Genomic DNA, 72,089 nt, shown 5'->3' with positions numbered 1-72,089 from the left:
CATCAGGCCAGGCACAAGCTGCAGTAGCCCTCTTGGCAATCAGCGTGCAATCTCCCTGTTAAAGTGTTAGATGTTTTGATAGAATGTTTCTTTTTTAAGACCACATCAACCACTGTGATGGAAATGCTGTCAATCCCCCAACACTGCAAACACTTGCAAAACATTCTATAGATGTGAGTTTACAGAGTGAGTTTCTTATTTTTTGTTATCCCAGTGAGTTAGTTCTTCCTAAGGGTGGGAATGTCAGTCACACGGCCCTGCATCCACCATCACAGAGAGGATGTCACAGGTTGCTGACCCGCAGGAGATCCTAACCTCTGCAGGGTGAGGAGGGATCCTGCCAGTGCCCCAGCACCCAGGGCAATGTTTGCATACAGCCGTTTACCACTAATCGCTGGCTGGTAAATGAATGCTCAAGAAACACCGAATGATAGAAAATTCAGTTTTCACAAAAAATACAGTCACACCAAGCATTTTGGAGATTCAGTGGGAATTATTACAAGTTTAAGGAAGCCAAGGAAGGCCCCTGCTTCCACCCAGTTCTCTGGCCTCTTCCTTGTCCCCCTCTCTTCTCTTCACAAATTTTTCTCCTTCTTCTATGCAGGCCTGTTTTTTCTTCTTTCTTTTTAAACAACTTCTACCCCCAAGTTTGCATATAGAAACCAATGAAGGAATTCAGATGAGCAGGGGAATCTACTCTACAGGCCAGGCGACCAACCTTCCAAGTTCTGTTAGTGACATTCTCAATAGGTCACTGGTCTCAGGCAACATATGAAAACGCTCGTTTTCTTCACACTTACAATGGAGAGAGTATCACTTATTCAACCAACTTCAGATGGTTTCTTGAAAGTTTCACATGAACTAGTGAATATAGAAGGTATATACGCTTTTTAAATTTCTAAACCATGTAGCACATTTGTGACAAAGATTTTAGGAGGTTTCGCAAGGACCAATGTGTAGAGGGAATGTAATCCAGCCTGCTTAACAAAATAGATCAGATTTTTTCCCTTCAAAAACTGGAACCGAGAATTCTCTTGCTCATGTAAAAGACTGTATATCCGTTTCAACATTTCAATTTTTTGGATTTATTAGATAAAACAGGACAAAATCTAATGGTACCAAAAAAATCCTCCTAAGGTACATTTTTTAAAAAATATATTTTTACTGATTTCATAGAGGGAGAGGGAGAGATAGAAACATCAATGACGAGAGAGAGTCATCGATCAGCTGCCTCCTGTGCGGGCCCTTGACTAGAAATTGAACCAATGGAGCCTTCAGTGCATGGGCCAACGCTCTAACCCAGTGATGGCGAACCTATGACACGTGTGTCAGAGGTGACACGCGAACTCATTTTTTTGGTTGATTTTTCTTTGTTAAATGGCATTTAAATATATAAAATAAATATCAAAAATATAAATCTTTGTTTTACTATGGTTGCAAATATCAAAAAATTTCTATATGTGACACGGCACCAGAGTTAAGGTTTTTCAAAATGCTGACACGCCGAGCTCAAAAGGTTCGCCATCACTGCTCTAACCACTAAGCCCTCCCAGCCAGGGCCGGCAACTCCGTTTTTACCATATTTTTGTTCAATAAATGTGAACTCAATGAATTATTTCCAAGCCTACAAGGGTAACACTGTTCCACGATATTAAAATCACCAGCACAGAGATGCCCTCTGGAATACTAAGCAGGTTCCGAATCCTGACCGTGTGCCAGAACATTACAAACGCGAGCACAGAAGAAACCAGATCGTGCTGAGGGCGCAGATGCTCCTTCTTAAAGGACAATGTCATCTGCAAACGGAACTGAACAAAGAAAGCCCTTGATCCTGCCTTAAAGTCAAGAAGTTCTTGAATTATGTCTACAATTATGTCTGTGCAATTTGCATTGATTGCAAGCAAGCTGCTCTCTGGGCTACACGGAGGATGCCTGTGTTTGGGAATTGTGGACAGAGAGAAGCCGTAATAAGAGGCTCGCTGTGAACAGTGAACCTGCTGGGAGCAGACAGTGGGTGGGTGGATAAACAGGACTTGAACTTTCTGATAAGAATAACAAGGGGAATCTCAGCCTTATGCACACGGAGCCAGGTGTCAGCGCCCTGATGGAGAGGAGGTATCCAGAAGAGAATGTCCAGACTCAGGAATATGTCTGTAAGGGGTCAGGACAGTGATTTTTCCCCTCCAAATAGAAAGAAGACCAGGAAGGAACCAGAGAAGCAAGCACTAGAGGTTTACAGGATAAAATAAACAAACCAGCTGACAGATACACATCAGTATAATACAGACTTCTCTGATTTTCACAATAGCACACAGAGGAGTGCAATCCAAGGTGTGAAAAATAACATAATGATTTTTGACTCTGAGCCATCAACAACCAGACTTCTATGCTATAATCCTGGCTGCACTGTACGTACCTGCAATTTACAGATTACTAAGTAGGACAGTTTCAGGGGCCGAGTCTGAATGAATGAATCAGTCTAGCTGGTTGATATTAGTCTATCAACTAAGGGATTATTTGAATTGCCCTCCTGGTTGCCTCCAGCACATGGTTAGAAGGAAACGATGATGCAGATAACAGAGATGATCATATCAAAGAAGACTGCCACCCACCAAGACCCACAGGGTTCCTCATCACTCCAGGCTCACATGGCCCATATTAAAAACCAGAGTCTGTCCAGGGAAGACAAGGGGGAAGGTGCCTCACCTGGCTGCAGCTGCCTCCAGGCAAACTCCAGAAACCCACCAGACAAGCCTAAAGGCTGCTTGGCTTATATTTACCCTTCACTCGCCTTTTGCAAAAAGCTGTGACGTTACCAGGGTGGTTTTCTGCTATGGGTACTGAGGAATCCAACTCTGAAATGCACAGCACAGTGTACAGATGGGCCAACAGCTCCGGAATGGCCGACCGGAAAACGTTCTCCCCAAGGAACTCAATCACACCAGAACCATCAAAGTATTTCTCAGCCTTCGTTGAATATTCAGTTTAGTTGGATTACTCGGGGAGCTTTAAAGCCTTGGCATCGATTTTTGTTTGCTTGTTTGTTTTGTGTAGTCAGCATTTTTTCTCTCTTTTAAAAAATGTTTTAAACTGAGGTATATTTCCCACCCAATAAAATATACAGATCTTCAGGGTTCGTTTCAATGAGTATTTTTGTTGTTGTGGCAAAGCATAGAGAACACAAACTCTACCATTTTAAATATTTGTAAGTGCACAGCTCAGTGGCATTGCTGCAGCCATCACTACCACCCACCTCTAGAACGTCTTAATGCAACTCCATACTCATTAAACACCCACACCTCCATGACGTGGCGCATCCTTTCCTAGGCTTATTGGCCATCTGTGTATCTTCTTCTGGGAGGTGGCTGTTAAGGTCTTCAGTCCATTTTTTAACTGGGTTGTTTTTTTATCGTTGAGTTTTAAGGGTTGTCTGTATATTTCATGCAACAGCCCTTTAACAGATGTTTCTTTTGCAGATATTTTTCCCACTCTATGGCTTACCTTCTCATTCATTTGACATTGCCTTTCACAGAGCAGATGTTTTTAATTTCAATGAAGTCTAGCTTCATTTTTCTAAATATTAATTTACAGGCGCTCTTTTTTTATGTTCTGGGTATAAGTCCTATGTCAGAATTATGAGCTATGAATACTTTCCCCAGCCTATAGCTTGTCTTTCATTTTTAAAATAACACCTTTTGATGAATAGGAATTTTTGATGATAAAAAAATGTATTAGTCCTTTTTTTTAATGCTTAGCTCTTTTTGTGCCCTGTCCAAAAAAAACCTCTGTCTACTCCAAAATTGCTAAGATGTTCTCCTGCGTTTCCTTTCTAAAAGGTTTCTGGTTCTGGCTTTTACATTTAGGTCTATAATCCATCTTTCTCATTTAGGTTTGCATATGTAGTGAGATAGGGATTTAAGTGTATTTTTTATATGGATACCCAATTTTTCTAGCAATATTTGTTTTAAAAGATGTTCCTTTTCCCCACTGGAGTGCCTTGGTACCTTGGTCAAAAATCAATTGATCATATGTATGTAAGACTATTTCCATTCTGTTCCTTTGACCTATACGTTTATCATTATGCCAATACCACACAGTTTTGATTTAAGCTTTAAGGACTAAGTCTTGTCATCAGGCAGTGTAATCCCACCAACTCTTGCTTGTTTTTCAAGATTATTTTGGCTATTCTGGATCCTTTGTATTTCTATGTAAATTTTAGAATCGGCTAGTGTCTATTTCTTCACAAATCCTCCTGGTATTTTTAATAGTGATTTCATTGAGTGTATAGGCTTATTTGGAGAGAACTAACATCCAATGACACTGAGATTTCTGATGTATGAACATAATATATCTCTTCATTTATTTAGGAACTCTATAATTTTTCTGAGTAACATTTTATACTTTCCAATGCAGAAGACTTACACATCTTTTGTAAGATATTTATAAAGTATTTTCCAAAATATTTTATATTTTTGATGCCTTAGCATATTTTAAAATTTTATAATTGTTCATTGCTCATATATAAAAATACAGTTAATTTTTAAATATTGCCTGTGTATTTCATAATCTTGCTAAATTCACTTGTTAGTTTTATTATGTTTTTGGACAATTTCATAGAATTTATATTCACTGATGTCATCTGTGAATAATGAGGATTTTAAAAGTCTTTTCCCAATGTAGATGTCTTTTGTTTCTTTCTCTTGCCTTAATGCACTAGCAAGAACCTCCAATACACTGCTGAATACAAATGGTGAGAGCCAAATTCTTTGCCTTATTTCCAATCTCATTCCAGCAAGACCCATTTTTAAATTTGTCTCCAGAACAGTAAAATAATAACTATGTGTTGTTTTAAGCCACTAACTTAGTGGTAATTCATCACAGGAACAGTAGGAAACTAATAAAATCTATCACCATGTATTCATCTATATGTAATATTTGCACACACATATGCAAGTTCCACATTATAGGTTCTTAAAATGTTATTGTACTATATTTTCTAAATTGCCTCTTTTTGCTTAACAATGTATCATGGATATTTTCTAAAACTGATTAATATAAATATTCCTCTACTTTTAATAGTTTGAATATGCCCTTGATTCCATATTTAAAACTACAAATGATGCTCTATTCTTGTTCATATTCACACAACCCATGCTGGTACCTACTAGTACCTGCTAAATTACGAAATTAAAATGATAGGTTCTCCCAAAATATTATAATGTAAGAGCATGCTTTTCAACCCTAATTTCATCAATACTGGCATAATCTTTTTGTTTAATTTTTGCCAATTTACAGGAAAATTTTATCTTTTTATTTGCATTTCTTTAATTATAAATGAGTTTTAGTATCTTTTTATATATTAGCCTTTGTATCTTTCCTATTAATTATTGATATCTTTAGCCTATTTTTCTAGTTTCCTTTTTTATTAATTGTTTGAAGTTCTCTATATATTATTGATGTCCACCCTTCACTTATCACCTGTTGCAAATATATTTTCCATTTCTTCTTTCTGTGTGTGTTTTGAATATCTTTTGTTATAAATATTGGAATCAGATGAATGTTTATAAGTGTCTGGCATCGTGTCCAGTGTCTAGTAGGCGTTCAGTTCATGGAACTATTGTTAATAACTCTGTCCTGTGAGTGTTGATACTAGGAGGCTCCCATGTCTGCCTGTACTACCAAAGTCCTTTAGGCAGCTAAACGCTTCACTTTCCATACACTTCTGTGTGAGACCCCTCCCCTCCACACTAGTCATTCTGTTTTCTTACTCCCACATTCTGCTAACAAAGAAGCTAAACTGAAAACTTCTATAGGAAACTGAGTTTTAATTACTCTAATCCAGCTCACACTAAAACACTGACACCATTTTCCATGACAAGCATCAGAGAATAATTTAAATTCTTATGACTCATCCTTGAGAACAAAAAGTGCTCAGACATTGGAACACAAGTGTAACAGGTGTCAGTCAGCATTACAGTCACAGTCACCTGTGCCCTGGGTGAGAAATGATGTCATGGACAAGAAATGAAGACTGTCGACATAATTCATATTCTCTGTGCACCTTCTGCCACGGGAAAATGTTGTAGTGGGCTCTCTTGCTTGGCTTGATCCAGCAGGCTTCTATGGTATAAACGGTTTCTGCAGCTGTTGTTAGATAAGATAAGATGGGAACTTTTAAAAAAGAATCCCGGGCTCCATGAGAACCCAGATAAAAAAGGTGGTAGCTCCCATGAGGAATCAAGAGGGAGTGTGAGATCTGATAGCTACTACACTTGCACACAAGGCCTATCAAGTGAGAGACTAACTACTCCTACCTGCTCTACTAGTAAGACCTTTACCTACCAGTGACACCTTGGGATTAATTAAACCCAAACTAACTTCCTGTCACGGAGATTGTTCAGCCACTGGGAGAAATAGAAAGCTGGGTGAATAGCAACGTTACAGTGATGAGTATTACATATTTTGTCCCATCTTCAAGGAGCTTCATCTAAATTTTTAACACAAATAATTCATTCAGTTACTCATTTATTCAACCAATATCGATTAACCACTTACTAAAAGGTTTTCCCCACGCTGTATGCTTGCTACATACAGCACTGAGCCTGGCATAGTTGATTAATAAACATTTATTTGATAATGAATAAATGAATGAATGAAATCAGGAGCTGCGCAGTATGGGTTTGTTTTCATCCTTACCTTTCTTGACAGCACTGGAAACGGTGGCCATTGCTTCCTTCTGTAGAGCTCTATTCCTAGACTTCCTCAAGCTCTCACTCTCCTGTTTCTCTCCTACTTCTTAGAGCAGCCCGGCTGCTCCTCACTGGCTCCTCCTCCCCAACTGGACCCTGAAATATTGCAAGTTCCTCCAGAGTCTGTCATGATCCTTTTTCTAAGTCTACTCATTCTCCCCAGGCCCTTTAATCCATCTCCAGGTCTTCAATTATTGTCTGTGTGTTTTTATAACTGGAGAGAGAGAGAGAGAGAGAGAGAGAGAGAGAGAGAGAGAGAGAGAGAGAGAGAGAGAGAGAGAGAGAGAATATTGTCTATATGTTGACAACAAATCTTTATTTCCAACCAAGTTCTCTCTCGAGTGGTATATCATATAACTAGTTATCGCTGAGCTTCTCCACTTAAGATATTATGCAGATACCTTGCACTCATCATAATCAAACTGGAACTCATCCTTTCCCCCTTCAGCTCTCTTCAACCTGCCCCTGCCCCATGACACACTATCTCAATAAACAGTGCTCCCATGCAATCTAGTGTTCAAGCTAGAAACCTGGGAGGCATGTTTGATCCCTCTTTTTCATTTCTCCATTCTACTTTCTTTTATACAACCAATCATAAAAGCCTCTTAATTCTAGGACTTAAATGTTTCCCAAATCTGACTCCTCCCAATCTTCTCCACAAGGATTTAGGTTCAAGCCACTATCAATTTTGACCTCCTCCTACTACATTAGCCTCTGGTCTTGTGCCTCTTCAGTTTCTTTCCCATACCATGGCAAGAAAGAATGACAATATAAATATGATCATACTCTTCCCCTTACTGAAACCCTTTGTCCACTGTCCTTAAGGTAAAATCCAAGCAGCTGAAACAACCAATAATGCATTTGAGGTCTGGCCTCTGCCCACTGTTTCTATTCTGGATGAGATTCAGTTCCTTAAACACTCATGGTATCATCTCTTGCCTCAGGGGTTTCAAACAGGCCCTGTGCTCTTCCGGAAACAGTCAGCTCTCACCTCTACTCCACCCTTCACCATGCTAACTCACGCACTGTCTCCATGTCTGTTCTCGCAGTACCCTTAAAAGCCTGCCATAAAATTCAACACATACTTTGTAATTCCTTCTCTGTTAATTTATCTTCCCCAGTGAAAATGAGCTTTCTTAGTGTAGGGTCAGTGTGCATGTTGAATTCCACCACCTTTCTAGCATTGGCATCCGCTTGGTAAGTATTTGTTGACTAAATGTATAAATCGGGTTCAAACAAAAAAAAAAGTCTCTGCCCTTAAAGAGTCTAGATCAGAAAGGCAAAAGCACTGGTTGTAATTGAGCCCAAATGATGTGCTATAACACAGATGTATGTAAAAGTTAAAAGAGACTTAAGGGCCCAATTAATTTTGTCTATATTAAGAAGGGCACAGAAAGGCTATACAGAAAAAATGGACACCTGAACCAAACTTTATACATTCACGGTGCTTGGGGTATAGTAAGTGTTTTTGCTGGCAATGCACAGCACTCATTCCTCCTTCTTGTGGCAACATCCCTCCCATTCTCTTTTGGAGAGAAATACGCTTTCCCTTGTTCAGTGCATGAACTGATCTCAGTTTATGAACTGAGGTTTGCATAAACTGATCTCAAATCTTGCCCTGCCCCTCAGCCTGGCCTGGCCAATGAGAAGGGGGTTTTACCCACAGGAACCTATGCCAGGTCAGGCCAAGGAGAGCCAGTTCAGAGACTGCAGGCCTATTGGAGAAAGGTGGTCTCTTTCCACGGGGATAGCTACACTGATCAAAAGAGCCTGCAGCTGCCAGTAGCCATCACTACCACCACTCCACATGGGCAGAGTGTGCCTGAAGATGAAGCTGGAAGAGTGGAAAATGGACGTGGGGTGGGGAGAGAGTCTGGTTAATTCCTGTGCTGAAGCTTGGGCCCAGCTGTGCCTGAGGCCAGGGTGCACTCCAGGACTTCTCAAGTGGGGCAGTACACTTCTTCATTGTTCTCTTGAGCTAATGTGAGTTGGATACCTGGGCTTTTGCAAGTAAAGTGTCCCAATTTATTCAGTGCTCCATAAATATCTATTAAAATGTATACAAAGTTAACAGGCAGCAAACATGAGACAAGGTTCGAGGTCAAAAGAATAAATAGCATAAGCAATGGAGAAAATTAAGTTTTAGACAACTGGATTTCACCTTCCTTAAAAATGAAGGAGAGGACATATATTCCTGCACTCAGCAGCCCACAGATGTAAGGGTGTGTGTGTGTGTGTGTGTGTGTGTGTGTGTGTGTGTGTGTGTTAATCCTTACCCGAGGATATTTTTCCACTGATTTTTAGGGAGAGTGGAAGATGGAGGGAAAGACAGAGAGTAACATCATTATGAGAGAAACACAGGGCCTGGGCTGGGGAAGAGCCTGCAACCAAGGTATGCACCCTTGACCAGAATTGAAACCAGGACCCTTCAGTTCGCAGGCCGACGCTTTATCCACTGAGCCAAACCGGCTAGGGCTAAGGGTTTGATGTCTCCTAAGGCACCTATCTGAAGGTTCCTCCTTCATCTTCAAACTGTCATACATAAGAATCATGGTTCCTTATAAAAGAATGATTTGTCCAGTTTTGTTCAAAGAAGGCTATATATTTTGTTCATGTTCCACACAAAAACACTCCAGGCGACATTATAGAACTCATTTATCACATCTACATTAAGCACCTAGAATCAATCCATAGACTAACCATTATGATGTCATTGTACTTGACAAGCACCAGGAAACAATTCCTATTCTTAACTTATAACCAATAGATTTGCATAACCGGTGCCCTATTCAAACGGGCAAGAGGACTAGAGCACAGCCAACTCATGATGACAGAGTTTCACTCCCTTATCTGCATGATCAAGTTACATCTATGCAAAGATGTTCTCTCAGCTTGTCTTGTGCAATTCCGATGTGCAACTTTTCTATACACATAAAACCTCATTTCTGATTCTTAACATAATTCAAACATAATTCTGTCTCAGTCTTATGTCCAGCACATCTTTCTTTTTATGTAATTTGAAATCCTAAGGAATTTGTAGAACACAAATATCAAAAGAGCACCAATTGGCTTTTGTGCCTCTACAATCTGGTTCTAAATGAACTTTAACATTTGCGAAGAACCACAGGAGGGGAGCCTGGGCAATCCTGCTCCTGATGCAGGCAGGTGAGCCCCAGGCAGAGACGGTCTTCCTGGGCTGGGAAGGCACAGACCACGTTCCAGGCAGCAGCAGCATCTGCAATCTGAGGCAGGGTCCTGGACAAAAGGTGCTACCTAAACAGGTGGTCAGGGTGGGAGCAAAGGGGTCTGCCTAGGCGTAGAGGAGGAGCTGGAGGCTAAGGGTGGGGTTAAGGCCATGCCTCAGTATAGAAACCACATCCCAGAAGAGTAAGGGCCCTGCCCTAAGACTAAGTTTAGAATGAAAATAGAACTGCCCAAAGAAATGATAAAACCAAGGGTAACAGGATCAAAAGAATTTCCCAGTCGTCTAAACACCTGGCAGGACAAAGCAAAACATTCTTTAGGGGAACATGTCATACTCCAAATCCATCACAATGCACCATCCCCAATAGCCAGGATAACATTCCAAACACTGAGGAGTATACACACAAGAAAATGCTCAGGACGCTGAATGAGCACCCTGCTGGTACATGCAACAATACAGGTGAACCTCACAAACACACGTGAAGCCAGATTCAAATGGGTGCACACTGTATAATTCATTTACATGAAGGGCAAGTACAGGCGAAACTAATCCACAGTGAGAAAATAGGCCAAACAACGGTTACCTGGGGCGAGGCCGGGGTGGAGTAGGAATTGACTTCAAGGAGACAGGGAAACTGCCCGGGGAGATGAAATCGCTCTGTCCTTTGGTTCCAGTGGTAGGTCCATGACTTTGTCAAAACTCATCAAACTGCCCACTTAAAAGCCTGTGCATCTTATTGTATGTAAATCACATCTCTACATTTAATTAAATGAAAAAAAGCAAAGAAGAATCTAGAACCATGTTTCACAAAGAAATCATTGAGCTTTTCCTGCAAGCCAGAGAGAACTTTTTCACTATAAAAAATATAATTTTATTGAAGTCATTACAAGCTGAGTTACACTGCCTTGCAAGCACTGATGGTTAAACTTTAGGAACTTTGCAAGCTAGACGTTAAACCGCTGTTAGCTTGAAATTGGCCATGGGTGAAGCCTTCACAACATATTACATATCAGCACCCCCCTCTCCCTACCTCCAGCCCTGGTTTCCTGGCAACCACTGGATTTATGGTTTACACTAAAATAAAGACCTGCTCTACAGGCCTTGTTTACAGTTATGATCAAGAAACAAAGCAAACTTTCCAAAATGTAGTGCTACAAACTCCTGTTCCCGCTCCCCTTTTCTTCCCATCACCCCCACCCCCAGACAATAATTTCAACCCTTTTGGCTGCTTAATTTTGAATTTGCCTTCATGTGACTATATGAAATGCCCATGCTGCTACTAATTTTTCTCAGTTTTGGCACTGTCTACTGATTTCCCACCGTGGAAGGCATGGAGTTAGTCTTCTTTCCCATAAAACATCTGCCACCACCATAAATACACTGCTCCCCACCCTTCCAACACTGCATTGTACTGTTAGATCAATATTGTCTACCCAAATACTACTATGAAAACATCCACAGCTCAGCTGTCTAGTATGAAGTCATATTGCTTTTCCTTCTTTGCACAACTTTTTGTTTTCCCTGGAGTTAGTGATATTCTTGAGGGGTTGTTTGCTTGCTTACTTCATTTTCTACGTACTTATCATTGAGTTATACCAAAACTCTATCTCAATTGTTTAAAATTCCTCTCAGTAGTTCCAACATATCAGGTCATCTAGCACTTTCATCTTCTTAGAAACCCCGTTCTGGACGCTCTCATTTGAACTGTTTGCTCTCTAGGCCTGTGCACAGCTATGATCCTGGGATTTATCTTCCGCACGTCTATGGGTTCTCGTGTGAACTGATAAACAACTGTTGGACTGATCATCCAAGTGTTGCTGTTAGGGAGGTCCAAAGCACTCTGACGCCTGATCCTGCCAATGTGATTATTTTTCACTTCGGAGACTTATCAGATCTCATCTTTGTCCTTCATATTCTGAAATTTTGTGATATGTCACTTGGATAGAAGGCCAAGAAGTGGTTGACAAAATAATGCACCTCTCTAAAGATGTCTCCATCCTAATTTCCCAAAACTACGAATCTGTGAAGTTACCTGGCTGAGGAGTGGGGTTGCAGGTGGAATTCAGTCAGCTGCTCAGTTGAGCCTTAAGAAGGAATGCAGCCCGGGCACCATGCTTAGTCCCGTCAGACCACTTTGGGGTTCAGACACCCAGAACGAACGTGTGAGAACAAACGTGTGCTGTTGTAAGTAACAAGCTGGTAGTAATTTGTCACAGCAGCGATAGGAAATTAATACAACTGACTAGCCAATGTAGACAAACTAGTTAGTCTTCTCTTACTCTCTAGAACAAGCCAACAGACACTTATTTAACTTAGTGTGCAAAGTCAAAATTAAATCATCACATTTTTTTGTTAGTACAAAACTGAGCTCCGTTTTCAAATAAGTATATTCCCAGTTAAATGTAACTAATGAAGTTTTATGAGACAAAAATTAGAGCTGAATTAAACATGGACACACAGCCTGTGTAGCACGGCCTCATCCTTGCATCATACTGTTGGAGTTCAGCCAAGTCTGCTTCCTTCTACATGTTGTTAACCAAAGGCATCCTCTCCCAAGAAGAACTGCTTCCCCGAGTCCGTATGCAGACACTGTTTCTTCATTCTGGCAGTCTGTCAACAGCCTTCTTTCAAGGTGCCTCCTGCATTCCTTTAAAAATGTTCCCAGGCTAGTGGGGCTCCCACTTTCCCCCTTAACACGATCGGGGTGCTGCCATAAATAGCAAATGGCAACTGGTTCCACTGAGTGCAAATTTAAGTTTGGGGGGAAGGGAATCACCAAAAGCAGAATTTTTATTCATTTTTTAATTTCTTAAATGATTTCAGAGAGGAAGGGAAAGTGAGAGAGAGAAACATCAATGATGAGAGAAAATCATTGATCGGTTGCCTCCTGCACCCCCGTTCCCCCACTGGGGATGGAGATGGCAATATGGGCATGTGCCCTTGACAGGAATGGAACCTGGGACTGGAACCCGGGACCCTTCAGTCCACAGGCCGACTGAGCCAAACCGGCTAGGGTGCCAAAACAGGAATTTGAGAAAGAAATAAAGTTAGGCTTCTAGTGTTCAAAAGTTAATGTTAACTAGGTTATTTAAATCTTAGCATACACCTTCTCTCACCTAGAATATTAAAATGATTAGGTTCCGGGTCAGTCTATAAAACCTGGTCAACCCATTAGGTATGTGAAGTCTAACTTAGTCACATGCACGAAGCCTTCTGCATTTATTGGAGATTTTCTATATGCAAGGTGTTCTTGCCCTCCTAGAGTTCACAGTCCAGAGGAGAAGCATAATCACACCACGGCTGGGTAATAACATAATGCACATTCAGAAGTTCTGTGGGGCCCAGAGGGCACGCTTAATTTGCTGATGGTACCAGGAGACACTTGGCAGAGGAAGGAACACTGCAATATCTGAAAGGAATGAATCGTCCTATGCCCGTGACCACCACACTTGCTGGGAAGGAGGAAACAGTGGCCTCCACTGGGGAAGAGCCAGTTGAAACATCCCTGGCACCCAGTCAACTGCTCTGGGAAAGAAATGGCCCTCTGCTCCATTTCTAAACCCAGGCAGAGAGCCCTGAAAGTAGGGTGTCCTGGGTTCAAATTTGACTTGAAACTGTCACTATATTCTCTTGGTAATTTGCTTAGTCTTGCAGCCTCTGCTTCCTTGGCTGTAAAACAATAATCGATATTCCCATCATTTAGGACAGCAGTGAAGATTAGAGACGATTTACAGAAAGCGCCTGGCAGAAGAAATCAAGGATAGAACTCTGAATGCAGTCTCTCCAACACCAATACGCACTCAAGTCACGGGTTCACAGATCTGGAAATACACAAAATCACCGCCTAGTTTAACTGTACCTTTCAGAAAAATAAAGCAAAATGCAGCAAAACTAAATCCATCTCTTCTTGCACAGAAGAATAATAAATCTAGCAGCTCTGAATCTGAATTGCCTTGTCATTTCACAGCAACCCCTTACCAATTCTCAGGAAGAAAGAAGCATAAGGGGGAATGTTCCTTAAGCACACAGGCCATGTCTTAGTCCCCCTAGTCCTGTACTACATGATATTGTTTAGTAGGTGCTCATTTTTTTCCTTAAAAATGTAGTGATATAGAATCAAATTGAACATATCCCATACAATAAAAGGCTAATATGCAAACAGACCAAACGGCAGAACAACCGGAACAACCAGTCGCTATGACATGTGCTGACCACCAGGGGGCATGTGCAAAACATGGCAGGCATCGGCTGTGGCTGGATGGTGGAACAGGTGAGCGGGGATGCCAGACCAAGGCAGGGTGCCGGTCACTGTCATTGGGGTGAGCCTCTGGTGGTTACTGAAAATTCTTTTCTCTCGCACGTCACGGTCCCACCCAGCACTTGCACCTGCTGCTGGTGCCGGCCCTGCTCACACCTGCTGCCAGCACCGGAGCCGCCATTCGCACCCACTGCCAGTGCCTGGCGCCACCCCCAATCACTCGGTGCCATCAGCGGGTGCAAGCGGTGGCTGCTGGCCCCGACTGCCCTCAGGGTTTCTCTACCTCCCCCTGCTCCTGAGGGGAGATCGGGGCCTGGCAGCCGCCTCTCACACCCACTGCCAGCAACGGCCCCATTCGCACCCACTGTCGGTGCTAGAGGCGCTGCTTGCACCCACTGCCAGCGCCGGCCCCACTCGCACCTACTGCTTGCGCCGGCTCCAATCGCTCTGCGACTTCAGTGGGTACGAGCAGGGCTAGCCCCGTTAGCGCAAGGGAGCAGCAGCGCGGGAGGGGGCTGCAGGCAGACAGGGGACCAGGGGCCGTGGTGGGAGGGGCCAGGCATAGGCTCAGAGGATGGGCTGAGACCCCGCCCCTGTGCCTACCGCAGCCTCGTAGCCCACAGTTCCTTTCAAGGTGCACGAATTCGTGCACTGGGCCCCTAGTGCATATAATAAAAAGGTTACATTTACTTGGACATTATAAGTTAGAGTTGACAGAAGTACCAAGAAAATGTCCCTGCTAATATAATTTACAAAACACTTTATTTGAAAAAGAGGAAAATCACTCAAAGCAAACCCATTCACTTGAGAAATAAGCTATTTTAGGACATATTATGTGTCAGGCACTGTTCTCGGCACTGGGAGATAGCAGTGAACAAGAGACAACAATCCCTGTCATCTTGGAGGCTACATGCTAGTCTGAAAGATAGTGGATATAACAAAATTTCTAAATAACTAATAGAGGAGGTGTCGGTGGGGCCCACACCAGGGCAGTAGCTATGCTATTCTGAGAAGTTCCAGATTCCTCATATATTTTGAAGGTAGAAAAAAATAAGATTTGCTGATTGGACACATGGAGTACTGTCAAATATTCAGCTATCAGGATATTCTTGGAGTCAGTAAAGACACCCCAATTTCCCTTCATCAACGGAACTGTGCTAGAAAATACTTCAAACACTTAACTCATGAAACAACATAAATTCTGTAGATTTTAAATGATAAGAAGATAGAAATTTTTTAAGAAAAGCTTTAAAGGAAACACATATCTGGTAACAAAGCTGATTGGTGATTGGCGGGTCAATAACTAAGGATCCTAAGTAGAATGACTTCACTTTATTTGATGGATCAACAATTCACAAATGAATCTTTGAAGACTAAAAAGAAACACTAAATAATCAAGGTTAGCACACCCAGAAGTTATAGAAATAATCAATTACTTGAATTATCACCAACTCTTCATGTACCATTAGGGGAAAGCTTGTTACTTATGCTTTTTCATTCAAAAATGAAGACTACGACTATGCATTGATTGAAGTTATTGGGCTCTTTAAGATCAGTGAAAGTATAACTAGTACTGTAACAGCACTAGAGTTTAACTTTTATGTACCTTACATTTTGTATTTCTCTAGGATACATGTGACACTAATTTGAAAATTATATGTGGACAATTGAAAATTATATAGAGATTTAAATTTGATACCTACATAAATAGGAGAGGAAGGAGGGAGGGAGGGAGGGAGGGAGGGAGGGAGGGAGGGAGGAAGGAAGGAAGGAAGGAAGGAAGGAAGGAAGGAAGGAAGGAAGGAAGGAAGGAAAGAAAGAAAGAAAGAAGGAAGGAAAAGAAGGATCATTTCTGTATAGTAATTTGTCATTCCCAAACTTCCCCCAATTTTATCATCTTGTTCAGGGTGGTACCAGAGAAATCCAGCAGATGGCACTCATACATTTTTCTAAATACGGTGCTGAATAAAAACAGGATTGTTTAAACTTTGTATTTCAGACCAGAAAGACAGAATAAATCATAGAAGCAAACACATTTAAAATTTTTCTATTACCATAAAGAAATAGTGCTTTTAAGCTGCTCTAATGCACATTCATAGCTTGTAACCAACTTGCAATTTTCGCTTCCTATTCTAGCAGCTGGTGGCAAGTAAGCATTCAGAACCATTACGTGCCAATCAACCGCTTGATAATAGAAAGCAGCCCAGTGACCACGGAGAGACCCACAAACTTTTCCCCATTATGGATCCTGGATCATTATTTAATTCTAGTTTCTTTTCAATGCTTTTATTGGTTGTTCTACCTAGATGGGCTTTGAAACCAGCAAACATTATTACTACCATTTTTCAACTAAGTAAACACAGGCTCAGAAAGTAAAAGAAATAAGAAGATAGGCTAATTCAATCAAGAAAGAAAATCAACAATAAATGAATCCAGTTTAACTAGAGAATCAATAATTTATGCTTAAATACTCAATTAATAAATATGGGTTAAATGAACAAGTTAATTCAACCATATTTCAACATACATATACTGAACACTTCCTATATATCAACACTGTTCCAGGCTCTGGAAAAAAAAGTGGTGCATAAGACAGACAATGCCCCTGCTCTCACAGAACTTATGCTTTAGTCGTGATAAATAGAAAAGAAAAATAAGTAAGGATATCAGAAATTAGTAGTATGAAAAATTAGTGAATTAAATTAGAGTGGGTGATAATGTGGCCACATGACTACGTAAACTGACTGCTTAAAGGAAGGCTTCTCAAGGGAGACACTTCAGTGCTGCCTGAAGGACAGAAGCAGGAGGAGGAGCATCCAAGCAGAGGGAGCACAGCTACTGAGATGATCCCAAGGCCACAGCCAGGAGGGCCTGCGTGGAGAGCAGACAGGCCAGGGTGGCCCAAGAGGAATGTGCAAGAAGTGTATGACCTGAGTTCCCTGCAGGAGCCAGGGTGGATGGATGGATGGCCAAAAGAATGGATGGGAGGAATAATAAAAAGAGGGGGGAAATACAGAAATAAACAAGAGTGTTATTTTCAGGTTAATCAGATATTTTTTTACATGTTGATCTTTCTGTAAGTTTTCTAGCAAGTACTGAAAAATGAACATAACTCTTATTCTTTGATATTTTAAGAAGGTGCCACCCCTCAGGTTATCACCTTAAATTATCAATGACCAGAGAGGGTAGCACTGAAAAAACCCCCACATCTGTTGAAAGTATAATAAAGTGAGATGAATAGGTGTTAATTTCAAGAGATACCCAGAAGGTGAATTTTTAATAATACTTGATTTGAGTCTGTTTTGTACTGATTTGCCCCTTTCTCCTCAGGGAGTATAAAAGATATTCTTAGTTTATTAAATATTCACATTCACTGATTCTGATTACCAAAAGGGTGATTTTAACGATTCTCAAATTTCTCTTATCTTCTAATATTTACCTGTTGCATAAGATATTTTATAAGCCAATATTCAAAAGGAATATATATTTTTAGGTTATTCAAACTGAAACCTCCCTAGCCAATTTGGCTCAGTGGATAGAACATCGGCCCTTGGACTGAAGGGTTCCGGGTTCAATTCAGGTCAAGGGCACGTACCCCGGTTGCAGGCTTGATCCCAGGTCCTGGTCGGGGCCTGTATGGGGAGGCAACCAATCAATGTGTTCCTCTCACATCAGTGTTTTTCTCTGTCTCCCTCCCTCCTACTCTCTCTATAAATCAATGGAAATATATCCTCGGGTGAGGATTAACAAAACATAAAACAAAACGAAACTAAACTAAACTAAACTAAAAAAAACTGAAGCCCAAGCAATTAAACTGTAAGTAAAGAGGCCCACTGTCCCTCGTGGGGTCACACAAATCACATCATCATTCCAAACCTCCGTTCATCCTGCAAAAACTGGGATATACGCTTGTCCCCAACTAGAATCTCAATAAAGAGCTTTGATTATATTGGATAAAAATAACTTTATAAACTTGACTTTGGTATTTTACAAATTTTAACTGGCATCAGATCTTAGAGCTAACCTTACACTGACCCTATGATTACTCCCAGGTCACCCATTCCCAACCAGGAACTTTGTCTAAAGTCAACAAAAGCTGTCAACAACCACACCATTTAATGGTGGTTGGAATTTGCAAATACTTCCTTCTCAGCAATCACAAGGCCATATCCAGAAATATTCATTAGCAATTGTATTTGCATCTATTAAATGTAGATTAAGAGGATTTTATTTTAACAAGATTTTATTTACCCACTAATTAGAAAGACAATTTATTACAAGTATGAAAATAATTAACTTAGGGTTATAAAGTAGTTTAGCTCTTTTGGCGGTAAGAAGAAAACAAAATAATTTTTCTCCCACTCAATAGGCCTCATTTTGCACAGCCACTTACATGGGCCATTGTTATTAATTTCACATTTTGACTTGCTCTTTATTTTCCCAGACAACTGAATTCTGGCGCTGTCAATTTCATGACAGTCTTTTAAAGATAAATTCGCTATGTATCAAAAGCAGTTGTTTAAATAAGCATTTGGCTCTGACAGTTTTGCTCTAGATACTTTTCAAGCAACAGCTAAAGAGAGCATTTTACCATCAGTCACGGCTTTCTTTGTTATCCTTTCTTTTTTTCCCTCCAATCTAAGTAAATGTGTTCTTACAACTAGCATTACCTTGCAAAACTTCCCCTCATGTGTAGAGAATGTGACCCTCAGTACAATGAACAACAAATGAATGAAATCCAGGTTCTCCCTCCTAGAACTGGGAGAGCTATCAAATTACTCCCTTCATATATTGATCAACGCTATCTCAAGATGTCATTTTTGTCAAATGTCAGTAAAGTAAATAAAAAAGTAAAGCTTCTTCACTGGGCTGATGATTTGATCATTACCAGGCCAAGCAAAAACCTTATTTAACTTGAAAATATAATGTGTAGGAAGCACAAATGCAACTAACTATGCATTCCTACCTCCCACATTTTCAAAGGTAACTTCATCCTGCCCGTTCTTTCATAAATAAATAAATAAATAAATAATTCTGTTATCTTAAGATAAAAGGGCCACAAACCTCCAAGACTTAATCCCTGCTTCAGGCGAATGACAAAAAATATTTTTCATTTTTAGTTCACATCCTGAAAACAATTCCCTCGACAGAAAATGTTCTGAACTAGACTCCGAAAGGCAAATGCATTTGCTTCATTTACGTTTTTCAGGATGACAAAGTCGAGGAGTGGAGAACAAACATAAAAGTTGACCTAAAATACATCAGTTTCAAATATTAAAATACTTTTCAGTATATTCAACACCTTCAGATTTCAAACTTCATACTAGAAATAAATATTTGAGTGACAGAACACCTTACCCTGTCCACCCAGGTTTAAAAATCCTATCACGGTCCTGGCCAGCGTAGCTCAGTGAGTGGTTCTCAACCTTCCTAATGCCGCGACCCTTTAATACAGTTCCTCATGTTGTGGTGACCCCCAACCATAAAATTATTTTCGTTGCAACTTCATAACTGTCATGTTGCTACTGTTATGAATCGTAATGTAAATATCTGATATGCAGGATGTATTTTCAGGGGTTGCAACTCACAGGTTGAGAACCGCTGGATTAGAGCATCAGCCAGCAAACCGAAGGGTCATGGATTCCATTCCAGTCAAGAGCTTGTACCTGGGTTGCAGGTTCCCGCCCAGTTGGCAACCCATTGATATGGTTCTCTCACATCTCGAATCTCTCTCCTCTCCTCTCCTCTCCTCTCCTTTTCTCCCCTCCCCTCCCCTCCCCTCCTCTTCACTCTCTCTAAAATCAATGGACAAAATATCCCTCTAGTGAGGATTAACCCCTCCCCCAAAATCCTATCATATTTATTTCTAATCACGTCACTGAACTGCTACTGTTTTTCTGGACTGCAGATAAATGACTTATTCATCATAATGTGGCACAGTTATGTATGATTGATTGACCTGAAGCAGAAAGGGACTTTGTCCTCAGCATTGGCTTACAACAGGCCTGTCTGGTGCAGGCTGCCTGTCCATCTGCAGCCAGCCAGCTGAACTGCCCGACTGCCCCGCTGATGACTCAACAGGTTCTTCACCGCATAATTCCCATTCTACAAGAAACTACCAATCCCAACTGATACTGTTTTAAAATGTTTCTAGATTCCAACTCATTACAATACAATGACTTCAACCTTATTTTGGACTTTTAGGAATCTCGATACAAGTTTAAGGGGGAAAAACAAGCAGACAAAATGCTCTCAACTTTGGTTTCTTTTTCAGAAGAACACACTACTACTGACAAAACAACGAATAGTACAGAAATCTTCCTGAGTGCACGTATCTTACAGCTTTCCTTTTTCTTTGCTCTTTCCTCCCGTCTCAATAATTAGGCCAGGGAAGAAAGAAAGGGATTTCCAGTCCACTGGTCATGCTCCACATCCTATAATTTTGCTGCTGGTTTTCCCCTGGCCAAATAGCTCCATTAATCAGCAGGAATAATATGCAGCAACTATCTAAACATCCTAATATCACCCCCGGCAGAGAACTGGGAGTTAGAAAGTTGCTTCTGAAAAAGCCTGTTACCATGAAGAACAATGACGCTGCCAGGAACCTCAGAGCAGCATCAGGATTACTCTGGGGTAGTCTGAGCTTTGGTTACAACTAAGAATTGGAAAAATTCAGTGAATGAGCATTTATTTAAGAACTAGAGGCCCGGTGCATGAATTCGTGCATGGGTGGGGTTCCTTGGCCTGGCCAGCCAGTGGAGCCGATTGGGGCATCTCGCCCATTGAGAGGGGGTAGGGACCGCAGGAGGTTGGCCAGCCGCAGGAGGTTGATTGTGGGAGTGCACTGGCCACCAGGGGGCAGCTCCTGCATTGAGCACCTGCCCGCTGTTGGCAGTGTGCGTCATAGTGACTGGTTGACCAGTCATAATGGTCACTTAGGCATATATACACACACACACACACACACACACACACACACATATATATATATATATATATATATATATATGCATATATATGTGTGTGTGTGTGTGTATACATATGTGTGTGTATGTATATATATATGTATGTGTGTGTGTGTATATATATATATATATATATTTATTTTGCATTTCTGTAGAGCCAAAGACTACTTCCAGAACAATCGAGGTCAATCTGAGACACATTCTGACCCAGATAATTTCTGTTATTTCCCTACTTAAAAGTTTTATGAATTACTAATTCTTAAAAACGTAAAAATGGACCTACTGTTCTGCTATTTTATATTGACAGTGCAGTTTTGGTTCATACACTGATTTCTATTGATTGCTATATTTCCCTTGTTCAGTGAGCTTGTTCCATTGATTACATTGATTCTAACAGTCCATTATTTTGATTGGTATCACATGTAGTGCTTTGTATTACTCTACCATGCAGTGCTAAAATAATCATTTATTTGATTGTTTGAAAATTAGTTTAAATGTTAAATATGCAATTTCAGCATTTTGAAATAATGAAAATACTGAACCTCCCTTTTTTTCTCAAATTTAATTCATATTCATCCTGATTCTATTACTGAATATCTAATTCAGATACTCTCTCTGACGCACACACAAAAATACAGTTGATATTGTTAGTAAGAGTTTATTCTGCATATATGCCACTGTGTTAGTTATGCAAATAAGTGGCAGATCTTTAGTTCACAATATTTTAGTTATAAAACCAATAATAAATAAAAATTACTAAAAAGGCTTTATGCATAAGCTCAACCTGCATGTTAATATACATATTTAATAATATTCACAAGTCTTAGAACTTAAAATGTAAATAAATGGATTAAAATGAGACAGAACTGAAGTCAGAGCTAATCCCAATAACTATTTCCCACTCTATATTTGCATATAAAGTGGACTGCAATTCCCTGGTACCTTTCATTTTTTTCTTTTTAAGCAAAAATAATTTATTATTAAATATTGAAAAAATCAAAATAGAAATCACTTCTGAAAATGCAAATTATGTAAAGAGATGGCAATTGGGACACATCTCAAAGGAGACTTTTAGCTTTGCTAATTTTTAAAAAATAAGGGTGTAAATCAACATATACAAAAAAACTCTGCCAAAGTAAGACTCTCTGTGAAACTAGACCTAAGTACTCTACTTTAACATCAGCACATATCAGACATTTGTAAACATCTCACATTTGATGTTAAATTAATTCAACTATCACTACAAAAGAAAGCATGATTCTCATATTTGCGCTCAGTACTTTGAAATATACCCCAAATAAGTTTTGTTCCATTTCCCCACCTATTGCAATCTAGGGCCTTATTGAACAGTTTTAATACACTTTTTTTTGAAACTACTGAAAATACACCTTTCTTCCTAGTCAGGATTGTTAACAGCAGAAATATATGTGATGTTAGAAATCTGGTGGCAATACCAAGTTTGATTCAAATATAAGTACACTGTCTTCAGTTGCAGTGTTTCAGGCCACCAGCGAAAATGAATCCTGATGGCCGTAAGATTACGTACCTCCCAAGTGGATGACTTATTTCATTCTAACCCAAATGGGCATTAGGAAGAAAACTGGCAGGCCCAACGTGCTGGAGAAGGGCTGCAAGTGCCCAGGACTTAACTCAGACACGTCCAGAGAAACGTGGAGAAAACTGGCTTTTGCAGATGGAAGACCTCTCAGAGGACCTCAGTCAACTACATCGTGTGAGTGGACAAAGATTGAAATGAAAGTGAGCACCTTGTAGGTGGAAATGGCACTGACTAAATTGGGTCAATAATCCGAGTGCTTCTTCCTATGTGTGTCTGACTTGACCCAAGGCAAGCTGCAACAGAGAGTAAACACCAGCAGAAAGTACAGATTAGCTTAAGGGTCAGGGGGATCTCAGAAACTGAGCACACACTACTGCTCCTTTTTCTTCCTTTAGAAACAAAATCAAAAAACCACATGAGAACCCTTAAAGTTCCAGCAAATACTAAGACCAAAAATATATATTGGTCTGAACCAATTCTAGACATCAACAACTTTGAACATTCTGAACCTCACATTCTCCACAAGAATCTACTGTCATGGGTCTCACTCATTATCTATCACAAAAATTTGCTTCTAAGATGCTTTCATCAAATCTCAGGTAGCTCATCAATTCTCTACACGTTATTTATTTTCCTGAAGATCTTTCTGTGCCAATGTCTGAAAGGAAAAAATATTAATAGTTACTCATAAGGAAAGTGAAATTCTTAATAAAGGGGTTATATACAATTTATGTAAATTTAACACCATAATAAGTCTGGACATTCCTAAATTTTATTTTTAAAAGTTTTAATATAAAATATAAATCCTAACATAACCTACCAGAGCATTTGTAAACAAAAAACATTTACAGAAAGTAAACATGAAACGAAATGTAACATATTAAAATAAATTTATACTTTAACATGCTTTAAAGCTAGCTATACAGGTGTCCAATTAAAATAGACCATGGCAAATACTGTGTTCCTTTCATAAACAACCAAAGAAGGTTAAAAGCAATTTGAAGTGCTCCAAAACAGTCTGAAAACAAATTTTCAATAATTGAATCCAAAGTTCTTGAGATCATAAAAATCTCTAATGAGAAAGTTTTAGGATCAAATATAATAAAAGTATAATTTATGTTTATCAAAAACAAAAAGCTTTTAGCATCATGATAATTAAACCCCTTTAGTGCATGAGTCCTCTAATAACAGTTTCCATCAAGGGAAAGCTGTGTGGTCAAGTTTGAATTCTTTTTTAACTGAGTTTGAAATTATACACATTCTCTTTGAATATAACTTACTGTATGTAGCACCTTGCTCTAGGAACTCAAAACTCTTCACAGATTTACATCCTGACCTCAGTTTTTTTGGTTATTGCTGCTTTTATATATATATATTACAAATCCATGTGAACAGCAAAAACCAATTCAATGACATGTGTACCATGTTACTACTGGTAATCAGAAGTTAAAGAATCAATGATGGCTTACCAACTCCAAAAATTCTATTTCTGTTTGGAGAGCTTCGTAAACACTTTGCATGTCATCTTCCTTATAAAGTTCTAATTCCTTTTTAAGTCTGTTTTAAATGAAAAATTCACCCTATTAGTTCAGCAATCTTGTATGATAATTTTTTTATTACATGAACGGTGGCAGGTCTGCAGCTCTATAGTCAGAATTTTAACTTAACACTTAAAGAATTTGGAAAGGAATTTTAATTCTCTCTAATTCTGTAAGGACTACATAAAATTTTGTGAAAAAATCACATAAATAAAATAAGGTAGACTGGCCCTAGCCAGTTTGGCTCAGCGGACAGAGTGTCAGCCTGCAGAATGAAAGGTCCTGGGTTCAATTCCGGGCCAGGACATATGCCAGGGTTGTAGGCTCGACCCGCAGTGTCGGCCATGCAGGAAGCAGCCAATCAATGATTCTCTCACATCATTGATATTTCTCTCTCTCTTTCCCTCTCTCTCCCTCTCTGAAATCAATAAAATACAGGCAGTCCTCGGGTTACGTCGGACTCGATGTATGTCATTTCATGGTTACGTCGTCATCTCCCATTTATTTATTAAAAAAAAAAAAAAAAGTTCCGTCATTTCGATGTATGTACATATGTGCTTTATGTTTTTTATTATTTATTTACCACAAGTCAAGGTCAGGAATTGTTATCTTTCTTTTAAATTTGTTTTACTGTTTCACTTCATTCCTGCTGTGTATGTGCTCCATGCGAGTGACGTAGGTGCTTATTATGTAGGTGGGTTCACGGCGACAATCGCGTTACGTCGCACCGTAGGAACGGATCTCCAACATAACCTGAGGACCTGCTATATATATAAAATAAGGGAGACTGAATAATAAATAACACTTAATAATTTAGGGTAATTAAGAGAGCAACATGGTTTGGCAGGGAATCTACAGTACTGTCTGATGGCCTCTAGTTTAGTCCTGGCCACTACCAAGCCAAATAACCTAGGCTATGTCATTTAGCCTCTCTGAACCTCACCTGAGAATTCTAAGTGCATTAAAAACATGACCTCTAAGATTTCTTCTTGCTCTAAAATTAAACATTAACTTGATTTTACACATATATCATAAAAATATATTTTGAGCGTGAAAAAGTAATATCAATGTTTCTTTTCCCCAATTAAGCCTTTAATCCTTTGAATATTCTGAAATTACTTTTAAAAATTATTTTATGCACATTTTTATATGAAAAATAGTGATGAAACAGTCTTCCATTTTTAGCATGACTAACATTCTTTCTTAAAAACAAAAAACATAAGCAAAAGCCATGAGCTGTGACTGGAGAGGTGGAGAGCCAGGGCCTGAGACTGGGCAGCTAGAAGGGAGAGGCTGCCCTGAGAACAGATACTAAGAGCAACACTGCTCTCACAAACCTAACCAAGCTGGGCCAGCCACCAGGTAAGCCCTATTCTTAAGGGGAGAGTGCCGGGGTCCTAGGCCAGTGGCACTCCCTCTAGACTAGCAGAAGCGAAGGAAAATCCTCTCTGAAGGAAAGTTTAAGATTATATAGGCTCATAGGCCTCCCACAGAGAAAGATCAAACAATGAGTTTACAATCAAAGATCACCAAGTACCCAAGAAGCAAACCACTATAAGTAAAGGTCACTAGAGACAATAAACAACAGATAGGAAGAACTACAAGTCAATAAGAAAAAATAACACAATTGAAACCGGGCACACACACACACACACACACACACACTCATTTACCAGATTACTCACAAAAGAAGATATCCAATAGCTAATAGAATATGAAAAGGTGCTCAACTTCGTCAAGGAAATACAAAAGAAAAGCACAATGTAACGCCACCACACACCCACCAGAGTAGTTCAAATGAAAAACAGGAAATACCAAGTGTTGACAAAGACATGCATAAACTAGAATTCTCAGACACTGTTGGCATAGGTTATCATTTTCCATTCTTTTACTTTTAACCTATCTATGTCTTTATTTTTAAAGTGAGTTTCTTATAGAAACTGTATAGTTGTGCCACACTCTTTTATCTAACATGATGATCTCTTTGAGTTGGTATATTTAGATCATTTACATTTAATATAATTATTTGGCTGGATTAAAAATTTTGCTATTGTTTTCTATTTATTCCATCTGTTCTTTGTTCCTTTTTTCCTCTCTTTTTTCCTGTTTTGGATTGCTTGATTTTTTTATGCTAGTATTTTATCTACTAATTGACTTGTTTTTATACATATTTTAAACTTTTTATAATGCCTATGCTGAACTTATAATACACATCTTCAATTTATTACTGCCCACTCTCAAATATTATTATACAGTCATAATATTACAGTATAAAACCTTTACAACAGTATGTTTCCAATTACTCCCTCATATTTTTTTCACATTGTTACCACATAAATTTTTCTTTTACATTTACTATAAACATAAATCATATTGCTAGTATTTTTGACTTAGGCTCTTATATTTACCTTCAGTTCAACAATTTCTGATGCTTTTATTTCTTGGTATAGTTCTGAGTTTCTATTTGGTATCATAGTCTTTCTTCCTGAAAAACTTTTTTTTGTAATGTAGTCTGTTTTCAAAGAAGTCTATACACTCATATTTGTTAAAAATATCATACTTGGCCTTCATATGTAAAACATATTTTCATTGAGAATTCTGAGTTGACAACTCTCACTTGATAGTCATTCGTTTGTCTCGTTCTACATGATTTCTGATAAGAAGTCTACTGTAACTCTTATCTTCATCCCTTGTATGTAATGTATGTCTTTTCTTTTTCTGCCTTCCTTCATGGTTCCCTCTCTATCTGTGTTTTTCAGAGGTCTGAATATAATATGTAAAGATGTTTGCTTTTTTAAAATGCTGCTTGGAATCCTCTGAGCTTCTTGTGTCTGCTTTAAAGTATTTCATTCTTTTTTATTTATTGATTACGGTATTATATATGTCTTTATCCCCCCATTGCCATCCCACCCTCCACCCCCAGGCTGCCCTCACCCCCTGATGTCTGTGTCCATTGGTTATGCTTATACTTTTTTAATACACTCTGCCATGGTCTCTAACATTATGGATGTTAGAACAGTACGGATGAATCTCAAACACATTACGCTAAATAAAAGAGGTGAAACAAGAGGCTATATTGTGCTAAATAAAAGAAATGAGACCAGGCTACATACCATATTATTCAATTTATATGACATATTGGAAAAGACAAAACCAGGAAAAGAAAATAGATCAGAGACTGGGGGTGGACTGTGGGCCTTGATTATAAATGGGCAAATGGGGACATTTTGGGATAATGGAAGTATTCTGTTTTGATTGTGATGGTGGTTGCATAATTAAGTGTGTTTGGCAAAATTAATATAATTGCATATTTAAAAGGGTGAATTTTATTGTATGTAAGTTATACCTCAATAAGCCTGTCTTTAAAAAATGACAATGACAGGAATCCACATTCCTATAAAATAATGGCAACCACCTAAATAAAAACAATCCCAATTACAATGCCAAATAATGCCACCTATAAGCCATACTTACAAGCTAATCAAGAAACATGTGATATTACAAAGTTGAAATTGCACTTAAGTACAGAAATAAACAGGTTAATCCCGCAGAACCAAATCTGAAGTCTACACCAAAGCGGAGACTGAAGCACAACTAAGTGGAAGAGGAAAAATGACAGGGCGTGCATGGGGGTGATACAAGACAGGTCAAATGATCCTCAAAAGGAGAAAGTCCTACCCTGCGTGGGAAAACACTGACAACAGGCCTGAGACCTCATGGTTGAGAATACTGGCTTTTGTCAGATTGAAGGAAATGGTTTTTTTTGTTTGTAATCTATTTCTATTGATTTCAGAGAGAAAGGGAGAGGGGAAAGAGAGAGAGAAATATCAATGATGAGAGAGAATCACGGATCGGTTGCTTCCTGCACACCCCACTGGGGATGGAGCCAGCAACCTAGGCATGTGCCCTGACCAAGAATCGAACCCATGACCTCTGTTGTCAGACTTTTTTATATTTCCTTGGGCTTGGGAACGAGCAGGCTTTCTTTCAAACTATCTGATCTCTTTCCCACTTTTCCCAGCTTGTGTTTATGCCCTGTCCATCCATTCTCTGTCCTGGATTTTCTGAGGCTTGTGCCCCTCCCCTGTCCGATCTTTTCCCCAATTGTGCCCACCCCCTTTTGTGGTCCCCATTGTGGCTCCTACGGCATATGCACTCAGTCAAAGGAAAAGCCCCTCAGCGTTTTCTCCCTCCCACATTAATCCCACAGAACTTGCTGGTCACACACACCACCACCATCTACCTCCCCCACCCCCCAACCTGGCCCCCACCCTCATGGCTGTGGCCGTAAAGCTATCTTTCCTGCCTAGTTGACGAGGCGGGATGTTTTGCTCCATTGGGCTGAAAGATGCTAGTTACTCCCCAGGGTGACTGTTCCATCCCTTCCCTCCTCTTTTGTTAATTATCTAACTAACTGCCCGCTGGAACACTGCAACTGCCTACTCCACACTCCTATGTGTACTTAAGGCTCCATTTCAATATATTTATCTTTTCAAATAAAATGGTCGGGCTCTTTCTTCCCACCATATCCCCTTTCAGTTCAAATGGACTACAGGTCCTGTAAGATCTTTCATGTCCATCAGAATTGGGTGGTGACGAGGTTCGCTTTTAGTTAGTTAACAATAAGAATGAGAGACAGCTGAAATTAAGGAGGGCGTTTAGAGCAAATTATAGGAAGTATTTCACTATTCAGCATATAATCAAGCTGTAGAATTTAGAACTGCACTTAAAGATTGCTGTTGTTAGCTTTAAAAGAGGCTGATGATAATGGGATGAATATTAATGTGGTTGCAGCTAGCCAACGCTATATAATGGTAAGCAGTGCATAGACTAACTGCCTATGGGAGTCAAGATGGACTTCCTTCACCTCTCCACAATAACTACAGGCGGTCTGCCTTGGTTACTGTCATCTTTCTTTGAATCATCAATTAATGATGAGGATGGCCAATAAGGCTAGCTAGTTCAGCAAACTTACATTCCTTGTATTTTTATCATTTCCTGCAGCCTTGCAATTTTTTTCAGTGTCATATAAAATGTCCAATTTTGTTTCTAAGTGTCATAGAAAAGCCTTAACTGAAAGAACATCCCTTTCAGCCACAGAGCTCTACAAAGTACTATTTAATTAGAAAAAAGTTCATCCGAAGTCTTAGTGCACCAACGCAAATGCTATTAAGGTTTAAGTGTATTCCATCACAGTCTTTTGTTTCCATCTAATAGTGATTATGCAGTATTGTCTCCTAGCTTTTCTTCTGACTAAAGTGTATCATACACATGTCCCCCAGTTAATTAAGCATGCCAATGAATACCATTTCAGATACCTATGTAACAGGTGTAGGTGGCTACACCACAATTAATCAGCCATTGTACAGCATTTAAATCGTCACTTTTCTTTTCCTACCATAAATAACATTTCTGTGAACACTTCCGTGCACAGTGTTCCTGCTGTAGTTAGAATTATTGTCCTTAGGAGAGACCTCATAAGTGGAATTATGGGGTCAAATGGCATAAACATTTTAAAAATGCCTATAATTTATATTCCAAATTACATTCCAAATATATGCAATTTATACTGCCACAACAATGTATAAATTAGCTCTGTACCACACCCATGCTAATTTCAATTATGGTCATTTAAGAATGTCTTTAAAAATTTGATAGAAAAATTATATTGAGTGGTTTTAATTCGCATTTAATTGATAAGCAGTTTAACAGAATTATCTTATCTTATTCATCTTGGTATTTCCAGTTACTTGCAGAGTGCATGATTCCAAGTGGCATTTAATACATGTCTGTTGAATATATACATTAATAAAGAACTATTGATTTCATTGTTTTCTTATTGATTTTTGTCAGTTGATTATTTGATAAACTGTTATCCCTTGTTAGTAATAATTACTATAAATTTTTCCCAGTTTATCACTCCAAGTTGATGACTTTTTTAACACATAGGATCTTAAATCTTCTATGTTGAGTCTGTTAATCTTATCCTTTTGTTTCCTTAATTACACCAGAGGTTTAATAAGTGGTCCTTTCTACTTTTTGCTAGTTTTCCTATGACCCAATGGGTTTCTATATTAATTCATATAAAAATTATTTTAGTGACATTTAAACACAAAACACAATTTTAAAAGATAGATGAGCATCCACTTTCATATACAATTTATTCTGAAAGTTGAATGTGTCAAAGCAGAACTTCAGTTTCCTAATTATGCCTTCCCTCCATCCAGGCCACCAGCAGACAGGTAGCAGCCTTCACAGGTGTGCAAAGCAGCACCAGCGAGATCCGCCATCATCTCCCTTCACCTAAATCCTGGACTGGTTGGATTAGGCAACTCCTTTTACCACATATTTTCTATCACCTTCCCCACTCTCATATCAAAAGGGGTTGTTTATAAAGGTAAATAAACATATGAAAATTTAAAAACATCTTATTATGACATCAAAAATACCAATGAATTTGGAAATGATTAATATTATATATGGCTCGTGCAATAAACAAAATTATTTCAAAGTTTAGGGATATTTACAACCTGGCGCATTTAGATCAGAATATAAATTCTAAAATAATCAATTGATTCTACTGTCAAAATGTCTCTTGTACTTACATAGAAACTTTAATGCCTATAGTGTGTGGCAAGAATTCACAAAACGGGATCTCTATTAGCTTGAAAGCTATATAATCACTGCTGTAGAGACACTTCTGTTAGTGAATAAATAATGAAGCTTTACCAGAAAAGATGCAGTCCACAGAAATACTGAACAAAATACATAGCTAAGAATAACCCTAGAATTAAGTGGGAATTTTCATATTTTAAAGAAGTTTTAGAAAGAGATGATATGGCCATAACCAGTTTGGCTCAGTGGATAGAGCGTCGGCCTGCGGACTGAAAGGTCCCAGGTTCGATTCCGATCAAGGGCATGTACCTGGGTTGCAGGCACATCCCCAGTAGGAGATGTGAGGAGGCAGCTGGTCGATGTTTCTAACTCTCTATCTCTCTCCCTTCCTCTCTGTAAAATCAATAAGATATATTTTTTTTTAAAAAAAAAAAAGAGAGATGATATGGGTTAGAATGAGGCATATAATTATTTTTGGCTAGTATTTTCCAGAAACTTTAAAACTGAGATCCTGTTACACTTGTCCAGTTTGAGCTCATTCTTGATGGCAGAGAGAACTGCAAAGCAAATGTGCGTTATTTTCTGCCCAGTAGCCTGGGCAGCCCTTTCTACTACTCTGCTAAATGGTGCTTGTTCTAAATAACGCTACAGAAACACTCCCCGACATATTTAAAGATACATGAATTAAAATGTTTCTCATTATGAATATTTAGAAACTCTTGGAGATCCATCGATGGGAGAAAAGTAGCATAAATATGGCATCTCTATACATTGGCATTAGATACTGAAGTTGATTAGTACAAACTAACATGGGATGGGGCTAAGTAATAAGGCCATTTTGATGACAGAATCAATTAATTGTTTTAAAATTTATATTCCAATATAAATGGGCCTAGTTGTAAATATCCCTAAACTTTGAAATAATTTTGCTTATTCTATGAGCCACATATAATATCAATCACTTTCCAAATTTACTGATATCTTTGGTATCAGAATAGAATTTTTTTTGTACAGTTTTCATTGCAAATATGCTCTTCACAAGAACATTCTGTCTTCAAATGTACAGAAGAAAAAATCCCAGGCTGATGACTATGTAGTTTCATTTCTGTAACAAACTTCCTGTTGCCTTGAACAATCACAAATATTGTTTATTAAAAATGTAAAACCGCCGAAACCGGTTTGGCTCAGTGGATAGAGCGTCGGCCTGTGGACTAAAGGGTCCCAGGTTCGATTCCGGTCAGGGGCATGTGCCTGGGTTGCGGGCACATCCCCAGTGGGAGATGTGCAGGAGGCAGCTGATTGATGTTTCTCTCTCATCGATGTTTCTAACTCTCTATCTCTCTCCCTTCCTCTCTGTAAAAAATCAATAAAATATATTTTAAAAAAAAATGTAAAACCATTCTACAACGGAGTTTTGTGAGTAAGGACAATGCCTGAAACGCTTCAAGTTGTCTAGGATATTCACCACTTGAAGTAATAAAAAGTCGTGACCTAGAACTATATTTCAGTGTCTGGTGTTGGAGAATAATAAAAATAATAGGTGTTGGGAGCCCAATCTTTCACATTCTTCTTTCCTGCTTCTCTGAGGTCACTCACCTTCCAGAGCTGGGATTCGAAGGCTTGTACTCCTAACCTCCATGCGTACTTGCTCTCAAGGCCCTGAGCGCTACCATCTCTGTGCTGCCTGGACCACATGAAAGAACTAGCTCGTCACAGCTTTACCAGCCACGAGGAAGCCTCTGGCTGACGTGTGGAGCAGAGCAATATTCTACACATCCGCTGCCTTCACACCTGTTCATGAACGAGCCCACACACTCCCATGTAGACTCTTAAATAGACAGACATCTTAGTATTTATAAAAACAGAAAGATTACCTATAGCAGAGATCATGAAACCATCGTGAGGGTAAGTACTGTTCTCTACTTTCATGGACGGCATCAAGATAGAGTTTAACAAATAACCTAAACATTACAAATTAACTTAAAAAACACATAATAATTATAAAAGAATTCAGCAATATAGATAGAATAAAATATGTATCAAAATTTTCTAACTGCCCAGCCAGTGTGGCTCAATGGTTGAGTGTTGACCTATGCATCAGGAGGTCATCGGTTCGATTCCTAGTCATGGTACATGCCAAGGTAGTAGGCTCGATCCCCAGTAGGGGTTGTGCAAGAGGCAGCCAATCGATATTTCTCTCTCATCAATATTTCTATCTGTCATTCCTCTCCCTTCCTCTCCCTCTAAAATCAATAAAAACATGTTAAAAAATCTTAATTACTAAAAGTAGAAACAATACGCTCATTGAAATGAACTAATATTAATTTTTTTATAATTGCTTTCTTACCAAAGTTTAATAAAAGTATACTTATAATAACCTTAAAATAAAGCTATTTATTCAATGTGGACGATTTCCCTCATATCCTTGTGTGCAGGGGACAGTCGGCAATAATGTCTGGAGACACTTTTAGGCATCACAGCTGGGGGTGCTGGGTGCTACTGGCATCTAGTGCATAGAGTTCAGGGATGCTGCTAAACATCTTACACTACGTAGGACAGTTCTCCACCACAAAGAACAACCTGGCCCCAAATATCAGCATTGCCAAGTTTAAGAAACCCTCCCATCCACCTACAAAAATAACAGCCATACCAGTAGTAGCTAAACCTGAAAATTTAAGAAAAAGGCTACTATTACAAAATTTAGTATACATTTGAACAAAAAGATGAAAAAGACTATTCTCTTCCAAAATTAAGGGATAAAACCAACTGAACTTTAATGAGGGCCTTCATGATAAAGTTGCATAAATGTCATATAATTGCTTGCCATCATTAGTGTCTTGTTATGAACTAATTAATAGGACCGAAGTCCCTCTTTCCTAAAAATTTTACACTCTGTACTTTGACTCTGCTCTTCACACTCAAAATAACTTTTACAGACTATACCAGCAGGGAAACTAAGGCACGCATATCAGAGTTTAAAGTAGGAATTGATAAATATTGGCATTTCCTGTAATAACTCCAAAGAATGGCCTAGGTATATGGACCAATGCTCCTTTCTTCCCAAAGTCCCTCTTTGGGTAGTCAGTGAGGGAAAGTACGCTCTAACAGACTCTGTGTGGTTAAGTTTAACCCAGGGCACAGTTTTATGATGAGTAATAAACCCACCAAACTGGAGGTCCTATCAGAAGCCCTTATACTACTAGCTATGATACCAATGGTCATTACCATTTTTAAAAGTGTAAAAAAATCAATGAGCAGATTGTCATTACAGAAACTCATTCTGCATCACACATATCACCCAGGAGATTGATATTTCATGCTTACAAAACTTAACATAAAATTAAATTGCAAATATTTTCTCATAATCTACTAAAATTATGGCCTAAGGCAATACACTACTAATATGAAGCATTTGTTCAGCTCCAGTGGACATATTTCCTATATGATTTATGTGAAAGAGGGCTTCATTTGCTTCTTCAGAGATTCAGTAATGAGGTTTCTTTGGTTATTCTAAGCCTGGTTAAGTCTAAAAAGTATAGAAACTTCTCTAAATTAAACCAGCAAACATAACACTGAATTATTATTTTTTTTAAATATACTTTATTGATTTTTTTACAGAGAAGAAGGGAGAGGGATAGAGAGTTAGAAACATTGATGAGAGAGATTGATCAGTTGCCTCCTGCACGCCCCCCACTGGGGATGTGCCCGCAACCAGGGTACATGCCCTTGACCGGAATCAAACCCGGGACCCTTGAGTCCGCAGGCCGACGCTCTATCCACTGAGCCAAACCGGTTCGGCACACTGAATTATTAATAAATAGTCAAATTTGCCGAAACTGCTTTGGCTCAGTGGATAGAGCGTCGGCCTGCGGACTGAAAGGTCCCAGGTTCGATTCCGGTCAAGGGCATGTACCTGGGTTGCGGGCATATCCCCAGTAGGAGATGTGCAGGAGGCAGCTGATCGATGTTTCTCTCTCATCGATGTTTCTAACTCTCTATCTCTCTCCCTTCCTCTCTGTAAAAAATCAATAAAATATATTTTTAAAAATAATAAAATAAAATAGTCAAAGTAATAAACTGGGTTTTCTTTTTCCTCCTTGTGTATATGACTATTTCATTTTAGACATCAGCCACTCTTTCATTATCCAAACACATAAAAAGCATCTGAATATTCCATACAGAAAATACAGCTTCATTCTTTAGGCACAAAACCAGAGTAACAAATTCTAAGCAAAATAGTAGATGGTGACTCCTCTCCCCACTGAAAACTAGAAAGATAAAAAATAATTCCAATCATTTCCAAAAGGAAAGTCAGGGATAAAAGAAAGGAGAGTTGTGGGACCAATCTTTGTCTTAATCCATTAGGATGTGAATAACACTGAGCACAGGAGGTATAGGAGAAGATAAAATTGATTCCAGCATTATCAACTCAATGCATCATGAAACTTATATGTAGCACTTTCTAGCTAGTGACATGCTTGCTTATTACCACATTTCAGAATACATAGAGAAAAAATAATGTCTTCATCTGAAACTGTAAAAAATCTATGCAGTTAGCTTTATGCTGAAATCTACCTGACAACTTGAAAAATTACCAGATTTTATACCAAAGTGTAATGGGCAATTCTTACCTTAAGCATTCAGCATCATTTTGAGGCTTCTCACTGATTTTTATTTTTTCTGCCTCTAGGTATTTGGTAGTACAAATGGCTTCATTCTTTTTCTCTTCAAAAACTAAACAATTAAGAAAATTCTTAGTCTTTTAAAAATTAAACATAAAGTTTATCTTTACTCATTCATAAGAACAACCCTAATTTTTGCTGCTTCATATAAAATGTGCTAATGATTTTTATTTTTCTACTTTAATATAGCAACTAAAGGCACAAAAATACTATTAACAAAACCTGAGACATTAAAAATATCTGCTAAACATCTTACATTACGAGGACAGTTCCCCACCACAAAGAACGTCCTGGCCCCAAATGTCAACTTCCAAGTCTGAGAAACCACTGGTGGCTCAGTTGGTTGGACCATTGTCCTATACACCAAAAGGCTGTGGGTTCTACTCCCAGTCAGGGTGCATGCCTAGGTTGCAGGTTTGATCCCTGGTGATGTGTGTGGGAGGCAATTGATTAATATTTCTCTCTCACACCAATGCTTCTCTCTCTCTCTTTCTCTCCCTCTCTTTCAAAAACTATTGCAAAAATCAGATCTAACACTGATTAATTCAGTGTTTTACCTATTTCTTTCTTTATACCAATAATAGCACTATATCCCAATAGGTTGATACATTTTGAAAGAATAATATGACTCTATCTTTTGTATATAAATATACTCATTGGCAAAATAAACGAACACATAGAGTATGACCTTTAAGATTTCTCTGCAGAGTAAACAGTTCCTGCATTAATTCACTCTTTTGTTTTTGAAGTTCTTTTAACTGGCCACTGTCATGTTCCATTGACTGCATTTCTAGAAACAAGTAAACAAAAAACATTATTTTAATTACTTGGGCTTCGCCATAAATGTCAGCACCTCTTAACTTTTCCTGCTATAGTAAAAATTTAAGCAGCATATTGTCAATTTTAAGCCTGGACTGGCTTCCTTGGCCACCTACAAATTATTTCTAACAAACTGACCAGGATTCTTTTAAGCTCCAACTGGATGCAAATGAATGTTAGTTGAAGGTTAGACTACTAACAGAGAATTCAAAATAAAGTAATATCACTAAGTAAAACAAACTTACCAATGAGACAAAAAGAACACTCTATCTTTCAAAGCTAAAGCATATTTAGAGGGATAGTATATAGTATTCATCAAATGGCTACAAGGTTCCACAATATTGCTAATATTGTTTCTTCTACGTGGAATGCCTTCCTCCCTTTATTCCCACAGCAAACTCATTTATATTTAAATTTTTATCACAAAAGGGTGTTGCATCTTGTCAAATGCTTTTTCTGTGTCTTTGATTACTGTTACATCTTTCACTTATCTCTTGATTATATCCATGTCTGTGAGTATACTTATAATATTTATAAGAGCAATTTTAAAGTCTTTCTTCGCTTACTGCATCCTACCTGTCGTATGTTGCAATTGACCGAATTTCCTCCTTGCTATGAGTTACAATTTGCTACTGCTCCAAATGTCTAGTGATTTTTTATTGGATACAAGACACTGTGTTTACTATTTTGTTAAATGTTTGAATTTTGCTATCTTCCCCTAAACCATGTTGATATTTGTTATTTGGCAGGTGGTTAAATAACTTATGGATCAGGTTCAAACCTAGTTTTTAAGATTTTTTTAACAGTGAGTCTAGAATAGCCTTAAACCTAGGCTAATTTAACCCTACGATGAAGGGAGGACTCTTATGTTTAGTGAGATCTTACTATTCTGACAGCTTGGAACATGAATGACTGTTTTTCCTTATAGGAATGCACACTGCAGTATCACCAATGCCTATAATAGTGCCTGATACACAAAAAGGTACCAAAAAATAAATCATTACTGAATGAATATACTAGGCACATTTTAAAAATACACTGGTGAGTAAAACAGACATAACTCCTGTCCTTGTGAAAGTTTACACCTTTGTAGGGGAGATAGTTATGAACCAACTAAGTATGTAAGTAATTACAATGCTCTGAAGAAAAAAAAAAAAATAGAGACCATAAGAGAACAGAATCAGAGAAACTGACCTAATATGGGATGGAGGGGGTCTGTGTCAGAGATGATTTCTCTGGCCGTAACATTTGAACTGAGACCAGAAGAATGACTAGATTAAGCAGATAAAGAATAAGAAGAGTATTCCAATAAAGCATATTTAAAGGTCCTGAGGCAGGAGGAAGCACAGCACAACCTAGGACAGTGATGGCGAACCTTTTGAGCTCGGCGTGTCAGCATTTTGAAAAATCCTAACTTAACTCTGGTGCCGTGTCACATATAGACATTTTTTGATATTTGCAACCATAGCAAAACAAAGATTTATATTTTTGATATTTATTTTATATATTTAAATGCCATTTAACAAAGAAAAATCAACCAAAAAAATGAGTTCGCATGTCACCTCTGACACGCGTGTCATAAGTTCGCCATCACTGACCAGGGACACAACAGAGGTCAGTGTGTCTTCAGCACAGAAAGCAAAGGCACCGGGTGAGTCTGGAGGAGAGAGGCAGGAGGTTGTGCAGGGATGGCAAAGCAAGTTGAGGTGCTTGGTTTGCTATGTTTATCGTGATATTTTTAAACAGAATATAAATAAAGTAAGAGGTTCATTTTAATAGGCCAGTAGTAATATAATAATTTCTTTAAAAATACATGGGTGTTAATGTTTTGGCACTTTCAAGGAGTGAGAACAGAGTCTAACTCTGGGATTAAAAAGTAAGTCAAGGAGGATGTCTGGCAGTGGAAAACACTCTGAGAAGTGGGAAATAATAAAACAGCTATGGAGTTTGAAGATGAAGATTATTCAAAACCCAGAAAACTGGATGACTAACCACAGTTACAGGCTAAAAGCTCCATGGGAAAGGTCAGAGGGGGAAGCCAAGGGAAGAAGAAAGACGCAGGAGAAAAATCAAGTGTCAGGAAATAACAGATGTGGTGGTACGGATTAGAGGAGGGGATGGAAGAGCAAGCCCCGACAGGAAGGAAGACAAATGGAAACTAAAACTGCTCTGGGAAGAAACTGGCTCTCATATCTGCTTAAAATTTGAACAATACGAAGGAGAGAAAAAAGCATCAGAGACATTTCACCAATGAGTTGTTTCAAACCTTGAAGGCACTGATCATTTTAGTATTTACATTTTTCCAGCTGGAGAAAAAAGGAAGCATTTTACATTCTTTCAGTTGACTCAACATAACACTCACACAAAGATTAATCTCATTTATAAGTATTGGTACAAAAATCTTAAAAAAATATTATCAAACAGAATTCCGAAGTACATTCGATGACTAAGAGGCCACAACTAAGTAAGGTTAATAACAGGATATTTATTAATAAAACTCACTATATTAATAGATTAAAGTGGGAAAAGCTTTAATCGCACCTAAAAGAGTATGGTGGAGGAGGAGGGAGGGTAGGGGGATGGGAGAGAGGGAGAAGAAGCCTCACAACAGCCTTGTTAGGTCATTATTAAAACCCCCTATCTTTAAAGAGAGGAAACTGAGACAAAGAAAAGTCGAACATCTTGCCCAAGATCAAGATCAATTAAGTGGTGAAATTACAATTTAAATTCAATCAGCATAACTTTAACATTTATAATCTTCAGGATGGTGGTTCTTATATGACATATGCCTAGTAAATATTACCTATAATAATAAAAATTGTCATATGTAAAGCACAATAAAATATTCATAACAATAGCTCTAAGTCAATAAAAATGTTAAATGTGTTTACTATTCTTCATTGACTAAATGAATCCAACAGTACATTTTAAAACAACTTCCATGAAAAACTCATTTTCCATTTAATATCATTTGTATTTTCATTCTCTACTTCCTCAACCGCCACTCTATGATACTGTTCATGACATCTTCTGATTGTCAAATTAATTTCGTATTTTGATTCACACTCATTTGCAAACAACTTTTTTTTACTTTAATTTCCAAAATATTACTGTCTACTGGTTCTCCTCTTTGACTACTCTAATTCTTTTTCTATTCCTTTCCTTAAATTCTCTGCTTTCCTAGTTTCTAGCTTTGGTCTTTGCTCTCCTCTAGGCTCCCTCTGCATGTTTGCTCTGCATGATGTCACCAACTCCTCTGGATTCAGTCCCAAACCTAATACTCTAGCTCTGCTCTCTCTTATCAGCCTCACAACCACATTTCCACCTGCCTTCTGGGCGTCTCCACCTGTTTATGCCATAGACATCTCCACCAAAAATATCTGAAGCCAAGCTCAATTTCATTAATGCCAGATAAATGAGGTAATATTATATAGTCATACCCTTTTTCAAAATGTTTGCCTGGTTTTCTAAGTCAGATATTTCAATCTTGACATTTTCTTTCATCAAAAGCTCTCTTTTCTTTGTTATTTCATATTCATTATTGAAGTCTGTAATTTCCTTAATAAATTTTTCCTCCTCCTCTATCACTTTTTTCTTAGTAGCCTCCTAAGAAGAAGAAACAAAGGATCAAATACAAGAAGTAATTGCAAAAATATTTTTATTTTGTGATTTAAAATGCAATCATTTGAAGTTATTAACAACAAAATGTAGCATTATACTTCTCGGTATTGTCACAAAAATGCTTTACTTCTCTGGTGATATTCATAAAAAGCTAAAGCTATTATGTAATAACAGCCAACTATTTTCACATGAAAGATTTATTCGTAATATTTTGGGAAAATTATTGATGTAGAAACTCTACCACTCATCATTATATATGTGTTTGTTTCTATATTAAAGTTATAATCATATATTCCATTTTGTCACTGCACTATAAATTTGGTAGTAAAGTAATTAAATGACCAAACTGGAATATAAAAATCTATATGCAAAGAAATTACTGCCTTATAAAAAATAGAGAAACAAACGAGGAAATCAAAGGAAACCTTTTAAAATGTATACAATGAAAGCAAAATTATATATTCATTTTAAATTCAGTTCTAAATAGTTTACATTTTTATGAATTATCAACATGCAGTAGAAATAAAAATTTCCAAAAACTTTGGACAATGTTAGAACCTAAACTTTTGATACAGCTAGAAGCCAAACATTACCACATTTTTCTATTTTTTTTCCTAGGAAATGCCAACTGATTATGAGCTACATTTGGAAACTGGCCATGCCATTCATAAACCACCGGTCGTTGATTCTGTTGACTTTAGATATATATTTTTAATATTTTATAATGTATTTTCTTTGAAATGTCAATTAATTGCGAGTTATGTTCCTTAACTGCCCCTATCATTTAAAACTACTGTGTCTGTTGGCTCTGACTTATGATAAAAAGATAAACAAAATCCATCTTTTCACCCACATCCATAAATATGCCTACAGTGCAAACCTCTCTGCTTTTCAAAAGCCTTAAAACCAATGTTTAGAAGTCTGAGCAATTCAAATCAGTTTCACTGTTTCTTTCATGCTATTATAATTACAAATAATTTGCATACTGTATCCTTGCCAATAAATACTCTTTCAAACTACCAACTGTTTTTAAATAGCACTTAATACTTTCTGTATCTGACAGGACTATCTGACAACGTGCCTGTGGGTAATTTTCTAAAAGTACACCTAAGTGTATTCAAATAGACACAGTTAGTGAAATAGATTTCTCTAAGTGGCTGGAGACTTACAAAGGTTTGGAGAAGCATACTCCTTTGGTTTATAATTTCATTGCACTGTCTTTCTAAGGCATTTTCATGAGTTTTCAAAAGCTGTAAGAGGGAGGATTTTTCACAAAACTGCTGAACCTTAAAGTAAAATTAAAAAAATCAGAAATCCAAATGAACCAATTATACATTTTAGGGTACCTTAGTTAATAGAACAGCTCTGTATAGTATAAAACATGTTCTGTACTATCTTCACATACAAATTATAATTCACATTAAACACCTTACTTAATATGCACTATCTTATAATATAAGTGCTTTATAGTTATGATATTTATAATCTCTTCCCCCAATAAAACTATAGGCTTCTCAAGCACAGATAATCTGTTTTCTTTTTCCTTTCCAATATCTAGCACATTTCTTCACTTAGGCACTAAAGGTTTTTGACTACACACATGGAGATCTGCTTCAAGACAGCCTTAAAAAGAGAACAAGTTTCTGTTCTCATCACTCATAAGAAAGATATGGATGAATAAATCATAGACATGACTAATAAAATAATGAAATAAAAGCTACAAATCATAAGCAAAAACTGAATCCCATGGCGATAGTTATATACTAAATAAAACATAAATCTGCTAAAATCCTCAAGTGGGTTTTGAGAACTTATTTTTTACTTTAGTACCTCAATTGATTCCAACTAGCAAGAGATATAGTAAACATTAATATTAGACATGTAACTGTTATTTTATTTGGGCCATAAAAAATAGCATCTCTTGAGACCATGTATGTTGAAATAAAAGTCAGAAGGCTGTGATATATAAAAGCTAAAAACGATGCTGGGCTGGAAATGCCCTTTCCACTATGTTCAGTACTGGCCCTCCCTCTTAAGAAAGTATCACTCCTAGTTTGGGGCTATTCCTATCTCCACAGGAAAAAAAAAAATTAATTTAAATTACAGAAAGCAAGATTTATGTTAGCTGTAAGTCAGGCTGTGAGCGACAGGCTGTGAAATCTCTGCCCTAGAAGATATTGAATAGTAAAGAGCTTAGAAAGAGTCCAGTCCAGAGGCAATGGGCCTAAAAGACATTGAAATGATGTGTCTCAAAAGTCCTACAAATATTGGCATTTTAAAAAGTAGCCCAAATTAAACAGAAGATATGATCTCACACATATATTACCATAGCACATCTGCCCACACCTTCAGTACCTGATGCTGTGCTCATCAACTCTGTCTTAAGAAAGACATCAATAGAGCAGTGGTTCCCAATGTGGGCCACAGGCCCACAGGGGGACAATTTTATTTTTAAGGGGCAATTTGATTTTTTTTTAGAATATATTTTATTGAATTTTTTACAGAGAGGATGGGAGAGGGATAGAGAGTCAGAAACATCGATGAGAGAGAAACATCTATCAGCTGCCTCCCACACACCCCCTACTGGGGATATGCCCACAACCAAGGTACATGCCCTTGACTGGAATCGAACCTGGGACCCTTCAGTCCGCAGGCCGACGCTCCATCCACTGAGCCAAACCGGTTAGGGCGCAATTTGATTTTTGATTTTTAAGAGGCAATTTGACTATTCAAGAATGAGTTATAACAGTGAATTTTTTGCAGTTCTTATGGTCCTAGGGGCCTCGTATACAGTATATAAATATATATTGTGACATATTTATGCATTTCAGTTCTCTATTATGTTTTGAAACTTTATTTGCTATTTTTCCATATCATTCATATTATTATTTTTAACAATTTTTTAGTGATTTCTTCCTCAGTACTTCGACTGTCCTTTCGTTCTTTTATTTTTCTCTTTCATGGATGCCATGTTCTTTGGAAGCTTGTGTAGACCAAGTTCATGGCCTTTGAGGCTTCCTCCACGTGAATAGGAGTTCACTTTTTGAATAATAAGAATTATATGTCACGGTGGGGGCATCAGGATTTTAGAGATGCTTAGGTGGGGCATGGCCAAAAAAAGGTTGGGAACCACTGCAATAGAAGAAGATTAGAGAGGTGAATTTTACAAGACCAAAGGAAATCAGAGAGTACTTTTAAAATTGGGGGAAGTGAGAATGGGGCAGTTAGTATTTCACTGTCTGATACTACAGATTAGAAAACATCTGTTCAGATCTATAAAATCATATAGAAATTGGTAACAATGGCAAACAAGAGTCTGATTGTGAATTCCATCACATTTATTGAGAATAAAAAATACTTCAAAGCTATGTAGTATATACCTTACCTAATAATAGACAAACATGGTAATTGACCATGCCTTTGCTATGCCTCCCATTGGCTAATCAGTGAGATATGCAAATTAACTGCCAACCAAGATGGCGGCCGGCAGCCACGGAGCTGGAACGAGCAGGAGGCTTGCTTGCTCCAGTGATGCATGGGGGGGGAGCGTCCCTCAGCTTGGCCTGTGCGCGGCCAGCTCTAAGCTACACTCAAAGCAACAAAGTTTCAATTATAGAAGGTAAATAAACCCCAGATACCTGCTTTCAGCCGGCTGTGGCTACGGAGCTGGAGTGCAGGAGGCTTTCCCTCCCACCCGCCCTGGCCTGCTCTGAGCTCCACTCAGGCAACAAAGTTTCAATTATAGAAGGTAAATAAACCCCAGATACCTGCTTTCAGCCGGCCATGGCCACTGAGCTGGAGCCTTGGGTTGCCCCTGGCGATGGAGGAAGCCAAGCCCTGGATGGCTCTGAGCTCCACTCCAGGCTACAAAGTTGCAATTATAGGAGGTAAATAAATCCCAGGAAAAAAAAGGAAAAAAGGAGAGGCTGGGAGCTTCTGTCGCTGGGGAGGCTTGGCCAGCCTGAAAACAGCCCTCAGCTCTTCACCCAGACTGGCCAGGCACCCCAGTGGGGACCCCCGAACCCTAAAGGTGGTGTGGCCAGCCTGAAAACAGCCATCAGCCCCTCACCCAGGCTGGCCAGGCACCCCAGTGGCACCCCAGTGGGGACCCCCACCCTGAAGGGCAAACCAGCCAGCCCCCACCCATGAACCAGGCCTCTATCCTATATAATAAAAGGGTAATATGCAAACTGACCCTAACAGCAGAAAGACTGGGAATGACTGGTCACTATGACACACACTGACCACCAGGGGGCAGACGCTCAATGCAGGAGCTGCCCCCTGGTGGTCAGTGCGCTCCCACAGGGGGAGCTCTGCTCAGCCACAAACCAGGCTGACAGCTGCCAGTACAGCGGTGGTGGTGGGAGCCTCTCCCGCCTCCTCAGCAGTGCTAAGGATGTCAGACTGCAGCTTAGGTCTGCTCTCCACTGGCAAATGGACATCCCCCGAGGGCTCCCAGGCTGCCAGAGGGATGTCTGATTGCCATCTTAGGCCCAATTCCCCAGGAAGTGGGCCTAAACCAGCAGGTGGTCATCCCCCGAGGGGTCCCAGACTACGAGAGGGCACAGGCCAGGCTGAGGGACACTCCCCCCCATGCACAAATTTTTGTGCACCTGGCCTCTAGTTATTATATAAATGCATATAAAATGAATTCCAGAGAAGTCAAGTACCTTAACAAAGGTTACATAATTAGGGGCAAGCCCAAGACTAAAATAGGGGCCTCTGACTTCCTTTCTTGTAAATCATGTTAACGTGGAAATATTAGAACTATTTCAAAGTAATAAATACTTCTGGTACCAGAAAGAGACTTCAGTCCCTGATAATAGTGTAAATTGAAAGAATATAAGTTTAAGGAAAATAATTATCAAAGAGTAGGTCCATCCCAGTTTATTGAGAAGGTTGCTGGCGTATGTATCGAAATCTCTAAGTTGCTATTATGGATGGTAACCAGGAATGCCTACAAAAATGCTTTGAGATCAAATATTGGGCTGGATAAATTTTGGTTTCATCCAATAAGGTATTTCATATATCAAGCCTGTTAGAATCCAAATTCTTGAATCTTGATTCTATTTCTGCTATTGATCTGTTGTAAATGACCTGTGTTGAAACATACAAGTTGACAAAATACTAGTTATCAAACTAAGAAATTTCACAATAAGACTTAAGTGAATTTATTATTCAAGTTCAGAAATTAAGGTGTTCTGTTCCACCTATCACCAACTAAACTCTAAGTCACCACTAAGCTGACATTCTCTTTCTAAAAAAGGAAAATAAAGATTAAAGAAAGCTATTAGCATTGAATTAGAATATTTTATCATAACCTGAAAAATAAAACCTATGTACTCAAAACTGAAAAGTAGAGTTGTTCAAAAGAATGATAAGAAGGATATATCTATAATACCCCTTTCTCTAAAATCCTATGTGAATTATCCATTTTGAGGTCTTTTCTGCTTTTTTTTTAATTATTAATCAGTCTACTCATCTTCATCCCCTTTCTCTCTTTATCCTTTACTTCTACATTTCCCTCTTTTAATCAACCTAAAAAAAAATCCCCATCAATAACTATAGAAAAATTACAGCAACATTCATTTTAGAACAGCATAACAGAGACAGAGGCACGGGCTTGGGAAAGCTCAAGTCAGGACCATCAGAAAGAATAGATGCCTACATGTGCTGACTACATGCTGAGGACAGCAATTCAGTTAGGGCTGCAGACCACATGGGGTCTAATATTATTAACAGAGAGTCTACATATTTTAATGGAATAAAGGGACAAAAAACTTTTGGAGCTGCTCAGTTCCTCTCTACCACGTATAAGTTAGTAACTCTTAAGGACTGAAATAGCTTTTCATGGCCACCTATTTGCAGAATGGGTTTCTCCTCTTTCTTTTTTGTTTGTTTGCTTGTTTGTTTCTGTTATCACAACTCATTTCTTAAATTATTCTTGTGTTTGAAAACCAGATTTACAGATATGTAAAATTTAGGTAAATATTCCTGAACATATTGATAGGATCACAAGATGAGGTAGGTCATTTCACAGAATAAATTATCCTCAGAAAACTCTACCTCTCTTTTGTTGCAACCGTGATGGGTGGAGATCAGAATTGGGAAGATAGTAGAAGAGACGTAAAATCATGACTTAAATACTTTTGAAGTTACTGACTCTATTTCCTAAGTTATGCAGGGACCGCAGGGGGCTACAAAGAGTAAAGAGAAAGGGTGGAAGCCCTCGCAGCAGTAACACAAATTCCTCTTTCTCATCGCTCTCTCTTCTGTGACTACAAATGAAGAAAAGTATTTGCATGCAGCTTTAAAGTTACATTCTCATATGAAATAGGCAAGCTTTGTCAGAAAATATTGCTGTTACGGAAAATTTTCATTTATAGCAGTGCCAACCCTGGATAATTCTGCTTCTCTCAGCAAAAAAGATATTTTTCCTTTCCCTATTTTATTCCTCTTGGGATATTTGATTTTCAACAGAGCTTACAGTTTTCCCACTGAGCTGACTTATCTGGTCAACTAGGTCAGTTTCAGCACAGCCATGACTTGTGACTCTTCGTCACTCTTGCTGCCTGGGTGCCTTTAGGTATTTTTCTACTATAAGAACTTGAAAATCTAAAGTGACTGAGGTTTTAAAATTAATGCGTGTGTCCAAGTAAGCAAAGCACAGAGCTACTCTTTGTTCTGGTTACTGTTGTTTAGAATAATCTCAGCCTTTAGAAATTGACATTGTGCTGATTGAAAGCTCTGCAACAGTATAGGAGGCAACTTTACATAAGAAAACAGAGAGAGCTATGCAGATTTCATATTTGTAAAATCATAGCAATTGGGGGAAAACGTGTTTGTTATCACTAAGACAAAAGACATTTTAAACACTAGAGTACATCAATGAATATTTTATCAATAGCAGATATTAAGGTTTTTAAAAAAGTTAGATCTATTTTTTATAAATACATTTCTGCACCACAGATGCAATGCCTAAGGAATAACTCACTATGATACAGTAACCCGAATACAGTAAGGAAAGTTCACTATTACTCCTTTCTCCGTGTCCAATCTTATCTCCACCAGTCCCCGCAGTCTCTCCTCTCCAGCCTCACTGTTCTGCTATTCCCAGAACATACTAGGAATCCTGCCCCAAGGCCTCTGCACTGGGTGCTCTCTGCCGGGAAATCCCTTTCCCAGCCTCTTGGTGGCTGGTTCCTTTACCTCAGTCAAGTCTTTGCTCATCTGTCACCTTTTCATTGAGGATTATCAGGATGCCTGGTAAGACCATTGCTACTTAAATTTGTCCTGGAAGTTCTTGTTAATGCAATATGGCAAGAAAAAAGAATAAGAAATATAATTATCCAAAGAGCTGACACACAATTCTCTCTCTTGTTTGTTTGGGCAAATGTCATTATTATATACCTAATAAATTTAACAAAATCTACGGAGAAACTGTTAAAAATAACAAAATAAACAACAAAAACTAAGGACTGTATCTTTTCTAGTTATCAATAAATTTTTAAAAAGCATGAAAAAGATCCCATTCACAACAGCAAAAACAAAATAAATCAAACACAAAAGCTTAACAAGAAATAGAGGTGAAAAGGAGCTCATGATAAAGAGAAAAATACCATTTTAGAGTAACAATCTGATCTATTTCCTACTGTGATGGTCACATATGTCCCATCCCTTCCTCTTCTCTATCTTCTCCTGGCTATGAATAGTGAAGCAAATTAAGACAATAAAAATTCACTCCCATCTTTTGACATGTGGGTTTTCTGTCTCATGTAACTGTACATTGCCTGTCATTTACAGGAGAAACGAACTATATTTAAAGCCATGTAACTAGTCTGAATCAAAGAAGCTGAGGTAGGCAGCCTTTCAACGTATCCTGAAATATTATTCAGACAAAACAATTCATAAGACCTCAGAAGAACCGAGGGTTATGTGAGAAGTTCTTTCCAGCAGCTGAAGATCACAGGCACAGCTCTAAGTACCCAGTTTGCCCTCGACCTCTTTCATTCATCTTTTCTGAACCCGTCTGGATTCCAAAGTCCATTGCCAACCTTCCACCCTTGTCAAAATAACCTTCATTCTCCAAAAATGACTCTTCCCTTCTCCTCAAATAAAACTCCCGTTCCCAGAGACCTGCTGATTAAGGAAAGAGTAATAAAGCAAAAGTATTATTTCGTGTTTTTATTTAATTTATCTTTATTGTGGAAAGTACTATACACGTCCTCTTTCTTTCCCCATTGACCCCGTCCACTCCACACCTGCCTCTCCCAGGCCTTCACCACACTACTGTCTCCATGGGCTATGCAATATGCATATAAATGCCCCAGTTAATGTCTCCCTACCCTCTACTCCACCCCTGAATGATGCTTCTTAAGCTGACTCTTATTAGGGAGATACTTTTAAATAAGGTGACTTCTGTTATTTGACAACTCAGGAGGTAGTATCTAACCTTACCTATCATTACAGCTTCCTATTCTGTCACGAAATAAAACAATGGAATGCTTACTGTAGTGATTTTTCAAGTACTGCTTTTAACAGAAGAACAATAAAATGCCACCTTTTCCTTAAAATATACAATTCCTCTTCATAATAAGAAAATGTGGCACATGAGCAAGAAAAGATCATACCTCAGTCAAGTACTAGTATACTGCAAGAATACTAGAAATTGGGTTGGAGACCTTAAATAACATTAAATGTAAGCAGGATATAAAGTTTTCTTTGATTAAATTTAAATAATAAACATCTCAATTTCAATAGTATAAATGATAGTAATTTGTGATTTTGCTCTTTCCCTAATTAGGTAATAGAGTACTAATGGATATGAGATTGCCTGCTGCTCTGAGAAGCCTCTTAACTTTTATCAATTAAAGAAGAGAAATGTGTACATTTTTAAGTAAAAGAAGGCACCTTGAGTTACTTGTTTATTTCAATATAATTTTACTTTAAAAATTTGTAACATTTAAGAAATACATGTTTTTATTGATTTCAGAGAGAGGAAGGGAGAAGAGAGAGAGAAACATCAATGATGAGAGAGAATCACTGATCAGCTGCCTTATACACAATCAAGCCTGCAACCCAGGCATGTGCCCTGACCAGGTCAAACTGTGACCTCTTGTTTTATAGGTCGACACCCAAACACTGAGCCACACCAGCCAGGCTAAGAGTTCATAATATTTTATTATTGCTAAGATGTCTACTGCAGTAAGTTAAAATTGGGAAAAGAAAAAACATAGACAAAATCACCTCTGACTTTCCTCCATTTACTTCCTTTTCAGAATGTATGGTGCTATGTTAGGTTTGATATATATACTTATAAAGATTGACGATACACTATTTTAACTATACACCATTTTCAAAACATAACACATTCTTAAAGGTGCTTAAAAGAAACTACAAGTATTTTGAGATTCCTTAATTTTGATTTGCTCTGTTGTCAATGCTAGAAAAACCTCTCCAAAACTCTAGGTATACTGGCAAGCATCAATGCAAATCCTGCTCTTGTCTTTCTGTTTGCATATTACCAATCCTAACCAGGCATACCGTGGCCGTCCAATTCGCAATGTACTCATACCATATAATATCAGACTTTTGCAACCACATATTTTAAAGAATTCACTGAGCCCTGAAAGGCAAATGCTATCATTCAAGTTCTAATTACATGCTACCTGGGTTTTACAGAACAAAAGAAAAGTGAATATTGTACTTCCTAAATACATTTTTTGACCACGAGCAACTTCTAAAATAAATGCTTAAAATATTTATGAATGTATTACTGTACAACTAACTCAAGCACTGGCCTATTCAAATTATGTTCTAGTTTCTCTTTATGCTGCTTCTACTTGATAAATTGACCAATAAATGCCAAATCAAATATGTAAGTAAATATATTTTCATTGTTATTGGCAGACATATAATTAATTCTGCGAATAAAAGAAACAAGAAATCAATTTATGATTACTTCTACAGTTCTTCCCATTAGTCACTTACATTGTAATTGTGCTTCCACTTTTAAAACCTTCATACACACATATACACACACACATACCATTTTGACTATATTATAAATCAAATTATTTAAATTACAAATTACTATTATATGAACTGTGACCCTCATATGTTAATTTTATTAGTAGGCTACAATTGTATTAGTACCCACATATATGAGCTCATTAAAAAGCAATGCACATTTATGAGACTATATTAATTAGTAATTTCAGCAAATGTTTCTAACAATGTTAGGGATTTGCTTTCTTATCTCAAGCATAAATATTTGAGTCATCATTTTTTATGTAGTTGTATATATCAATAAGCTACATTTCTATTTTCCAGCAAAACAGCCTGCTAACAAAGAGTAAACCTAATTTTTTTCAAAGAAATATTCAGAGTAAATTTTTTTCTTTAACATTTGATTTGTTACCTGTCAGGTCAATATCTTCATGAATCCCGGAAAAATACATTCTGTATAAAAACTTACACAAGTGACCTTTTAAAAATAATGCCCTAAACTAGATGTAAAAGCTGCAGATACAATATTATATATATGAAAAAAGAAATTCAAGATGAGTTTCAGAAATCTGTTTTAATAAAATATGCTGTTGTACTTCCATTATGGTAGTTTGTGTTTATGTTATATGCCACGGACAAGTCATTTAACCTCTTGGTTTCCTCCCCTAGAAAGAGGGATTAAGGATGGTACCCCATCACATGATTCTGCCAGGATTAATGGAGTAAATGCAGGTACAGCCTATGGAACAATGCCAGCATATAGGAAGTGCTCAATAAGTGTTAGCTACGCATTACCTAGTTGTATACGTTTTGCCTATCACTTCCAATAGCTTCTAGTCACCAATCCTGAAAGTATCTTCATTCTTTTTAAAGAGAAAGAAAGCTACATCATGACATTGTTAATGCTTTGCCCATTCTCTTCGCTTTTAGCACTGCTCTTAGCAGCTAGTTTATCCACTACTCACAGGCATACAGGGACCTAAAGTTTCACTAAATAACAGTTCCAAATTCTATTTTAAAAGACAGCACCACTCTCCCTATTATCTCATCATTGGTACTTACTAATTCACTTAAAACGCTAATGTTTTATGTGCTAGGCATGGGATATAGGCAGTGGAAATAAAGAATGGATAAGAAAAAAATTCCAGATATAGTGCTGACAAAATAGTGAAGTGGATGCAAACACTGGTACCTATGGTTTAATTGTAAGGTGGAAGGCAGTGCACTGAATGTTACAACACATCTCTTCCAAGATGCCCGAGGGAGGGCTTCGGGGTGATGTTCCAGCAGATTGGAAGAGCAGAAGCTCTTGGGTAGAGAGAGGATCCATGTCACTTTGTTCAAAAAAAAGGAGCTGGAAATTCCTCACAGCGCTAAGTTAAAATAGACATATTTTAAGAAAACAGACTTCCTCAAACAGATCTCCCGCCCCCCACTGCTTGCTGAGTGTATCTTCAGGAGCTGAAGAAACAGTTTTGCATGACTGTCTGCCCCTGCCCCTAGCACGGCCTTCGCTGTGATACACCTGAGTGATGCTCTTCGCTCCCATCCTCCCAGAGCTCGGAGAGAGCTCCTGAAAATCCCTTTTCTCACACAGGCTCCCAATCAGAAGCCTGCAATGGCTTCCCGCCTCCCAGGCCTCAGCCCTCGGCTTTGGCAGATCTCCCTTCCTTCTGCCCAAATGCTCCCGGGCCTGGCCCCTCATGCGTTCCTCCTACCGCTTTGCCTCCCCAAAATCCTACTCACCCCCCTTCAAAAACCCATCAGATCCCCTCGCTTCTAGTTAACATAACAACTTTACAAATGCTGCAGAAAAGGGAGACATGCTAGCGGGAAACACATGCTTTGGGGTGAAAAGTTACGTCCAAAACGTGGGAGAGAATTGAAAAAAAAAAAACAAAAGACAGAGACTCCTTTGAAAGTTACATTCAGCTGTTGCATCAACACAGTCCGCTTCTTACATTATTGATGGTTCAGAGCGCATGGACCGCACCGACTGCTCTCGGAATCATTCATTTCCAATGACACTCTGCGCGCGTCAAGCTGTAACCATCCCCAACATGGACAGGGACCTCTTTATCGCTCACCCTGGCTTCTTTAGGACAAATTAATTCATAGGAGACTGGACGGTGTCACTGGATTCAGGACTTTGAACATCCCCGGGCCACGGGGCACTAGCTCACCGGCCTGCCAGCCCGCCTCCTCCCGGGAGGGCAACGAGTTCGGTAGGAAAACCGCCTTCACCAAGTCAAGTGAAAACACCTCTTCCAGTGAGAGAGGAGCCCGTGCTCCATGGCCAATACCTTTGATTCCAACTTGATTTTCTCCTCGTTCAGCTCCTCGGTCGCTTTCCTCATGCGGTCCCGGCATCTGCTCACTTCCGCCCGGACTGTCAGACAAAGCGAAGGGCTCAGCACCGCGGCCTCCCCGGGCCCGTGGCTGGAGCCGGGGCTTGGGCACCGCTCGGCCGCCCTTCCCTCCCCGCGGCGGGCAGCCCCTCCGACTGCTCGGACCGCCGCCCCGGGGACCGCCTGCCGCCCCGGGCCCCACGCGACCCTCCCGGTGCCCCGCGGACCTTCCCGCATCTGGCGGCGGCTCTCCTGGGCCAGGTGCTCGGAGGAGAGGATGTGCTGGAACAAGGACTCCAGGCTCATCGCGGCCCGGCTCCGGGATCCTGGTGTCGCCCTTAAATATTTTCTAACCGCGTCCGAGGATCCTGGAAAGCGCAACCGGGAAGGATTATTCTAGGGCTGCGTCCAGCTGGGCCTCGGCTGCGGGTCCCCCCCCCCCCCCGCCCGCACCAATGACCAGGCCCACGCAGGACGGGGCTGGACAGGGCCCCAGGGCCCCCGGTTCCCACCCACAAGCCCGGTTTCCCCTCCTTCCGCCCTCGCCCCCTGCGACAAGGGCCTCAAACTCCCTCTTCCCGGCCCAGGCCCTGCTTGCCCGCCATCCCATGGCGCGGCGGCCCTTCCTGTCCTCAGCCTGCACCTCTCAGCCCCGGCTTTCAGTGTGTTTGTTTGTTCTGTATTTTAATGTTTTTATTGATTTCAGAGAGGAAGGGAGAGGGAGAGAGAGAAACATCAATGATGAGAGAGAACCATGGATAGGCTGCCTCCCGCAGGCCCCACACTGGGGATCGAGCCCGCAACCTGGGCGTGTGCCCCGATGGGGAATCAAACCGTGACCTCCTGGTTCGTAGGTCGAAGCTCACCCACTGAGCCCGGCCACTGGGTCAGCCCCTCTGGAGAGAAAAGGTCCTCCAAGTGCTCGGACTGGCTAAGAATCCCGCAGCTGGAGACGTTGAAGGTCGTGACCCCACGCGGGAGGGGAAACTACGGCGGCTCCTCGGGGCCAATCCGCGTTCGGTTATTTTGCGGCGGCCACGTGGCCCCGGAGTCTCGGGCCTGACTTGGAACCAGCGTGATCTGTCTCCAGCGCACAAACGCCCGGTATCGTGTAAAGTGCACGGTGCCCGCGGTGCTAGATATAAACGTTTGCAAAGTCTTATCCTTTATGGCAGAGACTGCTGTACACGAGCGAGGTCTGATGTTCCGCCCTCATCATCCCCCGGTAATCAGGGCCTGTCTCTGTGGCCTGCTTTGAAATTAATCATTGCCTTTTGTAATCAAGTCGCGGTGATATGAACACGGAAATATCTGTGCCGTCTGTGTCGCAGACCAAAGCGGTTGCTAATCAAAGCTGAAACGTGAAAGGCACCTTTGGGACGTCTGCATGGGATTTTTGTTTAATTTAAAAAAAAATAATAATTTTCATTTTGGTGGGTCGAAATATTACGATGACAAGAGACATTTGACTTTATTCCTGGTGGCTAAACTTGAAAAAGTAATTTCTAGTTAGGATGTATTTAGAATGAAGTAAGGGAAGGTAAATGTGATTTCTGGCACATCATCTGTATAATAGACTTACTATTTCATTAATGCTGTAGTCCAAGCCGTTGTAAATTTTAACCCTGTTCCAAATTTCCACCTTAATTTCCATCAAGCCATGTGTGCAAAAAAACTTAATTTTAAACTTTGATATGAGAGAATACATACTGCAAAGTGTAATAAAGTAGAAAAGAATTGCCCACCAAAATCATTCAGAAGGAAATATTGATAACATTTTGGTTGTTACCTTCTAGGTAATCTTCCTTGCCTTGCATTTTTCCTTTACAAACTTGAAAAAAAAATTGTGAATAAGTAATAAGAATTATTTTTTATTGAGTAAATTTGCCAGGCATTATTCTGGACATTATCTATGTCTGGTGATGATTTTTACTATTACCTTCCAGGTATAGTTTAGGAAGCAGGCACAGCACAAAGTATCTTGCCAGATTTGCATATCTAGTACACTAGAAGCCCGGTGCACGAAATTCTTGCATGGGGGGGGGAGGGCTTCCTCAGCCCGCTATGCACCCTCCCTAATCCGGGACCGCTTGGGGGATGTCCGACTGCCGGTTTAGGCCCCATCCCACCACAGGGATGGGGCCTAAACCGGCAGTCGGACATCCCTCTTGCAATCCAGGACCACTGACTCCTAACTGCTTGCCTGCCTACTGCCTTGATCGCCACCTAACCGCTCCCCTACTGGCCTTACGGCCCCCAACTGCCCTCCCCTGCCAGCCTCATGGCCCCCAACTGCCTCTGCCTTGGCCCCCACCACCGTGGCATTGTCTGGAAGGAAGTCAGACGGTTGGAAGATGTCCGGTCTCCCGGTCCAATTAGCATATTACCCTTTTATTAGTATAGATGGCAGAGCGATCTCTGAACCCAAGAAATCTGAGATCAGAGGCCATGGATTTAATTTGGATTCTGCTCTTTTTCCCTCTTATTACAAGCATTTTAGCATTTCATTGAAAACTCTTCATAAATACATTTTTTACAACTTCCAAATCCTCCATCACATAGATGACCCTATAAAATTAAGATGTACTAAAGTAAATTTGACTCTTATCTGTTCCAGGATGGAAAACAAAGCTAAAATTGTAGTTTGAACCATTTTCTTTGAGCACTCACTTAGAGGCTTATGAACTATGCCATGGCGGCCATCAAAGGATAGGGCTTCCGGAAGATAAATTATATTACTAATTAATGTCACTCCTTTCGGAATTATTTCCCGTGGACTTACACAGGGAGTGTCCTCAGAAGGGGGCTGGTTTTCAAAAGCATGCTGCTCTTTAGCATTCTAATTTTATTAGTTACACTCAAACTCACATTTATTATTTAGCATGCTCTTTCTGTACTGAGACTTGGCAGAGTGAAATTTGGGCATCCTTTAGGGAGCCCAGTTGCCTCACTCACCAGCAGTACAGAACAGAGAGCTGCTGGAAATTCTGCAAAGGGAGCAGGAGAGAAATGGCTTCTTTATCTTCTGCAGTCTTCTTCCAATTCCAGAATATTTTGGTGCTTTTAAATCCCAAGTTTGAGTCTTTTTAGAGAAACCCCAACTATAGACATTAGCAGGGTGCTTTATTTTATTTCTTAAAGCAAACCTAATTATGCAAGCCCACCATTAAAATTTTTAAAATGTGTCATAATAATGAGTAAAAGTAATATATTAAGATATTAAGATTTTTTCCTTATAGATATACATTGAAGCAAGAGTAGCAATACTCTAACAACATGGTAAAACTAGGGCATACTATTTTCTGAAATGTATAGTATGCGTCTAAAAAAATGAAATGATTCATTCAACCGCTGTTTAATGAGTCTCTGCTATTTATTCAACATTCATTCAACAAATATTATTGAGCATCTCCTATATGCCATATTAGAGAAACAACAACAGGATTTAATAAAAACAGAAGTACATAAAAAGTATTTTTCTTCCCCCGGATATTTCTAACCTCATTGGAGAATTATTATATTTTTCAGCATTTTGGCAGCAATATAAACAACTGCTTTCAGATGTTTCAACAGATGTTCTTTAGAAAGAAAGCCAATTATTTGCATTATGATACCCACACATGATTCTCAGATCTAAACTCTCCATCTGTACCTGTTTCATTAAATTTCATACCTATGGAGTATAACAGTAAAGACCATCATTGTCTCTCACCCTGAGACTTTTGTTCAGAATAACAGTAGCACCTGGGTTATTGAGCCATCGATAATTGCTTTGCTAGAAGGCCTTATATAAAGCTATATTGCTCTTGCGGTTTAGAATGCATTGCCTCTCCTTTCTTAGATTGATGACTTCCCTAAATTCTAAACCAGGCTTGCAAATACCCACTAGCCCAGGGCACATATATTGCAATGAAAAGAAGAAAAGTAATTCATTTGTCTTGTGTTTTTCTTACGGCATCTGCCAAAGAGAAGAAAACACGTGGGTTCAACCAAGTTTAGCAACCATTTGTTGAACAGCTACTAAGTGTAATATCTTTGGTAGGTACGGTGGGGGGATACAACATTGAAAGGTACAGGCCCCGCCCTTTTGGAGGTCATAACCTATCAAGAGGGACGGAGCATACACAAATAACTCCAGGCAGGATGTGCGTAAGAGTCTCACAGGGCTGGCTCCTCCGGGCCTTCTGAGGAAGGATATGCCTCTTGCCTCTTCTAGCTCTGGTCATGGCTGGTATCTTCCGTGTTGTTTGGCTTGTAGATGCATCGACTCCAATCTCTGCCTCCCTTGTCCCTTGGAGTTCTCCCTGTGTAGCTGTCTCTTTGTCTCTTTTCCTCTGCTTATAAGGACACCCATTCTATTGGACAAAGGGCCCATCCTACTCCAGTATGAACTTAACTAACTACGTCTGTAACTAACTACATCTGTTTCAAATCAGGCCACATTCTGCGATCCTGGGGATTAGGACTTCTACATATCTTTTTTGGGGGGGACACCATTCAATCCATATAAGAGATCTTAAAAGTTAATTTGTGAGAAATAGTTATGATTTTTTTAAAAATTAATGACTGATTTGTTTCTATTATAATCTACATTTTTAGTCATTTAATGGACCTCAGAAAACATCTTGACAATATTTTTATTTTACAGATGTTGACACTGAGGCGGTGGAGGTTGATGGATTTCCCCAATATTGCACAGGCCATTAAAGCCAGAGCTAGTCTAGAAACACCCTCCTAATTCCTTCTGCTCCAATGAAAGATCTTGTGTGTTTACCAGTGGCTTTCGACGACTTCAGTTAAAACAACTCCTCTTCCATCTCTTTGCTATACTGACGTCTCTAGTAAGATTTTGAAGAAAGGGGCAATTCAGCTACCACTGCAGGCTTCTTCCCCATTAAGAAGATTAGATAGATAGATGATGGGCAGGTGGGTAGGTAGATAAATAGATACAGTTAGGGAAAGAGACCAAGAGATGCATAGATTCAGAGAAAGCACACAAGCATATAGATAGATAGATGATAGATAGATAGATAGATAGATAGATAGATAGATAGATAGATAGATAGATAGATAGAAATATATATGATAAAGTAATATATATGTATAAATGCTTAAGGCTTTCATTTTATTTTCAGTCTACACTTCTGCAATAGAAATTTAAGGAAACTGTCAATTCTTAATTACTAATTAAGAAAACCCACCTTTTTCTAGTTGTAAAATATATTGTGTAAGGAAATTTCATGAACACATTAGAAGTCATTAAATATCAAAATCTTTGGAAGTTGAAAAAATGTAGCGTAGCTGGTGAAGTTGGATTTTCACATTGTCAGAGCCCAGAGCCAGCATGAGGTCCAGGAAGGCCGCCCAGGTGCCCCGCCTAAGAGATTAGCCTGCGGGCCCCAGAAGACAGAAGTTGGAAACCACTGTTCTCCACCTTGTATTATTCATTCCTTTATTGAGTAACCATTTATTGGCGATAAAGAATCTGAGATTACAAAGGTGAGGAAAACAAGGGGTTTCTTCAAATCTGGTTGTACCAAGTTATAGTTTCCATGACAATAAATTTAAACAGTTTAGGATTGCATAGAAAGAATTAAAGAGAAGTTTAAGGCTGTTTTTTTTTTCTTACCAGTTACTTGTTTTAGTCATTAATGTATTCTTTGCCTACCTAATAAGTTACTTAGTAAATAATCGACTCCTTAGTTATTGAATAAATTCAAACTTAAACCAACCATAACATATTCTACTCTGAATTTCTGTGAAGAGTTCTATTACTCTTTGTGAATTAGACAGAGTGACTATTTGGAAATCTGGGATAAATTTTAATATTCTATTATAATCTATGAGACGGTCATGGTGACTCTGGAAAGTTTGAAAAAAAAATAATGTGCACACATACATATATGTGCACAGGTAGAGTGAACCATAAATCCTGTTTATTCTTAAAACAATGTACAAAATTGCTCATTTGTCAAGATAGAACTACTTTATGCTCCCAATGTTTAAAGTGACTTTAGGTGGCCTTAGTGCAATAGCATTACATTATACAAGTCAGACACTGCCATTATTTTCCCCTCACAACGCCGTAGACAATTCAAAATGTTTTATCACAGTTTACATGGCTCATAAACTTTATCTTTTATTTGACATTGCAGGTGTGTTGATAATAGAATATGGAAAATCTGTAAGACGGTCAAGGAAAGCAATTAGCATTTATATAAAAAGAGCTCTCTAAGAAACATCTCAAACAGAGAATAAGCTGATTATTCCATAGGTAATTCTAAACAGTTTTGGAATTTAAGGCAATAAATAGAGTGAAAGGAATTTAAATATCTGAACACAAATAAATATTGCAAAATATTAGAATTATTCAAGGTGGGTATATATCATCATTTTGAAATTTAGAAGGTTTGTAATTCTATACCTGTTATATCTCATTAGTCTACTTACAAAATGTGTACATGCAGGCTTTCCTGAACCATTTGATAATCTAGCTTTACCACCTCCTTTTCCAAGGTGCTAACACGGAGAAAAGCAGGCCCAGCTGAGATTCTGCATTTTATTGTGTCTTAGCCTCCAGGGAATAAATGCAAAGATTATGCGCATCGGATCCAAACACTCCTAAAAAAGATTCATGGTGATATTCTTAGAAGAAATTAATAAAACCTAAGAGAACTTGTCAGAAGAATGTCCTAACGATGATTTTATTTCGGTAATTGTTGTACTTTAAATGCTTTCATTTTCTTTTGTGATGTCTTTTGTCTTACTTACAGATGCTATTGTTCATAAAATATGATATTTCAGTCCAGAAAGCTGTCGCTGTAAATGAGACATAATACCCTCATCCAGAAGTAGATAGAGGGATTCAAACCTCCTACTTCACAGTGTAAGCAGATTACCACAGAGGTCTGAGAGCTAGTTCCCGCTGCCTTTAAGCTCCTGCTCTGCTGTTTTACGTAACTGACCAGACACCTTGTCTTTCCTTTGTTCAGTCCCAGCATCTGAATGGCTGCCTGTCTCGGTGGCTGACAAGATGGACTGGGAATTCTGTGCCTTGAGGGTGGTGGAATGACGTTAGGATGAGGCGCCGAGGAATGACCACGAACATCATTCACTAGCGTGCACTGAAGCACTACAGTGTACCAGGTTCTGCCACAACAATGAGCAAGATGAATGCGCTCTCTGTCCTCACGGAGCCTACGGGGGAACAAGAAGCAAACACATTCATTAATTCAATAGGCATGGAGTACGTGTCGGTGTAAAATCTAACAGCGCGGGCAGAGACCTGCCATAGACAGTGTGGACGACACGTTTACGCCCCCACAGAGTCCCTCAGGCTGGACGGAACTGGCATCCATAGGACAGAGAGGGAGCCAGTGGGATCGGTGCCCAGATGGGGTTGGTGAAATGGTCAGGGCCCAATCACACAGGGCCTTGAAGGCAATGGAAGGAGGTCAGATTTTATTCAAAATGCAGAGGAAGACTGTACAGGGGCTCTGTAGGGGAACGACTGCATTTAAAGAACAAGAAGATGACCACCACGCACTGTTCCCTGGGTGGAGAAGTGAAAAAGGGGAAAATGAATGTGTGGGAAGGTTTGTTGGAAACAACCGTTTTTGGTGTAAGTAACAAACATTTAAATGTTCTCTTTAAAAAGAGAGAGAACTCATGGACAAGGACAACAGTGCAGGCATGGTGTGGGGCGCGGGGGGGGGGTGGAAGGAGGTGGAGGTGAAGAGGACAGAGAAGGGATAAATGGTGATGGAAAAAATTAAGTTAAAAATAAAGAAATAAATGAATATTAAATGTTCTTTGCAATAACCATAAAATGCTGGAAACTGAATTCAAAGTACTGACCTTTTGACGTATCCTATCAAAGTCCCAGTGACCAGCTGAATTGAAAAGGCCTGTATTTCTGTCTAGAAATAAGGTTTCCAGGTTTAGCAAGGAAAAATACAGGATGCCCAGTGAAATTTGGGATGTCAGGTAAACAATGAATAATTGTTTAGTATGAGTGTGTCCCAGATACTGCGTGACAACCCAGCTGTAAAGCCGCACGGCACCGTATTGTAGATGAATCGTACCTTTATAAAGATGTCATATTCTTAACGTCGGTGTCATCAAGGATGAAAAAGCAAGTGCTATCACTCAATTGTGTTCAATACGGGGGTAGGGGAAGGTGAAAGCCGACGGTGTCGGATTGTGCTGTTTGAAAAGCATGCTTTTCTGTGGGCAGGTGCCCATGGAGGAGGGCTGAAACTCAGCTTGTCATAAACTCTGCAGAGCTCCCAGTGATCAGCAAGGATACAATCTGAAGGGGAGGTCGGGTAAGAGAGCGGCCGCATCCATATTACCTAAAGCACACACAGCTCCACGAAGCAGGACTGGAAGGAGAGCAGCGAAGAAGGAAAGAATCACCCCAGGGGAGCCGAGTTAGATTGCCCTTAGGAGGACGTCCCCCATCAGCCCCAACAGCTCCTCCTATTTTATGTGCGTGTTGTGCCGGGTTAGTCCGTACAATAGAGTTGAGCATGTTCTATGCACTATGTGGTCTGTCTTCATAACACCCGGTTGCTGGGGAAGTCATTCACTGATTTTCTTAGAAAGGGTAAGGGGTTGCTATGTTCATTTGTGCCTGATCAGAAGCAGCTCCGCCGATGCCTTTTTTCCCACTAGGCATTTAGATGCTACCTGGCTGTTAGGCCTGAAAATACCAGATGGAGCCTGGGAGCAGAGCTGACACTGTTGTCATAGAAACAAGATGCTATCCCAGCTCTCTGCAGCTGCCATCTTATTTTCTCTTTCGCTGTCAGAAGTTCTGATAGGAACAAATCCTGATAAACTACAGAGATCCTTCCACCCCCACCGCCTCCCCGCACAATCATCCGCCTTGGAAAACACTTTCCAAATCCTGTACAGGTAATTCATGAATAGGTCCCTCCGCTTATGGGGAGCCCAGAACTATGGAAATGACTTGATTTCCAGGTCTTCTCATCGGAGTAGAACTGGGAAGCCCATGCTTTGGCATCCTCCCCTTTCCTCTAAAAGGCGAAGACGCATTTGTCCTATCCCCAAAGGAGACAATATCCTTTGTAGCCAGGGGAGCCTCAGCGTTGACAGTCCTGGAAAATGCAGCCTAAGTGTTTGTAATCACGGCAGTTTCTGTCCTCGGCAGGAGAATGGGGAGGGACCTCTCCTGATTCCCTGAATTCCCCGCAGAGGCGAGCAGAATGCTGAGCGCACAGGCAGGGCCTGATGAATCCTTGTGGCTTAGTGTCCAAGCTTGAGGGATGCAGTTATCGGCCACGTTCCCCACTGCTGTCTTTTCTGTTTTGGGCATCAATGACATCAGCAAGGGCGAGTGACTGTGAGGACGGTGCTCAGCAAAGATGGGAAGCGGGGGCTGGGCAACCGTATTTTCTAGAGGGAAGGCTGCTGTTGTGTCCCTCCATCGTTGGGGAATGGATTACATTCTAGGCTAGGACCTTGGAGCTCTGGCTTGAGGACTTGTGTTTCACGACAAAGGACTATTCAGATTGAGATGACTGAGAGCAACGGTTTGTGTATTTATTTCCCATTGTCACAGTAATACATGGCCACAAACAGCAGCTGATAGAACAACACAAAATCATTCTCTTGCAGTTCTAGAGAAGTCCAAAATCTGTCTCCCTGCCGGGAGCCGGTCCATCCTTGCTGTTTCAAGGGACCTGGCATATATAGCATACTGTTCTTAATATGTTTGCTCCCCTTAGCGCTGTGTGTTTTAACCAAGGTCACCTCTCCGAGAAAGGTTGTTTCCCCAGGTAGGAATTTTTCCCTGAAGTCAGGGAGGGGATGCCTCTCCTAGAAAGGTTGTTTCCCCAGGTAGGAAATTTTCCCTGAAGTTAGGGAGGGAATAAAACCCCTCAACTAAGTGCCAGGCGGGTAATTAATCACTTTAACTATGAACAATCATGCTTAAGCTACATAATCTTTACTCCCTGGAATGGAGATAAGAAACGCCCTAACCTTTGTAATAGAGATTGATAGGATTGAATCAACTGGTATAAATACAGATGTAATAAGACAGCAAGACACAGAACTTAGGAGACAGAAAGAAGACAGCACCTACACAGAACCTACAGACAGAAGAACTTCGCTGGAGAGAACATGGCAAAAGATCCTGGACTGAACCTGACTACAGAAATTGGCAAGAGAACCTGACTAGAACCTGGTGACTGAACTTGGCTGGAGAACCTGGACAGAACCTGGCTGGAGAACCTAGCGAGGGAACATGGCTACAGAACCTGGCTGGAGAATCTGGAGAACCTGGCTGGAGAACCTAGCAAGAGACCATGGACACAGAACCTGGCTGGAGATCCTAAGCAGAACCTCTCTGGAGATCGAGACCAGAACTTGGCTGGAGATCCTGGCGAGGCTGCTGATCAACTGAACGCTGTCTGCGTGTCATTCCCTCTTCGCCGACTCCATCCACATCTTTGGGGACCCCTGGACCCGCTGGGGTTGGACCCCAGCATCTCCCTGGGCTAAAGCCAAGCTGTCAGCAGGGCTGGTTCCTTGCTTTTTCCCATTTCTAGTGGCTTCCCCACATGCATTGACTCGCGGCCCTTTCCTCCACCTTCAAAGTCAGAAGCCTAGCATCTTGCTTCCATCATCATGTTGCACTCTTCTTCTCTAATCAAGTGCCCCACCATCTCCCGCTGAGAAGGACACTGGTGATTACATTCACAAAGGGGCCTTGAGGACCAAACTCTGAACTTGAGACAACACCTTTGCGTGAAAGGAGAACATTGGAAGCTATACCCACACCATCCAGGCTAATTTCCCCATCTCAAGACTTTTAATTTAATTGCATCTGTAACCTCCCTTTTGCCAGAACATTCACAGATTCCAGGGATTGGGACCTGGGGTCCATTATTTCATCTACCACAGTTCCCAAACCCAGATGATGATCAGAAATACCTGGGAAGCTTTTCAAAAGTAAAGACTCCCAGAGCAATCCCGTTAGAATTTCTTAGGGTGGGCAGGGGCCTGAAAATCTCTTTGTGAGACCTTCTCAGGTGATTCCCTTGAGCACGTCTGTGAAGAGCTTCTGCAGGCTCTTCCCCAAACACATGCCCGTGAGGATTTAGTTGACACTGTGATTGAGTTCTTCAGGGTCAATGAGCGTGTGGGAGAGGTTTGAAAAATGTCTTTGTTAGGAAGCTTGGAAAGTCATACCATCCCCTGAGGCTCACAACACTCCCACAGAATAGCTTCAGCAAATGATTGTGTCATGTGACCGGGGCCTAGCAAGTCTTCAATTTTTATTTTTATTATCTAAACTAATTTTTTTAATTTTTTTGTTTGTTTTTTTAAAATCTTTATTGTTAAAAGTATTACCTATGCCTCCTTTTGTCCCCCATTGATCTTCTCCAGCCTGCCACACCCCCACCTCAGGCCTTCACCACCCTATTGTCTGGGTTCATGAATTATGCATATATGCATACAAGGTCTTTGGTTGATTACCTCCCACCCACCTCTTCAATTTAATGGTGAAAATGCCAAATTGTTAGCTAATGATTCCCTAGCCCTTTAACCGTAGCAAATATGTATCTTGCTATCTGGGATCAGCTATTGTTCCTTTTCCTTGTGCGGACTGACTGTCTCAGACCATCTCTTCCCTCCTAGATGCCTCCATGTTCTCAGAGCTCTTGGAGTTGCCTATTTTGCCTGCTTCCAGAAAAAAAAAAATAGCTTTGGTAGAGGAAAAACCCCGTACAGTATCTTTAGAAAAACTGTAAATATTTCATCGTTTCTTACTAAACATACATTATTTACTCTGGAATGTAAATATTTTATGACCTGCAACTGGCAATTTTGGGATCTATTGGTATGTTTGGAGAATTGCAGCTCAGTTAGAAACCCTCCACTGCACACCCAGCTCATCTTTAGCTTCTACCACTCCTCACAAAGCATTTAACTCTCCGAATTAAGGGAGCAGTAGCATCTCTTTTTCAAAGGGGCCTTGAGGACCAAACTCTGAACCCGAGACAACACAGTTGCATGAAGGGAGGAAGTTGGCAGCTGTGACAGCCCAGGACTTCCCTGTGCTGCAGAAAGACGATGCGATATCGTTACCAGGGCCCCGTGGGTCTCATTTCACCCAGAGGGGAGAAGGGCCCCGTGCCCAGGACCAGCTCACTAGAATGTTTATAAGCTGGTTGGGAGCGGAATCGGAGCAGGAGCATCTTACCACACACACAAAGGCAGGGCATTTCCCCAGCTTTAGAGTAAGTGTTTGGAGCTGTGCAGGGGACAAGAAAGTTCTTTCGTTAAATAAAATGGCTATCTGTCAGAACACTTAAGCCAGATTTTCAATAGAAACCAAAACTGTTTGGAGAATTTTGTTTTAATTCCAGTGACTCTCCCATATAGAGGTCATAGGATCTGCCATCATTCTAAATTACAGCCCATTTCAGAGGTTGGCTGAGATCCAGGAGGTTGCATTATTTTAAATTGCCTGTCAAAAACCGTCAAAACACTGCCATTATCAAAAAGTAGTCCTTTTAAATAAATTTCTCACTCTTTTCCCTGAAATTTTACTGGCATTGAGCCTTAATATCATAGCTTATAGGCCTAGTGAGTGAAAGCCTTTCACATAAGAAGCAGGGTGGGGCTGGGGATGGGGGGGAGGGGGGAATTCTAGGAGTTCAACGACATACAAAATCCCCGGCAGAAAATTGAGTCACATCTGCAAATGCTACCTCCCCCCCGCCACCCCCCCCCCCAAGCAATAGCTATTGTTAAACTACATGTTAAATAGTAACCAAAGAATACAGAATTATAAGTCCTAATAGCATGACTTTCCCCCACATTTAATGTGTGGAAGGAATTCTATCGTTAGTGGCTAGGCCCCATCTTTCCCTTTTTTCCTCTCCTTCAATGCCAACTATTTAATGAAAAATGTTGTACCTTACAGATTGTAAATATGGAAATTGACACAGATAGCTGCCTTATACATCCAAGACTTCATGAAGATCTAGACCTGAATCCTGTACTCTTTTTAATATACCTCCCAGCTCTCATTTTGACTTAGAAATCCATCTCCTTTAGCTTCTTTTCTTTTCTTTTTTTTAAATATATTTTTATTGATTTCAGAGAGGAAGGAAGAGGGAGAGAGAGATAGAAACATCCATGATGGGAGAGAATCATTGATCAGCTGCCTCCTGCAAGTCCCCCACTGGGGATCGAGCCCACAACCTGGGCATATGCCCTTGACCAGAATCGAACCTGGGACCTTTCAGTTCTCAGGCTGACGCTCTATCCACTGAGCCAAACTGGCTAGGGCTAGCTTCTTTTTTTTACTTTAGACTTGATCATATAGAATTCCCCTGTTTTGATTAGAAAAATTTACAAAAACAAAAAGCAATCCCTGCCACCCACATTATAAAAACCTTCAATTCTAGCGAAGAATGTTAAAACGTCAATTCTAGGAAAGAATTTCAACAATTCTATTTAAGACCATTTATCTCTCAAACAGTCAAAGATGGCAAAATATTTCAGAGAGGCTGCTCTTATTTTGAGTCATTACAATTCAGGCAACGAATTAGGAAATCAACAGGGTAATTCAGTCCTACAATCATTGTGACAGTTGTATTTGTCAACAACTAGTTTTCAGAAGAAATGGAACTCAAAGAAAATACTTAGCTTCCAAATTCAGACAAAGAGATACACAGAAATATTTCTTTAAACTATCTGTAGTATATTCTGGAGAAGATTTAATGTACAGGTGGATTATTTTAACAGGAAGACAACTCTTTGAACACATGTAGCATAAAGATATTTCAAAATAGACCTGCAGTTACTGAAGATGGCAGAAATACATGTAATGATGCTTGATCTCATTAATAAGCAACTCAAACTCTTCAGCTACCATAAAATACAAATCACCAGCCACTCATTCTCTGGAGCAGTGTATCTGTCTGACCCAACTTCTGCTCTATGGAGAACAATTTTGTTTTAATCCATAAAAAAAATTTTTCATCATCTCTAAATTGTGCAAATGAGTTCCCAGAAGATCACACGTAAGTCCAGTTTTCAGGGTGAACCCTGCTCTATGTTCCACAGCAATCTCTAGGGTTTGAGGTTCTTCTCTTTAAAATCACTGACAAGCCATAATTAAGTCATTATCAACAAAGACAACCCAAGATCTTCCAGTGGAGGATTCCATGAGACCTCTGTCTCCCAAAAGAGCATTTTGTTGAGTACTTTCGGTTCTTTACCATCCTGTTATTAAAAATATACTGGCCTAAAATAGCCAAACTTGAGAAAATGATATAGACAAGTATTTGTAAGCCGTGGTTTAAGGAACCCCTAGTATGCCTCAAGATTTTCATAGGCTTTCTTTAAAAAATAAAAACAATGATTCTATATGAAGATAATTTGGGAAACTGCATTCTATAGTTTTCCTGGAGACTCCCAATGCTCATTCCTTGATTAAAGATTCTGGGACATCCTGCAATAAAGAAGTCCTGATTCATATAGTTTAACAAAATGTTCCCAAATGGATTTGGCTATGACCCTTCCTCATAAGGAGTACTTAACGGTGTTAGGGTCAATGATGTTCTGCAATATATAATGTGTGGTTCCAAGTCTGTATGGATTTCTGTTACAGCTTCCCTCTGGCCAGCAGTTCTAAAAGTTGTGATCCTGGTCTAGACTAGCGTTTCTGTAAAGCATTGTTCACCAGGGGAAAGGACATGAGTATGTTTTGAACAGAGTAAATCATCTCTGATTATTTTGCTGCTAAACTATAGGTCCTCTTGATAATATATATATATATATATATATATATATATATATATATATATATATATATATAAACTAGAGGCCTTATGCACGAAATTCACGCACTGGGTTGGGAGTCCCTCAGCCCAGCTTGTGCCCTCTCACAGTCCGAGAGCCCTCGGGGGATATCCACCTGATGGCTTAGGCCAAGCAGTCTAAGCCGTCAGTTGGACATCCTTAGTGCTGCTGTGGAGGTGGGAGAGGCTCCAGCCACCACTGCTGCACTCACCAGCCATGAGCCCAGCTTCTGGCTGAGCAGCGCTTCCCCTGTGGGAGCGCACTGACCACCAGGGGGCAGCTCCTGCATTGAGCATCTGCCCCCTGGTGGTCAGTGTGATGATGGGTCGTTCTGCTGTTGATTGATTTGTATATTAGCCTTTTATTATATAGGATATATTTCAGATAAGGAAACTGAGACATAGCAAGACTGAGGTTAAGTTACTTGTGAGACTACAAGCAAGTAAGTGGGATTCAAATTTAAGCCATCTGGTTCAAGAATCCCTGCTCTTAAAATAGGGATTAATATTGGTTTTTACAAATGCATAGTTTGGCCTATCTATGCACATTAATTGTCATAGATACCTAAGTATGACCACTATTTCCATATGTCCCCTCAGCCTGGGAATAAATTAAGATTATGAAACAAATAGCATAATGATACTTTAGTTTCTAGGCAATAGCTACCTTTGGAAATAATGTATTATGTCACGGTGCTTCCACACAAGACTATGTCTAAGCAGCAATTCTCTTTAAATCAATTGATTTTCTGATACTATTAACGGCAGCTTACATCTGTTATCTCATTTGATCCTCATGACAATTCTGTGGGGAAGCAGCACAGTTATTAGCATTGTCTCTGATTGACAGATCAAGAAACTGAGTTCTGATTGGCTCAAATGTGCAAGTGACAGGTTCTAGTTCAAAAGCTCCCACTTTTGGTTGACTTTTTCTGAACATAGCCAATTTCTTTTGTTAATTTTTTTTTCTTGAACTTCATTGTGAATACAAACCATGCTGTGGCCTGCTCCTGTTATCCCAACTTCATATTACTCTTTTTCTAAATTGTGGCTCCGTTTTGTTCTTAATTATCGTTCAGAATGATAGATGACCACAAGGAGCCACATCCTGCTATTTCAATAAATCACAAACAGCCAACACATCCCCTTGGTACACATCCAGCTAAAAGTGAATTTGAATAGCAGGTATGTGAATAAAGTCATTAAAAAAAAAAAATCTGCCCACAACGTGTATAGCCCTGAGCATCCCCTTCCATGTGTTTATTTTCAATCTGGTATCTGCAATCAGTCATACTTTCTTCCTTGTATATTAAATGAGATGGATTACACTGCTTCAAAGCAGTTAATTATAAAAGTAAGATACAAAAAGGTCTATTTAAATACAGCCTACTGAAAATTTTGCCATGACTTCTGTTTCCACACATATTCGTATTTTAGCTCTTCTGTAAGAAATGAAATTCCAGGTGGAGACTCCAATTGGCAAATATAAAGACATGTTGCCCTGAATTATGTACCTACTTCTTATATGTAATAAAGGAAATATTCATACTAATTTTTGTCTTCTTTTCTTTTTAAATTTATTAGGATGACATTGGTTAATACAATTACACAGGTTTAAGATATACATTCTACAATATGTTATCTGTATCTTTACAGATATCCCCCTATATCCCCCTTAACCTTCTTCTACCTCCCCCACACCCATCATCCCCTCTGGGAATCACCATACTATTGTTTGTGTCCATGAGTCATATTTTTTTTTCTTTGCCTAATCCCTTCACCCTTCTCACCCTTCCCCCAACCCTCGCCCCTCTGACAGGTGTCAGTCTGTTCTCTGTTTCCCAGTCTGTCTCATTTTGAACCCTAGACAATTCCACTGTTACCCACACTGGGCTTCCGTTAGACCACGCTTCCTTCTGTCTTTTTATAAAGAGAATATGCAGCTCAAGCCAAAGGTTACACATTAGCGAATTCTAAGACTTAATGCCCAGGAAGTGACGTGTTGTTTTGGAGGTGTACGCTCAGATAAGAAGAGGAAGTGTGGGAGGGAAAAGCTCTGTATCACGGCCTTTTGGGCCCAGTGATAACATTTCATTCAGACCTCCTCCTTCTCTCCTCACAAACAAATTCATGTGGTGCCAATTGTCAAGGATTTCAACAAAGGGTGTCCCATGCCCTTCTCTTTCCTCTTTGCAAATAGCAGGAGGGTAAATAGCACTGCAGGTCATCCCTTGGTCCTCTGGTAATATCAACAGGGGTCAATGTCATAATGACAGTTCCCAGATCTTGTTCACGTAGCACCTTGGTGAAGAGACAAACAGATGACATTGATGGCACCAGATGAGAATCTTGATGTAATGTTTGCTTCTGTGATTACTACTAACTCTGGAGCGATTTTTGATAATTCCATCGCTCTGTTGATTTCAAGATAATAATGTGTGCCATGTACTATGTAAAACATTGTTTTTTCATGGGTTGTCCCTTTTAACGCTCAAAATATCTCTACAATGTAGATATTGCCATAATTCCCATTTTAAAACCAAGGCCTACAGGGGTTTAGGAACTTGTCTAGTTAAGAAATCATGGTGCTGGCCTGGCCGGCGTGGCTCAGTGGTTGAGTGTTAACCTATGAACCAGGAGGTCATGGTTCGATTCCCAGTCAGGGCACATGCCCGGGTTGTGGGCTCAGTCCCCAGTGTGGGGTATGCAAGAGGCAGCCGATCAATGATTCTCAAACATCATTGATGTTTCTATATCTCTCTCTCCCTCTCCCTTCCTCTCTGAAATCAATTTTTTTTTAAAAAAAAGAAGAAAAGAAATCATGATGCTGAAACTCAAACTGAGGCCCACTCCGTTTCTGTTCATTTGTGGTGCATGTCGTGGGCCCTATGCTGGAATTTCCCCCCTCTTCAGACTTCTGCAAACATTTCTTCCAAAGACTTGTTTACACATAAATTTGTATCTCGTTTCTTTCGAGGCAAACATTTAATGCTATTTAATCTTCGAAGATGTGTTGAATGCTAATAAGCTACCTAGGCTTTTGGGGAGATGGGATAATGGAGGAGAGGGCATGGGAATCAGTTCCTGGATTGCACTTTATTTTGAGGTTAGTAAGTTTTTGAAAAACCATTTGAATAACCACCATCATTCTACTACCACTCCTTACTACGTTTTCACCGAGCATCAATTGCATATAGGCCCATGGTTTTTGCTCAGTGGATTTGCTCTTTCAAGTGAACTGCCCCCTGTTCTCCTCGTCCCCTTCCCCGCAAAAAAGGAAGAGGGAAGAGTGGCGAGGGAGAGAAAAAAGGCTTTCTTTTCCTTTCTTATAAAACAGAATTTTCCCCAGTTGAATTCAGGTGCTCTGCTTTTTCTCTATTCTGTCTAAAAAATAATTTTGCCATCACTTAACATTGTGTGGTCTCTGGAATCAAGACTCTTTTTCTTACAAAAGAGCTGCAATGGCCAAATTTCCCCAGCTAGGAGAACAGGAAAGATTGAGACCGTTTTCTCAATAATTGCTTCAATCTTCCCCCTGTGGGAGCCGTGGAGACTTGGCCAGCGACCATTAAAGAGATGTCGGATTGATTTCGCCCCCCCTGTCGCTGTTTCCTCTGCCCAAAAGGCTGTTTTCCTCCCTCAAGGCTGTCACACCCCCTCTCATTCCTCAGGTCAGATGTCACCTCCCCCGGGAGACCTCTCCTGACATTCTTCTCTCCCGACTTCCCTGATTACTGCTCACTCCCTCCATCCCCAGCAGAATTAATCAGCTCTTCCTCTTTGCTCTTGTAACACTTAGTTATTCCATTCCCATAACATTAATCATGTCGGGTTAGTAGCTATTTGCTTTTCTTTTCCCCTACAACCTGTGAATTTTCTGAAGTTAGGGAATGTTTGTTTGTGTCTCTTTAATGCCTGGTATAGAAGAAGTTTGCAGTACGTCTTTATTTGACCAGGTTTGCCCCAGAAATGACTATTCACCCCCTTCCCAGACTCCGAGGGCAGAGACTTTTTCCCAGGTCAGTGCCTCCCCCCACTTCCTGCGGTACACACCAGCTTCCCTCCTCCATGGCCTGGCCCCGGGGCCATGTTTGGAGGCCTGGGCACATGGGTAGAAGTTCTGAGCAACACATTGTTAATGAGGGTAGGCCCAATGCCAAAGTATCAGGTGGACACAAGCCTTCCTTTCCTCATTCAGTACCAGTAACAGATCCCCCTATTGGTATTATGTCAACTGGCTTTATGGGTCTCTACGGAACCAGAAAACTGAGATGAAGGAAAATCACATACAACAACAAGTGCTGATTCTTCGCAGTGAATTCAGTCGTTGAGGTGGAGTCTGTTTCTTACTTGCGTGTGGTAGAACACTGCCTTTGGAGGACTGCTGCCTTCATGCCGATTGCACATGTACTTGGTGGGGCTGTCCATCCAGATGTGCTCCAGTTCCCATGGGGTGGGCCTGCCCTAGCTTCATCAGGATGCCCCTCCCACTGGGCGCAGTGATTGGCCAGGGTCTAGGGTAGGGGGAGAAGAAAGAGAGCATGAGAAACAAAGATAGATAGAGACTCTTGGCTTGTGAAATCATCATGGAGGCCCATGAGCTGGACCCATGAGAGGGGATGGAGTTGGGAGCGAGTGTGTGGAGGGGGGATGATAGTACAGGTTCCAAGGGAAGAGATCCAGAGCATGCTCTGGGCCTCAGTGTGCTGATCTATCAAAAACACAGTGTGGCCCTAGGCGGTTTGGCTCAGTGGAGAGAGCATCAGCCTGTGAACTGAAGGGTCCTGGGTTCAATTCCTGTCAAGGGCATATGCCCAAGTTGCGGGCTCAATCCCCAGTGTGGGGTGTGCAGGAGGTAGCCGATCAATGGTTCTGTC

The 72,089-nt window shown here is 39.8% G+C and overlaps 1 protein-coding gene across 1 annotated transcript; it reads right to left on the bottom strand.

Moving 5' to 3' along the window:
• Window positions 1–23,357: 23,357 nt before the first annotated feature.
• CCDC172 (coiled-coil domain containing 172) lies at window positions 23,358–52,672 on the bottom strand (the record flags this gene model as incomplete). Its single annotated transcript, XM_081104995.1, has 8 exons — window positions 23,358–23,393; window positions 24,205–24,292; window positions 35,520–35,622; window positions 36,259–36,360; window positions 39,830–39,995; window positions 41,180–41,296; window positions 52,322–52,407; window positions 52,594–52,672. 8 exons carry the CDS (start codon window positions 52,670–52,672, stop codon window positions 23,358–23,360), a joined length of 777 nt encoding a protein of 258 aa, XP_080961121.1.
• Window positions 52,673–72,089: the final 19,417 nt, after the last annotated feature.

The sequence above is a fragment of the Myotis nattereri genome (assembly GCF_964212035.1).
Source record: "Myotis nattereri genome assembly, chromosome: 13".
Lineage (NCBI taxonomy): Eukaryota > Metazoa > Chordata > Mammalia > Chiroptera > Vespertilionidae > Myotis > Myotis nattereri.
The sequence above is the reverse complement of the archived record's forward strand: the minus strand, read 5'-3'. Positions and strand labels throughout refer to the sequence as shown.